At 36.1% G+C, this 61,722-nt stretch overlaps 2 protein-coding genes and 2 pseudogenes across 6 annotated transcripts in view; 3 read left to right on the top strand and 1 right to left on the bottom strand.

Moving 5' to 3' along the window:
* The first annotated feature begins 1,349 nt into the window (after window positions 1–1,349).
* On the top strand, window positions 1,350–5,130 carry LOC113077507 (transmembrane protein 144-like; annotated as a pseudogene).
* Window positions 5,131–5,439: 309 nt separating this feature from the next.
* Window positions 5,440–6,738, bottom strand: LOC113077502 (mediator of RNA polymerase II transcription subunit 28-like; annotated as a pseudogene).
* Window positions 6,739–13,035: 6,297 nt separating this feature from the next.
* LOC113077506 (neuropeptide Y receptor type 1-like) lies at window positions 13,036–30,546 on the top strand. Its single transcript, XM_026249871.1, has 3 exons — window positions 13,036–13,123; window positions 17,599–18,412; window positions 29,176–30,546. The coding sequence occupies exons 2-3, from the start codon at window positions 17,687–17,689 to the stop codon at window positions 29,590–29,592; spliced, it is 1,143 nt and encodes a 380-aa protein (XP_026105656.1). The 5' UTR covers window positions 13,036–13,123; window positions 17,599–17,686; the 3' UTR covers window positions 29,593–30,546.
* Window positions 30,547–41,565: 11,019 nt separating this feature from the next.
* The window catches only part of LOC113077504 (rap guanine nucleotide exchange factor 2-like), a 32,291-nt gene continuing 12,134 nt past the window's right edge, over window positions 41,566–61,722 (top strand). For 4 of the 5 annotated variants that reach the window (XM_026249869.1, XM_026249867.1, XM_026249868.1 and 1 more), the window contains exons 1-16: window positions 41,566–42,262; window positions 53,345–53,415; window positions 53,506–53,562; window positions 54,959–55,042; window positions 55,126–55,201; window positions 55,278–55,445; window positions 55,732–55,749; window positions 58,327–58,449; window positions 58,819–58,996; window positions 59,090–59,226; window positions 59,321–59,479; window positions 60,732–60,884; window positions 60,971–61,135; window positions 61,216–61,323; window positions 61,410–61,613; window positions 61,702–61,722. The exon at window positions 61,702–61,722 is cut by the window's right edge and continues 88 nt beyond it. In XM_026249869.1, coding sequence (XP_026105654.1) covers window positions 42,179–42,262; window positions 53,345–53,415; window positions 53,506–53,562; window positions 54,959–55,042; window positions 55,126–55,201; window positions 55,278–55,445; window positions 55,732–55,749; window positions 58,327–58,449; window positions 58,819–58,996; window positions 59,090–59,226; window positions 59,321–59,479; window positions 60,732–60,884; window positions 60,971–61,135; window positions 61,216–61,323; window positions 61,410–61,613; window positions 61,702–61,722 — 1,806 coding nt within the window. In that variant the 5' untranslated portion in view covers window positions 41,566–42,178. The remainder of the gene's footprint in view (window positions 42,263–53,344; window positions 53,416–53,505; window positions 53,563–54,958; window positions 55,043–55,125; window positions 55,202–55,277; window positions 55,446–55,731; window positions 55,750–58,326; window positions 58,450–58,818; window positions 58,997–59,089; window positions 59,227–59,320; window positions 59,480–60,731; window positions 60,885–60,970; window positions 61,136–61,215; window positions 61,324–61,409; window positions 61,614–61,701) is intronic. The other variant, XM_026249870.1, reaches the window with a different exon arrangement.

Below are 61,722 nucleotides of genomic sequence, written 5' to 3'. Positions count from 1 at the left end.
AACTAACAACTAAGGAAAATCCCTAATTCAGTATCTCAGCTCTTCTTCATTCTTGGGTCTGGCATATCGCATCTTCCTCTTCACAGTACCCCATAGATATTCTATGGGGTTAAGGTCAGGCGAGTTTGCTGGCCAATTAAGAACAGGGATACCATCGTCCTTACACCAGGTACTGGTAACTTTGGGACTGTGTGCAGGTGCCAAGTCCTGTTGGAAAATGAAATCTGCATCTCCATAAAGTTGGTCAGCATCAGGAAGCATGAAGTGCTCGAAAACTTCCTGATATACAGCTGCGTTGACCTTGGACCTCAGAAAACACAGTGGACCAACACCAACAGATGACATGTCACCGCAAACCATCACTGACTGTGGAAAACTTACACTCTGGGACCCTGATTTCCAAAAGAAATGCTTAAATTTATTTTTTTATCAGAGAACATCAATTTGGACCACTCAGCAGCAGTCCAGTCCTTTTTGAAGCGAGACTCTTCTGGCACTGTCTGTTTTCAAGAGTGGCTTGTTCATAGGAATGCGAAGCTGAAACCCATGTCTTGCATACGTCTGTGTGTAGTGGTTATTGAAGCACTGACTCCAGCAGCAGTCCACTCTTTGTGAATCTCCCCCACATTTTTGAATGGGTTTTGTTTCACAATCCTCTCCAGGGTGTGGTTATCCCTATTGCTTGTACACTTTTTTTTTTTTTTTTACCAAATCTTTTCCTTCCCTTCGCCTCTCCTATTAATGTGCTTGGACACAGAGCTCTGTGAACATCCAGCCCCTTTTGCAATGACCTTTTGTGTCTTGCCCTCCTTGTGCAAGGTGTCAATGGTCGTCTTTTGGACAAACTGTCAAGTCAGCAGTCTTCCCCATGATTGTGTAGCCTACAGAACTAGACTGAGAGACCATTTGAAGGCCTTTTCAGGTGTTTTGAGTTGATTAGCTGATTAGAGTGTGGCACCAGGTGTCTTCAATATTGAACCTTTTCACAATATTCTAATTTTCTGAGATATTGAATTTGGGAAATAAAAATGAAAATAAATAAACAATTGAAATATATCAGTCTGTGTGTAATGAATGAATATAATAATATTATAATATAAGTTTCACTTTTTGAAGGGAATTACTAAAATTAACTTTTGATATGATATTCTAGTTATATGACCAGCTACTGTATGTGTGTATAATATAATATAATATACACACACAAACACACACACACACACATATATACATCCAGTAGGTTTTTCTTGTAGAATAAACCCCAACAGGGTGATCAGCAGCCCTGATGTGAAACTTATCTTGCTTTGAAAGCACACCTAAAGAGAGGAAGTTTGCTAATAATATTTAATTCATTTTCAGTTCACACTACTATGTATATGTGCAGGCATGTTTTTCCAATGGATTCTGTGTGCTGCTATATGGACGGTCTCCCTAGTGGTGAACATCATTCTTCATAGTCCAAAGTTTTGGCCTCTTGTTATGCTGGGGAGGAGCAATCTGGGCTACTGGTAAAATCTAACTATTTAATATGTTAATATAATTTGATTACTGCTTGACAAAAATAGTAAACACTAAAATAGTTCTCCTATTCTTGAAAGACTTTCTCATTTATACTGACTGAAATTCCTGTCCCGTGTTTGTTTGTTTTTGTCTAGGTAATATAACTGTAGTTTCCTATCGTAAAGACTATTGGGCTTGGTCTTGGTCTTCTCATATGGGCTTCATTTAATCTGCTTTAGGTTGGGCCAGCTCTCGGTAAGCAAAATTTCATTTCAGAATCCAGTCATTGGCAGCATAAACACACACACACTGATTCTTGCTGCTGATTTTAGGTTTGGTTGGTTTGGTATTGGTGCGGAGACTGTTTCCAAACCAGTTCTGAACTTCTGTGGAGCAGGTCTTTGTTTACTTAGGTAAATGTGCATGCATTCATTTTTTTATTCTTTTATTTTCAGAATGTGATGTCACTTGTAAGTCTCATTATTTGAAATAATGTCTGTTCTCTTCTTTTTCCTCCACTCTTTTTATTTCCCTCATTTTTGTATGTTTACAGTGCCATAGTTTTTTTCTTTGTGAAGACTGATGTACAAAGATCTGCAACATCTGAAGAAACACCATTACTAATAGACCATGTATGTTGACATAGTTTTTAAAAAATGTGATAAAATATCCTTTTTTTTCAAAGGGACATGGTGATGGGGTTAAAAAAAAAATAGAAAATTTATTTTTCACTTCTTTTTTTTTTCTACTGAGGTCTAAATTATTTTTTGCATTCCCCTGAGAAACTTTGCATTTGCCACTTAAAACTGTTCATCAGAATGCAAAATTTTGAGATTTAACGAAATGTTACTCAGAGGAACTGAAAACCATTTAAATATAATTTTCCCTCTCATCTCGTATTTTTTCTCCATTACCATGTTCCTTTAGAAGCTCTTTACATTCTTAAATATTTCATGTTTTGATATTCTAGTTAACAATGTTTTATTAATTTTATCCGAAGACCGTGAACTCTGACTCTGTCGTAGCAACAGATGATTCCTGGGTGGATGCATTAACACCACGCACCAAACGTCTTGTGTATGTACACATCTCACTTACATGACAACATGAGTAAATGTTTTTGTACTACTAGATATAGTATCAACAACAATAAATAAATTATTAAAATTTATAAGTATCTGTATACCGCATCTAACAGAAAAAATGCCTTTATGAATCCGTTTATATTAAGATGTTATGTGTTGCAGTGGATCGTTTCTGGCTGTTGTCGCTGGACTGCTGTATGGAGCATCATTTGTTCCAGTTCTGTACATTAAAAACCATGCATCAGATCCAGACAGCCAGTACAATGGGGCTAGCCAGTTTGGTAAATCAAGATGACCTCCTTATAAACATTGGTTGGATTCTTAAATATGAACTGTGATGTATTTTCTGTTTGTACGTAGATCTGGATTACGTCTTTGCACAATACAGTGGGATTTTCCTCACCAGTACTGTGTATTTCGTCCTGTACTGTGCCATCAAAAAAAACAAACCTCAAGTTTTTCCTAAAGCAGTGCTGCCAGGTAACACCATCACTTCAATTTAAAGGAACAGTTCGACCAAAAATTACATTTTGCTTGGAAATATACTGACCCCTGGGCCATACAAGATGTAGATGAGTTAGTTTCTTCATCAGATTTGGAGAAATGTAGCATTGCATTCAGTGTCTATTAAATGAATGCTCTACAGTGAATGGGTGCCGTCAGAATGAGAGTCCAAACATCTGATAAAACAACATCACAATAATCCACACCACTCCAGTGGATTACTGTGATGTTTTTAGCAGATGTTTGGACTCTCATTCTGACGGCACCCATCCATTGGTGAACAAATGATGCAATGCTACAATTCTCACAAATCTGTTCTGATGAAGAAATAAACTCCTCTACATCTTCAATGGCCTACGAGAGAGTACTTTTCATTAGCAATTTTGTATTTATATCTTTGACTGAACTACTCCGGTAATTAGCATTTCCTTTAGCATTGTTTATCTTTCTTCCACATACCTCTGTTGTTTCCTTGTAGGATTCCTTTCTGGTATCATGTGGGGTATAGCCACGTGCTGCTGGTTCCTTGCCAACAATTACCTCAGTGCTGTAGTCAGCTTCCCTATTATCACCACAGTGAGTGACCGAGCTCACAAGAACGCACATCTTTATGTACTTTTCACATTTTTTTTTTTTCCAATAATGTGCATTTGGTTCATTCCAGGTTCCTGGATTGATTGCAGCTCTTTGGGGTGTTGTAGTGTTCAAAGAAGTGAAGGTAAATACTTGTGTTCCCGCTGTCTATTGCTTTTACATTTTCATACTGAGCCCTTCATCTCCTCCTCTTCTCCCTCAGGGCTGGCGAAATTACATTGTTCTCATCATTGCTTTCTGTCTCGTTCTGTCTGGAGCATTACTGACTGCATTTTCAAAGATTTAAACCTACTTTTAGACAACAGCAGGAAATGTGAAGAAAAAGTTAACACTTTATAAGTTCTTCTTTAAAATCACTTCTGCTGTTTTATATATTTTGAATACTGTAAATGAGAGATTTATCATGCAGCTGAACATACTGAAGTGGAACAATATTGTTTATATCAGGGAGGGATATGGTCCTAAAATAGATAAGATACTTGAAATGTTCTAGCAATATTAGAACAGATGTTATGTTAATGTTATTGGGAACACAATTCAATATATTTGTGTTGTATTTGTAGTAACATACTTTTTAAAAGTCATGTTTACACTATAATGGACCTCATTTCACTGTATGTTTGCACGACAATGAAGCCCATTTTAAAACCATTTAGAACAAAAAAAAAAAAAAATTTGCATGACATTTTCATGAGTTTTGCACATTTTACCTTCAAATTATTTTTTTATTAAGTTTTTGTATTTCCAATTATTCCTAATGGTGATCCACGTGTACTGTAATACAGTATTTTTTATTTTACTGTATATTACATTTAAATGCTGCAGTGCAGTAACTATAAATATTTACTTTTCATGTTACAATATTTTTTTTTGACATTTGCAATGATATTGCATTACAAAAAATGTCATGTAAATATATTACAAAACAAATAAATGTTGAGAATGTCACATGCAAAAATGTTCATGGTTTTAACAGTAGGCTTTGTTTTCTTGTATATATAATCTCTTTCCTTTCTTTTGATTTTGAATAGTCATGATATTTTTGTCATTTTGGCTTGTTCTTTAGAAGTTTCACCCATTTATTGATCAATTAATTGCTGTTGGGTTTTTATTGTTGCCAAATTATATCAGAGGCCTTAGATTTTTATTTGTTGATTTGACTTTAACTTTACTAAAAGGGAAATACAATTAATTACAAACACAAGGTTTGTGGGTCGTTGAAAAATAGTTGAAAACTTGATACAGCATGTAATAAAGGAAGGAAGAAGATAAAAGCACTGAGCACAAAGAAAAAGTAATGTATAGTGCTGGACTGCCATGCCAGGGGATGAAGGAAGACCAAAGGGAACTTAAAAAAAAAAAAAAAAATCTGAATGTACTAATGTTCAACAAAACGTGTTTACTTCAAACTTTTCAAAAGGTGTTTTAATAAAATTTAAAAATCTTTCAAACTGATTTTTTTTTGTTTTTGGTCACTGTAGCTCAATGAACATATCTATATGAAACGTTAAAAATTTGATTTATTTGTCATATAACGTTTCCTACCTAACAAACTGAGTTTTAAGTAGGCTTCTGACTAATTGTCAAAGACTCTCTAGTTCTTCAAGATGACCTCCTCGTGAGAGATATGTGGAAGTGATGTCCTTTAGCACCTCTTGAAGCACATCATTGATGTATATTACAAAATCATCACGTACGAAGGCGTATAGCACAGTTTGCTCGACAGAGAGAGGGAAGGGGGTGTTGTGGACACGCTTCAGTTTGGTTTCATGGGAGCAGGGAGGATTGCTGAGGCCTGTTCCAGGGAGGCCAGTGGACCCTGGGGCAGTTCTGTGGGCTTCTTGTGCTGGACGTTGATGTCCTCCAACACTTGCTGCCAGTGATGGATCTTAGTAAGATGTTTCTGAATCAACATCTCCTTCCTTTGGAGTTCATTCTTCAGTTCTGATGCATCCTGAAATATAGAAACAGTTTATACTAAAGTATACAGTATGTTTCAAAGGTTGGAACGCAACTGTAAATGTTTTAAAAGGTTTCTGGACGAGGTGTGGGTTTAAAAGCAAAAATACGGGTTTTCACCTCTGTTCTGGTTTCTGTACAGACAGCTACAGTCTTTTCTGAAGGAAGAAACTTTCAGTCTGTCTGGCTACATCCAGAAGCTTCTGTTTACACTGATCCACTCCTGAAACGCAGAATCATGAAGGCAAGACTTTACAGGTCAAACCATTGTTAGTTTGTTTTTCATGCACGGGTCCATTTTAAGATTTCAGGCTGTTTCATCTTTGCAACAGGTCTTCCTTCAGATCAGTGGAAGGAAAACATCCAAATTACCCTTTATCTATTTGTGTAGATTTTAGTTGCAATACCTATCTTAAAAGGCAACTTTCTTAAAAATGAGTTTTGTCTCATGTACAGCCAGAAATATCCACTTCAGTAGACTTTTTACACCAAACATTTCAGGTTCACTGCTATCTATATAAAGGTTTATTTTTTTCTTTTTTCTGAGGAATTTTTTATATTTTATTTGCCTCATTTACATAATATTCTATTCCTAAAACATTTTTTTCTGGCTGTATTTATGGAATGATAAATAATTTGTGTATATATATATATATATATATATATTTTTTTTTTTTTTTTTTTTTTTTTTTTTTTTTTTTGCTTAATCTGTAAATTCTGTTTTTTTTTTTTTTTTTTGTAGCAGCTCATGGTATAAGGTATGAATATGGTAATTATTAAGTACTTATCAAAGTTCCCTGTAATTATTACTATTTTAAATAATAGCACCAGTCCTGATTTCTTCCTGGTTTGTTCCATTCACATAATCTTGACTCACAAGAGATGCAAAGCACGCCTGTAATGATAAAAACATTAAAGGACAGACGATTAAAAGACAATGTCTAGAATAACAAATATCTGCTAAAGTGTTATTTGTCCCTCTATTACCGGAGGGAGCTGTGAGAAGCCCTGGCTGACCTGGACCCCCGGGAGCTGCCGGTGCATGAGGTCCAGGAGGATGCTGACCAGGAAACATCCCGCCCATAGACGAAGCCATTTGTCCACTAAAACACTCCCCACAATCATTCTTCTTCTTCTAGAACTCGAGGAAGGCTAGACACATCACCGGTGTGTTACTGTACTCCTCAGTGTATCTGGATACAGCAATGCGAATGATTTGTGCATGCATGCAACATGTTTAATTATCATTATAAATGCTCTTAAAAGAAAAATGTTACAAACAACAAATTTCCACCACCGTCATTTCCGTCATCACATTTCTCAACCGCAATCGCATTATTTTCAACATTATTAACCTTCTGATGGAATGCATTGTGTTCTAACAATGAAATAAGCTTCAATCATTCAAATCGAAACAATAAATAAATAAATACTAAGGGAAAAATGGGCAAAAAAGTAGATTTTCTGTAAGATTTTGATTTAAATGTACATTTCTTTTAGAAATTGACAGATCTAAATACTCGGAAATTCATGCAAACATATAAATAAATGAGTAGATCCCTATCATTTAACCTCCACTCTCATTACATGGATGAGCTTAATCTGCACTCTTCCATAATATATTGCTGTATTCATTTTCTAAAAAGATGAAACAACTTTTTTCATTTAGACTATATGTCAATAATCACTTAAAATAAATAAATAACTGCAATTATATTATTGATGCTACTATCTATAAATAAAATTCCCAATGGGGAAATACATTACTGCAATTCCACTGTGGTACAGCATTGCCATGGAGACACTGATATTTTCTCAGTTTAGAGTAAATCTTGGACAAAGTTAAACTGTGAATAAAAGTATCTAATTTACTTCACGAAGAAGAAAAAAATCCCCTTGAAAAGATATGTATATGAATTAGGTTAATGTAATCGCATATAATAATTCATGACATGGATTTTTATCTTTTAAGGCTGAAAGGGTATTGTACATGACAATTATACATGCCTTGACATTAAAGTAGGCTATGCAAACTTCTTATCTGTTGCTGAATCTTATTCTGTATCCATGGTGACCTGAAAACCAGACTTCTTATTTTCAGCTTCATGCCGTTGCACATTGCTCATTACACACACGGATGGATAACAGCTCAAATTCACCCTTTTCACCTCCCCACTGACTTGGGCCTTTTAAAGAAAAGCTTGAGCAAAAGAACCAGGCAGATAAAAAGTGACAGCTCGCACAAACAGGTCAAAGAGAAAGTTCACTGACATTTAAAAGAGCTTGAGCTCCAGAGCTATGAAATTGGCAGAAAAATCTATAGAGCATCTGTCTAGTTGTCATTAAGTATTAGAATAATGTTGCAAAGCCTTTTCATCATTACAGTATATATGATAATATTGACTTTTATCCACAAACTTGAACGCACTTTTAGTCATTAAAGTTCTTCCACCAGGTGGCGCTGCTCTATCCGCGAAGAGAGAGTTCATTGGGGGTAATGGAAATATTTCCACAGCTTTTGTCAGGTAGGTTTATTTTTAAACGCCAGATGATGAGAACTTACAGTCTTGGCTACAAAAAGATAATTTTAAGAAACTTTCCAAAAATTGTAGGTTTGTATAGGCTAAATGTTCTCTTAGACTGCATGTGACAAACTGAACTTGCATTGACCTGACGTCTTTGTCCTGAGAACATGCCAGGGTGATTTACTGTGTTCACTTGTTTACCCAGCAGCTATGATATGATATTGAAATTTCAATTTGGAGGATATAATTCACTGTTATTTATGAGGGTTTTGAACTAGGCTATAGGATAGAAACCATCACGTGACAGTTTGCCTGCGTGAGTCCCAACTAACAGGGAACGTCCTCAGAACTTTGGCTAATATTCTCAAGATTCTCTGAACGTTCTAAACAAATATTCTTCCAGAAACGCCAATAGAACTCTTTCTCAAAGTTTTCTGGTTTGCCTTAACGTTCTAAAGACCTCAGCACACACACACATACAAAATGTTATTTCTACATATTTCTTGTAACTTTTTTTTTTAAACGAATTAACATGAACCATTTAGCGGACTTGGATGTTTGTATGTTTTTTTTTTTTTTTTTTTTTTTTTCTCAGAACGTTTAACGTCAAAAACGTTTCATCTTACGTTTGCCTATTATTATAAAAAATTGTATAAAAAATAACGTTTCGTTTTCATTTAATGGAAACGTTAACAAAACCATTTTACACTAAAAAATGCTGGGTTGTTTCAACCCAATTTAACCCAGTGGTTGGACCAAGTAGAACAGTGTAGAACATATTTTGATTATCTGAGTAGGCCTAAAAGACGAAGAAGCATTTATTACTTATACACTGCAAACATTTTCCATTCTAAAGAACATTTTGGGCAATTTAACGGTTCTATGGATGTGAAAGGTTCTTCTACCAGTGAATAATTGTTATTTTTAAGAGAGCAAAAAGCCTCATATTTATCAAATCACTAGAGACCCGTTTTCATCATCTCTTGAGTAAGCTATGCGCGCTTCACAGCGTCGTGTGTGTGTTTTTGGACAGCCGTGGACCCCCGCGTCGTGCAGAGGCGCAGTGAAGCAGCGGTCAGTTCAGTGCGCGCGGGGAAGGGAAGTGTCAGTGCTGCACGCGCGTTCACTCATTCAGACTGATGGAGACTCGCGCGTGAAGCGCCGCAGGTAAGAGTCTGGCACGCGCAATCTCTTCACTCGATAGTCATTATTTCTGTTTTTCCGTGCGCGAAAATCTCGTAATATTAGACTATGTTAAAAACAACCAACCACGCAATTCCATTCAATCCTCCTCTATATGGTTGATGTTATTCTGTTCATTAAGATGCGATTCGCGTTTTGGTTCCAGGTGAAAATGCGGTGGAATATAGGATAGCTACATAGGTTTGGCAAATTTCATAATGGGTGATAAAACAAACTTTACGCGTCCAGACGCGCGAGACCGAGCGCAGCTTAGGGGCAAGAAGAAATGGATCATTAGCTTATGAGGAACGAAGCACCTGCAGGACTTTGATCTGTTTACGATACACTCAATGAAAGCACTTAACTCGTGAGTTTGCAGGCTAATAACGCGCAATAATTGATCTTAATGCTCTCTTCGAAACGGTCTCTCGTGGGAACAAGATCAGATGCCTCACACGCCTGCATGTTCTCCTTGGCTGGGCTTGTCTTTCTCTTTAGGATTTAATAGCACATATCTGATTGTTGCGAGGAGACATTAAGGTAATGTGTTGGTGAGCTCAAATCGAATCGATTTTTTTTGTCTTTTCAAAATTGTATTTCAACACAAAGATGCATATTATTGGAACTGCTTTCTGTGAATTTGTTTTTTATGGTGTTCTATAATACTGGGTGCAGACTGAAAATATCAAGGTTCATTGTGTGTCTTCATTAGGATGTCTGCTGCAGACATGTTTTCATCATTTTATAACATCATTTTTTTTTTTTTTTTTTTTTTTTTTTTTTGCTTAATCTGTAAATTCTGTTTTTTTTTTTTTTTTTGTAGCAGCTCATGGTATAAGGTATGAATATGGTAATTATTAAGTACTTATCAAAGTTCCCTGTAATTATTACTATTTTAAATAATAGCACCAGTCCTGATTTCTTCCTGGTTTGTTCCATTCACATAATCTTGACTCACAAGAGATGCAAAGCACGCCTGTAATGATAAAAACATTAAAGGACAGACGATTAAAAGACAATGTCTAGAATAACAAATATCTGCTAAAGTGTTATTTGTCCCTCTATTACCGGAGGGAGCTGTGAGAAGCCCTGGCTGACCTGGACCCCCGGGAGCTGCCGGTGCATGAGGTCCAGGAGGATGCTGACCAGGAAACATCCCGCCCATAGACGAAGCCATTTGTCCACTAAAACACTCCCCACAATCATTCTTCTTCTTCTAGAACTCGAGGAAGGCTAGACACATCACCGGTGTGTTACTGTACTCCTCAGTGTATCTGGATACAGCAATGCGAATGATTTGTGCATGCATGCAACATGTTTAATTATCATTATAAATGCTCTTAAAAGAAAAATGTTACAAACAAACAAATTTCCACCACCGTCATTTCCGTCATCACATTTCTCAACCGCAATCGCATTATTTTCAACATTATTAACCTTCTGATGGAATGCATTGTGTTCTAACAATGAAATAAGCTTCAATCATTCAAATCGAAACAATAAATAAATAAATACTAAGGGAAAAATGGGCAAAAAAGTAGATTTTCTGTAAGATTTTGATTTAAATGTACATTTCTTTTAGAAATTGACAGATCTAAATACTCGGAAATTCATGCAAACATATAAATAAATGAGTAGATCCCTATCATTTAACCTCCACTCTCATTACATGGATGAGCTTAATCTGCACTCTTCCATAATATATTGCTGTATTCATTTTCTAAAAAGATGAAACAACTTTTTTCATTTAGACTATATGTCAATAATCACTTAAAATAAATAAATAACTGCAATTATATTATTGATGCTACTATCTATAAATAAAATTCCCAATGGGGAAATACATTACTGCAATTCCACTGTGGTACAGCATTGCCATGGAGACACTGATATTTTCTCAGTTTAGAGTAAATCTTGGACAAAGTTAAACTGTGAATAAAAGTATCTAATTTACTTCACGAAGAAGAAAAAATCCCCTTGAAAAGATATGTATATGAATTAGGTTAATGTAATCGCATATAATAATTCATGACATGGATTTTTATCTTTTAAGGCTGAAAGGGTATTGTACATGACAATTATACATGCCTTGACATTAAAGTAGGCTATGCAAACTTCTTATCTGTTGCTGAATCTTATTCTGTATCCATGGTGACCTGAAAACCAGACTTCTTATTTCAGCTTCATGCCGTTGCACATTGCTCATTACACACACGGATGGATAACAGCTCAAAATTCACCCTTTTCACCTCCCCACTGACTTGGGCCTTTTAAAGAAAAGCTTGAGCAAAAGAACCAGGCAGATAAAAAGTGACAGCTCGCACAAACAGGTCAAAGAGAAAGTTCACTGACATTTAAAAGAGCTTGAGCTCCAGAGCTATGAAATTGGCAGAAAAATCTATAGAGCATCTGTCTAGTTGTCATTAAGTATTAGAATAATGTTGCAAAGCCTTTTCATCATTACAGTATATATGATAATATTGACTTTTATCCACAAACTTGAACGCACTTTTAGTCATTAAAGTTCTTCCACCAGGTGGCGCTGCTCTATCCGCGAAGAGAGAGTTCATTGGGGGTAATGGAAATATTTCCACAGCTTTTGTCAGGTAGGTTTATTTTTAAACGCCAGATGATGAGAACTTACAGTCTTGGCTACAAAAAGATAATTTTAAGAAACTTTCCAAAAATTGTAGGTTTGTATAGGCTAAATGTTCTCTTAGACTGCATGTGACAAACTGAACTTGCATTGACCTGACGTCTTTGTCCTGAGAACATGCCAGGGTGATTTACTGTGTTCACTTGTTTACCCAGCAGCTATGATATGATATTGAAATTTCAATTTGGAGGATATAATTCACTGTTATTTATGAGGGTTTTGAACTAGGCTATAGGATAGAAACCATCACGTGACAGTTTGCCTGCGTGAGTCCCAACTAACAGGGAACGTCCTCAGAACTTTGGCTAATATTCTCAAGATTCTCTGAACGTTCTAAACAAATATTCTTCCAGAAACGCCAATAGAACTCTTTCTCAAAGTTTTCTGGTTTGCCTTAACGTTCTAAAGACCTCAGCACACACACACATACAAAATGTTATTTCTACATATTTCTTGTAACTTTTTTTTTTAAACGAATTAACATGAACCATTTAGCGGACTTGGATGTTTGTATGTTTTTTTTTTTTTTTTTTTTTTTTTTCTCAGAACGTTTAACGTCAAAAACGTTTCATCTTACGTTTGCCTATTATTATAAAAAATTGTATAAAAAATAACGTTTCGTTTTCATTTAATGGAAACGTTAACAAAACCATTTTACACTAAAAAATGCTGGGTTGTTTCAACCCAATTTAACCCAGTGGTTGGACCAAGTAGAACAGTGTAGAACATATTTTGATTATCTGAGTAGGCCTAAAAGACGAAGAAGCATTTATTACTTATACACTGCAAACATTTTCCATTCTAAAGAACATTTTGGGCAATTTAACGGTTCTATGGATGTGAAAGGTTCTTCTACCAGTGAATAATTGTTATTTTTAAGAGAGCAAAAAGCCTCATATTTATCAAATCACTAGAGACCCGTTTTCATCATCTCTTGAGTAAGCTATGCGCGCTTCACAGCGTCGTGTGTGTGTTTTTGGACAGCCGTGGACCCCCGCGTCGTGCAGAGGCGCAGTGAAGCAGCGGTCAGTTCAGTGCGCGCGGGGAAGGGAAGTGTCAGTGCTGCACGCGCGTTCACTCATTCAGACTGATGGAGACTCGCGCGTGAAGCGCCGCAGGTAAGAGTCTGGCACGCGCAATCTCTTCACTCGATAGTCATTATTTCTGTTTTTCCGTGCGCGAAAATCTCGTAATATTAGACTATGTTAAAAACAACCAACCACGCAATTCCATTCAATCCTCCTCTATATGGTTGATGTTATTCTGTTCATTAAGATGCGATTCGCGTTTTGGTTCCAGGTGAAAATGCGGTGGAATATAGGATAGCTACATAGGTTTGGCAAATTTCATAATGGGTGATAAAACAAACTTTACGCGTCCAGACGCGCGAGACCGAGCGCAGCTTAGGGGCAAGAAGAAATGGATCATTAGCTTATGAGGAACGAAGCACCTGCAGGACTTTGATCTGTTTACGATACACTCAATGAAAGCACTTAACTCGTGAGTTTGCAGGCTAATAACGCGCAATAATTGATCTTAATGCTCTCTTCGAAACGGTCTCTCGTGGGAACAAGATCAGATGCCTCACACGCCTGCATGTTCTCCTTGGCTGGGCTTGTCTTTCTCTTTAGGATTTAATAGCACATATCTGATTGTTGCGAGGAGACATTAAGGTAATGTGTTGGTGAGCTCAAATCGAATCGATTTTTTTTGTCTTTTCAAAATTGTATTTCAACACAAAGATGCATATTATTGGAACTGCTTTCTGTGAATTTGTTTTTTATGGTGTTCTATAAATACTGGGTGCAGACTGAAAATATCAAGGTTCATTGTGTGTCTTCATTAGGATGTCTGCTGCAGACATGTTTTCATCATTTTATAACATCATTTTATAATATTTCTATAGTTTTACAATGTGAACATGATTTTTTTGTGATTGTGTTCTCTTTATTTGCATCTGGTATTTATGGCTTAGAATGTATACACACATAAGGATTTATTAGAACATATAAAAACAAAATAACAAAATAATTGTTTTTTCTGTCTCTCCCTCCCTCCCAATCTTTCTCCCTGTCTCATTTGTCATCCGATATGTCACTGTGTTCTTCCATCCCTCTTCTTTATCTCAGTGCTAGTCTGAGCACGTCTCTCCCTCGTTTGGTTCCCATGGCTTCCAGTGACTCTTTGGAGAAAGTTTCATGATTGTTTATCATTAAGTCATGTCTATTCTGAGCAAATCTTGTTTTCAGATGTATGAAACTCATTTAAGCTCTTCAAAAACTCAATTTGAAGATTTTATATATTTCATATCAGCTTCATTACGCACTCGATGTCTCTGTTTCATCAGCGAGTCTCTCCATGGGGCTCTAGTCCATGATCTAATTATATTGTCATGTCAGTGGCATTATACGTGTCTGCTGATTCATTGAAAGACTATAAACGCATTAATTTTATGGTTTATCAGCTGTATTGTTTCAGCTGCCTATAATCACAAGTTTCCAAGTCACAGGAGTGCCATATAATTCATGTGTTTCTGTCTCACCCTCATATGACTTCCAGCTGAGGAACAAAACATGGATACTATGAAGTGTTTTTTTTTTTTACATGGAATAACGATTGACAATGACTATAAAACTCAATTTATGTAGCTACTGTATGTAGCCTATGTTTGTTTCTGTCTATTTATTTATTTATTGGTTATAGACGATCAACATAAGGCCAATGCTATGACAAATATTACATCCTACTGTTTCATTTTAATCCTCAGTAATACAGTAAATAGACCATACATTCTCTTGCATACACACTTTTTATTTTATTTTAATATGGCAAATGCTGTCACTGTTTAATGTCCCAGCACAGCCTCATTAATATGTAAACTGTGAACATAACTTTTCTTGTCTCATTAACATTTAACTTTATTAATTCAGCAGACTGTTTTATTCAAAGTTACTTCCAAAAGAAAGAAAAAAATATACATTTATATATATATATATATATATATATATATATATATACAGTATGTGAAAATGAGACAGATTCTAAAACAATGCAATGCACCATGATATTTTAAAGATGCATTGTAGTGGATGTAGACACAACTTTTTATTTATTTTTTTGGTCTGTATTGTGACATATAGTAGAGTATAACAGCAAATCGGGAAAAAATGGTTTTTATTTGATATTTATGTTGAAGTAATAATTGGAGATATCTAATATTTGCCATGATATTCAAAGATTTCACATTTACAAGGTCCAAAAAAAAACAAACAACAACAAAAAAAACATATGCATGGATGAATCATTCACGTAAGATTTAGAAAACAGATAAGATCAATTTCCATTTCGTGTCAAACAGTGTAACTTATCTGAAAGGTTTTATGGCTGTTGTTAACACATCAGTTCAAGAGACAAACAGACCTGTCAGATTGTCATTCACTGAACGCTCTGTTCTACTGAAGCACAACTACCAAAGTCTTAAACATAACCCAGATATGAGTTATGCATGCATTATTCACCCAAGATACCACAACAGCCAAGCCTCTTGCAGCTTTCAAAAAACATCTAAAGACACTTCTTCTTCTGTCAGCATTCGACTCAAACCTTCAAATCAATAACACCTTCCTTTCACCGATTCTGTTATATCTCTGTCCTAGTGTGTAGTTCTCACATGATAAGTGTAGGCAGCACTGCACCTCCTTAGGATGAATCACTCCTCATTTGTAAGTTGCTTTGAAGAAAAGAGTCTACTAAATGATTAAAAACAAATATCAGTGCGATAAGAGACTATTATTCAGATAATTTATGTATTAATGAGGCTCTGCTGGAACATAAAACAGTAGGGAGGAATATTTATCATTGCATATGACATATGTTGTCCATAAAAACAAAGTAAATCAAACACACCCTTATAATAATTAACTACCATCACACATTCCTTCAGTCTTAAGTGACATTGTGTTTTTGAGTGATATCGAATTGAAATTCGCTGGAATACATTTTTAATACGCTGCACTCCTAATTTGATTTTCTCTTTACAGTCATGCAAAGGCAAATGAATGACTCCTGTTCCATCTTGACATTAAAGTGCCTGCTTCAAATGCTGGTGTATTGGCTTTGTAGCCTAATCTACTCTTAAGGTCACTTTGTAGAACAGTATACCGCCGAGGGAGCAGCCTGTTATTTAGCCTCAGTCTCTCGGGATCAGCCACCGTCTGCATATCCCATTGCAATTCATACACATGAGACTATTGTACTGTAAGCGTATCGGGCTGCTATGAATAAGAAAGTTTCATTAGAGATTCACGGCTGGGCTTCTAGAAATATTTCTGTTGTTCGTTCAATTTATTCCCAATAACTGAATAAGCTGAATTATATAAGCCGGTGAATGTAGAGTTGAATTCGGCTGCTGATAGAGACAGAAGAAGACGGAGTGGGAGATGAAAGAGCCAGAGCCCTAAAACTGGAGGCTTTGTCACCTCTGTTACCTTGACAACCTGCTTCAGACTCTGATACCCAGACATAGAGTTTATGTCTGTGCTTATGTCTGATTTCTATTCATGCCATATTTACAATGTGCAGGTCGCAAACGGCTTACTAAATAATGTTTTAGATTATCTGTAAACAGGGTTATAAAAAATATAATTAGCTTACTACTATTTGTTACATTTATTGAGTTTTTTTCTGGGTACTCAAAGCACTTTGCTTGAAAGGGGGGATCTCCTCAACCACCAGCACTGTGCAGCATCCACATTTTTGCTTGTAATTTATGGTTATTGTTAAAGTAAGTACATGCAATATGTTAACTACATCATGTTAAAATAAAGTTTTACTGTCAGTAGGAAATGCCCAGACATGTGTGTGTGGGTGTGTGTGTGTGTGTGTGTGTGTACCCAGATTTCCCTACTTTACGAGGACCAAATGTCCCCACAAGGATAGAGGGGAAACCAGCATATAAATTATACAAAATGAAGTGTTTTGGAAATCTAAAAGTGCCTGAAGTTTTGTGTGAGGCCTAGGTTTAGGTGTAGGGTAAGGGTAAGGGGATAGAAAATACAGTTTGTACAGCATAAAACCCATTATGCCTATTGAATGTCCCTATAATGATAGTAATAACTCTCTCTCTCTCTTTCTGGGTGTGTGTGTGTGTGTGTGTGTGAGCCAAAATCCATTGGCTTCATTCATATTATAAGCCAGTAGCTCAGTCAGGAGTATTTGATGGCTTAATTTAAAAAAGATTCAAGTGCCAAAATCTTAATTAACTTCTCAGTTCCATGCATACCATGCAGGCTTAATCAAATACCTTTTAGAAATGGAAAACATTATTAATATTATTTTGTATATATATATAATTAAATAAACAGTGGAACACTGTTGGATGATTCATAATTATTGCACAAATGTGTATTACTTGCCCTTTCAAACTGTAAAGTCTTAGGAATAAAGGTCAATAAGGTAAATGCTAGAAGATTAAAAAATCTCTTTATTAAATGAAACTGAAGGGGAACATTTATTGATTTCCATAATCCAGCATGACAGTAGAGGTGGTCTTGTCTTTTCTGAGTATTGATTTAACTGATTTCTGTCTCCACAGTGTGTTGTCAGAATTACAAAATCATGGTCCTGGAAAGGAGTGTATGATATCCTGATATAAACCAACACTAACCAAAGGAGGCGGAACAATGCCGGACTCCGCCCTCTCTCCACCTGTTCCACCAATCACTGCTCTGAACTGTTCCTTGGATGTTTCAAATTACTCCTTCGCTAATCTCTCCACAGTCGCATATGGAGACGAGTGCTACGGCAGCCACTCTTTGTTTGTTGTAATGGCGGTTGCCTACAGTGCTGTGGTACTTTTGGGTGTCGTTGGCAACCTGGCTCTCATCCTTGTTATCACCCGGCAACGGGAACTTCACAATGTCACAAATGTCCTAATCGCAAACCTCTCTGTTTCGGACCTGCTGATGTCCCTAGTGTGCCTGCCGTTCACCTTCATCTACACCTTCATGGACCACTGGGTGTTCGGCGCGGTCATGTGCAAACTCAACAGCCTGGTCCAGTGCTGCTCCGTCTCTGTCTCCATCTTCTCCTTGGTTCTGATCGCCATTGAGAGGCACCAGCTCATCCTACACCCTCGCGGATGGAGGCCCAGCCTGAACCACGCCTGCCTGGGCATCAGCCTCACCTGGGCCCTGGCCGCCCTCACTGCTACACCCTTTCTGTTGTTCTCCAGGGTGACAGACGCCCCGCTGAAGCAGCTGCCCTCGGTGTTTCAGGAGCAGTACCGGGGGAAGGTGGTGTGTGTGGAAGAGTGGCCCTCCAGAGGAATCAAGCTTACCTACACCACTGGCATGCTGGTGCTACAGTACATCACTCCTCTCACCTTCATCTTCATCTGTTACCTGAAGGTAAGACCAGAGAGACCAGTAAGAAAAGATGGCGACACACCCTTATTGTAGCATACAGGTGCATCTCAATAAATTAGAATGTCAAGGAAAAGTTGTCTGTGGTTCAACAAATTCCTCGACACGTCTGTGTGTGTTGGCTCTTGATGCCTTGACCCCAGCCTCAGTCCATTCCTTGTGAAGTTCACTCAAATTCTGCTTGACAATCCTCATAAAGGTTCAGTTCTCTCGGTTGGTTGTGCATCTTTTTCTTCCACACTTTTCCTTTCACTCAACTTTCTGTTAACATGCTTGGATACAGCACTCTGTGAACAGCCAGCTTCTTTGGCATTGAATGTTTGTGGCTCACCCTCGTTGTGAAGGGTGTCAATGATTGTCTTCTGGACATCTGTCAGATCAGTAGTCATCCCCTTTATTGTGTAGCCTAGTGAACCAAACTGAGAGACCATTTTGAAGGCTCAGGAAACCTTTGCAGGTGATTTGAGTTGATTAGCTGATTGGCATGCCACCATATTCTAAGTTTTTGATTTTGTTGAGTGAATTGGTGGTTTTTTGTTTAATGTGAGCCAAAATCATCACAGTTAACAGAAGCAAAGCCTTACACTACTTTAGTCTGTGTGCATTGAATTCATTTAATACGAGAGTTTCACAATTTGAGTTGAATTACTGAAATAAATGAACTTTTACATGAAATTCTAATTTATTGAGATGCACTGTACTATTTCAGTTGTTCTGCTTCAAAATGTCATGTTTAATTCAAAATGTTACTTGCCATTTCTTTGTAACTTTTTGTGAAATTTCCATGCAATTTTCTATATAAATCTATAGGTCTAAGACATCCATGTGTCATGTATATGTATGGCATATATATGTGACCCTGTGTGTGAAAAAACCCAGCTAAAGTCTTTTTTTGTGATTAACTGTTTTCTACATAAAATCATCCTTCACAAAGATGTAGAACATTCTGTGAAAATATAACCTTTCTATCTTTAATATTGACTGAGTAAGGCCATGTCAAAGATTGAAATCATAGTGAAATTAATGGTTGAATTAGATTTTGAGAATTCAGCCTGGATTTCATAGACCGGTCACATATATTTGTATATTAGTACCATTCAAGATTTTGCGGTCAGTTAGATTATATATATTTTTTTAGGAAATTAATATTCAGCAGTGATGCACTGAATTGTTCAAAAGTGACAATAAAGACTTTTACATTGCTGAAGAAAATCTAATGTTAAATAAATGCTGTTAGTTAGATTTTTCTGTTCATCAAAGAATCCTGAAAATAATGTGTTATGGTTTTCACAAAAATATAAAGTATTATCATATATATATATATATATGATAATAAGTGTTAATTAAAAATCAGCATCTTAGAATGATTTCTGAAGCATCATGTGACACTGGAGACTGGATGCTAATGATGCTGAAAATCCAGTTTGCATTACAGAAATAAAATGAAAATAGGTAACAGCTATTCTAAATGGTAAAAACATTTAATAATATTACTGTTTTTACTGTATTTTAAATGCAGAGTTTTATAAAGAGAATTTTTCATTAGTATTCCAAATTTATGCTAATTGTCAGTCATCATTGATGATAGTTGTCCAAACAGAAATACATATACAGAACATTTAGTATATGATTTTAATACAAGTTTTGAGCTTGTGCTGAAGTGGTTATTCACTGTTCAAATTCACTAATCATCTATGCCACTTATGACACATACTGGGCATCAGCATCATCAGACGTCACTGAGTGTCTCTTAACCAAATGTCACGATCTAGAACTCTAGACAGAGATTATCAGGAAATAATTTATTTAAATTATGGCCTGTTCCTCACAAAAAAAATATTTTGTAATATGTTATAGTGCATAAATCATACATAACCCTTTAAAATGCTTATTTGTCTTTTTATTTTGAGTCTGTGGCCTTTATGAACAGCTGTTCCATATAAAACATGTACATTACTGTATGTTACGTTTATTTAAAAACATTCCTATTTTATTCTCCTATGAAAATAAAAATACTGATTTGGTGTGTCACATAGATGAGTAATGACAGAATTTTCATTTTGGGGTGAAATATTCCTTTAAGAAAAGTCTCTATTTATTTTTTATTTTTTTGTATTTAATCTCATTGCTGTCTAAGCAAGAACAAATGAAGAAGTCTCATGTCTTTTTTTCTTTTGGGTTCAGTTCAGAATAATAACTGAGAAGTTTGCCTTCAAGGTTTTTCCTAAAACACTTAACCGACTTTAATACAGTTTACTATGACACTGAATAATGTATCGTGTTTTGGGGCACTACATTGGGGAACGCTTGTTTATTCCATATTCTTATCTCCTACATCCTCCTGACCGGAGTATCACAGCCTCTCGTGAAAGACATTCAGTGGATATTCAAGCAGATGTACTGTATATGTTTGTTGCTCTTCTCTCAGTCCTGGGGAGTTGAGCTTATGTCTGACCTGTGAGGTTAGGGGTGGATGATACGCCACTGAGCGCTTTACAGTTTGACATTTATACAGGCTTATCTAAATATGTCTGGTATTATTTGTAAATGTTAAGCTGGCATACTTGATAGATTTCTATTTAATATTCAAAGAGCCTCAGGCTCCTAATGTGGTCTAAACAAGTAAAGTGATAAACTAACAGTTGTTATCAATTTTTTATTAATGTGGATAATTCAGATGCATTTAATGTGTAAAAATGTATTTTTAAGTTTTATTTCATGTGTGGTTGCCTAGATTTTCATACTTTTTAGCCCCCCCCCCCCCCCCCCCCCAAATGTGATAAATGTGATGATCTGTTACTAAAATATATATTACCGTATATTAAATTTTTCAGCCTTTAAAAAAAATAATAATAATAAATAAATGAGCTTTTATATTGTTATTATACTAAAGATAATTATTAAAATCTTATCTGGAAAAATATTTATTTAGTTTTAAGCTGTTATTACAGTAATGCTGTATTTATAAAGCTTTAAAATATTTAAAATATTTTAAACATGATGCATCCAGGCTGCCAATAAAATAAAATAAAATATACATGAATAATTGTGTGATTCCAAAAAGCAGAATGAAATCCAATTTGGTAAATGTGTTAAATAATCTTGATATATTAAATTAATTTTGACAGCCCAAAAATGTATTTTGTATTTCTAATTTTCCAAATCCCAAGCATCCCCGTGCATGGTAAATTTCCGGCATGGTAAATGATGCATTATACATTCCAGTGACAAGACACTTTATAAAGCCATAAGCAAAAAAAGTTAAATGGGTCAATCAGTGTTGGATAGTGAATGAATATACCATGCACTTCATTGATCTCGTTGTAAAGGATTTATCAGTGCACATTAATTCAAAAATAAAAACTGGTCATCTCAAATCAAAATGAACTGATGTCACTTTAGCCATGTCAGTATAAAGTAATGTTAACCATTATTCATAACTCTTTCCCTGCCAGAGTTTTGAAATTTGCAAGCCAACGCTAGCATTTCTGATAGTTTTCATAAAAATGTTATGGCCCCTGGATTATTTTGTTGTAGGAATATCCTCTGCTTTAAAAATGAATAAATAAATAAGGTTTTATTTTAGCTTCATGCTTTTTTTTAATCAAAATTTGAATGTGGGTAAGTTTCATTAAAAAAAGCTTTGACCAAAAGTCGAGAAAATCTAATTTTTGTCAAAGTCAACATCTGAATCAGTTTCAAATTTATGATCAAAACACAAATGGAGTGTTGTTCATTACAAAAGTGTAATCCCAATTTTTGTTGACTTTTTAGGACTAGAGTCACATTACAGATACAAAACTATCAGTCTCACAATAAAAAAAAAACACACATACATAAACAAAAAGGCATGTCTCTTCCGGTGTGCTGAATAGTCTTAAAATGATTGCTGAGGTTTTTTGTCCTAGAATCAAACATCAGTTTTGGACATAGCTCAGTGTGTATATTCTGACTGAACATGACCAGCAGCCAACATGACCTGCCACATCAACTCATTTCCAACACAAACCCAGAACTGCTGCTGTTTTGAAATAGAAGAAAGAGAGAGAGAGAGGGTGGGATTGGTCAGAGAATGGGAGAATAAATGAGTAAGAGGGAGATAGAAGATGAGAAGAAAGCCTCTGTGCAAAAACTGATCATTTCGAAATTCAAAGGCCTCCAAGATCACAAGAATGACTCATAATCGCTTCTCCGCAAAGGGTACAAAAATAGTAGGAATAAATGAACACAAAGATATGCTGCGATACAAATGATTCAAAACTTTATGATGTGTAAAGAACAGTGTGAATGGAAAGGAAGATTCATGTGACAAGCTCCCGTCTCCCAGTAATGGGTTTAAAATGGAGATTATTATGCTAATAGAGTTGTAGAAATTAAAATGCGTGTGTTGGGTGACAGAATGAGCATTCTGCCGTCACTGAGATGATGGCTCACTGTTCAGATTGTCAAGTTCTGTCGAGCGTTTGTTGGTGTTCGAGTTTTGTCAAAGATGCTTGTCACTTTTACACCCGATTAACCATGGACGGTTAGTTCAGAAATGGAGCAGCACTTACACCTCATGCACACATATCCATATTTATCTCATTCTTTCTCTTCCCCTCTACCGCACTCATTTTTTACCGTGTCTGTGCTTTTGTTGTGGTTTGGACTAAATTGCAACACAGAAAAACAAAAAACACTTGCCAGTTTGTTTAATTGCATGCATTTCTGACTTTAACTTTTTATTATAGCCATACATTTGAAATTTAGTATTTTGCTTCATAATCACATTTTAGTCTCATAATTCATCAACCACATTTAATGTTTTTTAGAAAGTAAAATAATGCCAAAAACCTTTGGACAGCAGTTTTTTTTCATACAATTACCAAAAAGCTTTTCGTTTTGGTTATAGTTTTAAAACATGCAATAAATTATATTTGTATACTGAATTTCCATAGGTTAAAAAAAAAAAAAAAAAAAAAAGATTTACACCTACTTCAAAAATATAAATGACAGAGGCATTGTAAAATGTGTCCAAGTGCTTTATGTACAGTTTAATAATGGTAAATATGATGTGCATAGATTTTCATATTATTTAAATCAACACTTGTTTTACAAACCCGATTCCAAAAACGTTGGGACACTGTACAAATTGTGAGTAAAAAAAGAATATATAACATATCAAATGTTGAAAGTGAGACATTTTGAAATATTGGCTCATTTTGGATTTCATGAGAGCTACACATTCTAAAACAGTTGGGAAAGGTAGCAATAAGATTCCGGAAAAGTTAAATGTACATATAAGGAACATCTGGAGGACCAATTTGCAACTTATTAGGTCAATTGGCAACATGATTGGGTATAAAAAGAGCCTCTCAGAGCGGCAGTGTCTCTCAGAAGTCAAGATCGGCAGAGGATCACCAATTCCCCCAATGCTGCGACGAAAAATAGTGGAGCAACAATAGAAAGGAGTTTCTCAGAGAAAAATTGCTAAGAGTTTGAAGTTATCATCATCAACAGTGCATAATATCATCCAGAGATTCAGAGAATCTGGAACAATCTCTGTGTGTAAAGGTCAAGGCCAGAAAACCATACTGGATGACCGTGATCTTCGGGCCCTTCGGGCACTGCATCACATACAGGAATGATACTATAATGGAAATCACAACATGGGCTCAGGAATACTTCCAGAAAACATTATCTGTGAACACAATCTACAACGCCATTCACCGTTGCCGGCTAAGACTCTATCGGTCAAAAAAGCAGCCATATCTAAACATGATCCAGAAGCGCAGGCGTTTTCTCTGGGTCAAGGCTCATTTATAATGGACTGTGGCAAAAAAAGTAAAAAACTGCTCTATGGTGACACTATCAAAATTTGAAGTTCTTTTTGGAAAACTGGGACTTCATGTCATCAGGAATAAAGAGGACAAAGACGACCCAAGTTGTTATCAGCGCTCAGTTCTGAAGCCTGCATCTCTGATGGTATGGGGTTGCATGAGTGTGTGTGGCATGGGCACTTAACACATCTGGAAAGGCTCCATCAATGCTGAAAGATATATCCAAGTTCTAGAACAACATATGCTCCCATCCAGATGTCGTCCCAGACCACACACTGCATCAATTACAACATCATGGCTGTGTAGAAGAAGGATCCGGGTACTGAAATGACCAGCCTGCAGTCCAGATCTTTCACCCATAGAAAACATTTGGTGCATCATAAAGAGGAAGATGCGACGAAGAAGACCTAAGACAGTTGAGCAACTAGAAGCCTGTATTAGACAAGAATGGGACAACATTCCTATTCCTAAACTTCCAACTTGTCTCCTCAGTCCCCAGATGTTTGCAGACTGTTATAAAAAGAAGAGGGGATGCCACACAGTGTTAAACATGGCCTTATCCCAACTTTTTTGAGATGTGTTGATGCCATCAAATTTAAAATCAACTTATTTTTACCTTGAAATGACACATTTTCTCAGTTTAAACACTTGATATGTCATCTATGTCGAATTCTGAATAAAACATTGAAATTTGAAATGTCCACATCATTGCATTCTGTTTTTATTCACAATTTGTACAGTGTCCCAACTTTTTGGAATCTGGTTTGTTTCAAAATACAAAAAAATAAATAAATTCTACCAATATATTTTTGGACATTTTCTATATCTATTTTTAAATTATATAAAGAAATCAATTTTATATATATATATATATATATATATATATATATATATATATATATATATATATATATATATATATATATATATACAAAATGTGCAATATATATATATATACTTTTTTTTGCTGTATGGGAAAATTCACAGCAATATTTGAAAGCAGAAAATGTACTGTTTTCTGACTAAACTGTTAGTAGATTTTGATTTTGTAACAGGAGATCTCAAAATAGCCATGACCAGCCAGTAACATACCCTGGCTAATATTTCAGTCTATCTATCACTACCACAGAATATGACTAAAGCATTTATATTCAGTTGGATCCTTAGGTGCTACTGTCATCCAACCATCCCACGGTCCAATACTTCAGAATGTGATGCCAACAAAGATTCTGGCTGTCCGGTCAGGGTAGCAACTGTCGGATTGCATCAGATCAGTCTCTCTCTCTCTGTATAAACCAACGACTTTATGAGTCCTAATGACTGAGGGACTTTTTTTGTTCAGCAGTCAGTAATATCGACCTAGAATCACATTTAATTAGCCCACTAAACAAAGCCAGTTCTCCATGGAAATAATTCGGATATGGAGACAAACCTACAAATTCCAGTCTGGTTAACGCTGGCTTTCAAATGTGAGCTGAAGTTAATAATAAGTTATGAACACATGCATCTCAGTCTGTTTATTCATTCTCTCTCTCTGCCTCTGGGTTTTGTGTCATGCAGTTATTTCAGGTCACAGGACTCTGTGCCAGGGCTGCCATTCATCAAATAAAGAGAGAACCAAACTTTGAGGAAAGCAGAGCTAGAAATAAAGAGGAGAGAACAGGAGTCTGGAGTCAGTTGTGCTTGCAAGACTCTGATCTGTTGGCGTCTAATGAACTAATGATTAATTCATTCATCTGGTCATGCTAATAAGGCATGCATTTGCAAATGCACTGGGAGGAGCTCGTACAGATGTTCTGTTCTAGTGGACAGACAAGGATTTTGACAGCAGCACAGCTCTGTCCCATAGCTATACAACTAAACATTAATGGCACTGACATTATTTTTTGTTTCTACAGAATATTTTGAAAGAAATGTTGAAATGTGGTTGATCTAAATTGCCTTCTGAAACCGAATGTATATTATTGTAAAAATGTGTACTAGTGTTTAATATGATATGTAAATGACTTATAATGACAGTATTTATGCTGTATGTGTTCTATAATGAGCTAAACATAAATTGCTTCGTTTTACTTCTGAAAAGCGTTGTTGAAAACAATTCTTTAACAATGTGAAAATATGAGTGTTGGTTTAATATTTTAAGTACTATCATATATATATATATATAGCAAAATTTGAAATTAGCTTAAATTTTTTTATATTTAATGCATTTCATTTATTGAAACAATTGTATTATATTAAAATAAATTTAATTAATATTTAGTATTTTTAATTTATTTATTTTAGTACTTCACCTTAAATCTGTTTATTCCAGTTAGTTTCCAAGGCACCGTTAATAATTAAGTTTTTTATTATTTTTTTAAGTAGATTTTTTTATATTCAAATATTTGTATTTTCTTTTCTTTCAGCTTAATTCAAATCAAAGAAAATATTTGTATTTTTCTAACAGCTTTAGTTTTAGTTAAATAAACAAACAAACAAAGAGTGTATGTAACAAACAAACAACAATGTAGCTATGGTTTCCATTTGGTGCTGGATGCTCAAAAACATCTGGCATGGTATATTATTATTTGAAACCATCAAAATACTGTTAAATATAATTATTATTTCTTTTTACATTTGAATGTTGCGTGAAAAAAAATATTTAGTTAGAAAAGTTTTGAATGCTCATCATTGGAGAAAGATTATAATTCAGATATAATTCCAGTATCTACCAGTAGGAGCTAAAAAGTCCATGCAAATCAGCAATACCTTGACCTTTGCCTCCCAGTGTCTCTTTTTACCTGTCTTCTGTTTGTTGTTATCTCCATGCATTTGCCTTGACTTTGTTTTGGGGAGTTCAGTCCTTACTGAGGCGCATTAACATTGTGTGACAACACAGTGACGTTGTAACACAATTATTTAACTTGCAACATTGTGTGTGTGGCCCTTAAAGAGGGTTCTGTTTGTATTCCCTCTGTCGGTTTGTGTTAACTCAATAATGTAAAATACATAGAGCTTGAAAACACAAACACACAAAGATCATCACCTGAAATGTCATTGCAGCTTTCCCTCGTGCTCTTAATGATGGTTTGCCCTCAGGTCAGCTATAGTTATGAGCTTCGGTGAGAGTGTAAGTGTGTATAAGGTTGTGTACTGTGCTTCTTGGAGGAGGGTGTTGATTTTACACTGCAAATCTAAAACTAAAACTGATGTTTTACTCTTTTCCAAGACCTAGACAAAGAGTTATAAACTATGCAAATTCATATATATATACATATATATCTATTAGTAGGTTTAAAACGATACTTTAAACCGAGAGTGGAATAAACAAATCATTTCAATATTTCATGTTTATAATAATAAACAATTGTGTATATGTGTACACAAGAATGTATGAGTGATAGTTATGATATTGCTGATTTGGAGTAGTGTTTTATTCTTCTGTTTTAGTGTTATGTTGTAGTGAGTGTAAGGAAGACTCACTATAAATTAAATGCATTATTGTTATTATTATGCATAATGTAATTGAACAAACTGATGCTTCGCTTTTTCTAATTTGAAAATGACATTAAATACCTTTCATTTAATATTATATATGTTATGTGTGAGGTACTATTGTTTATTTACAGATTTTGTAAATTTTGTATTAAATTTTGTCACGGTTTTGGCAAGGGAGGAACTCAGGTGCAGACAGGGATTCTCAAACAAAGGGTTTATTACAAAAAAGGGGAAAACAAAACCCACGAGGGGGAAAACACGGAGCAAGGTAAAGACTAAATAACTAAAACAGGACTGGACTGACAAGATAAACAAGGACTCTAAATACTAACTATAAACACTCACGGTAATACAAGGACTTCAGCGGGTACAGCACAATCTCACACACAATCACAATTGTAGAACACAGTTGAGGTACAATCACAATGACAGGTACAAATCTCAATGACAGTGAACCGACGCAAGACAGAGCACACTAGGAGATCTAAATAGGGGTACTAATCAAGACACGACAGGTGTTACAGATAGGACAATCAAGACACGACTAGGTTAACAAGGGGGGCGGGGCAAGGGAACGAGACAACACAAGCACATGGCCCAAAGACAAGGCCATGCGCTTGTACACAAAACACGGGTCTGTCATGATCCTGCCTCAAGACTAGGAAAAATCAAGGACACGAGGGCAGAATCATGACAAAATTTGATATATTTTTATTTTTAAGATTCTTTCTTTTCCCTTCATAATTAAACAAATGTTGCCAAAGTTTCAGTTTACTATCGTTTGAAATTGCAGCTGCAAAAATTATTTATGATACAATGATTGCAGGATTTGACATCGGATGAATTATGAAAATCATTTTCTAAAAGTCCACAGGCCCAAAAGCATTCATAATTAAAAAGACACCCTTATGAAATATGAATAAATGCTTGTTGAATTGGTCCCCCTCTTCTCTTCCAGTCAGATACACTTTTTTTTTGGTTTAGTTTTTAATTAGTTTTTTTAATGTCCTGCAGAGTGTAGCCCCATAATAATTAAACCATAATTGTATTTGTTTATTTATTTATTATGAGCTACTCTCACCTAATTGTCATTAAATACAAACCAACAAATAGCAATGTGTAAGTATAGTTTAATTAATGTATGTATGTTTTGATTCATATTGCAATTGAACATAATGTTTTTTTTTTTTTTTATTTGGTAATGATATTAATTACCTCTACTTTAATATTAAATGTGTTGTGTTTTCAGTTACCGTGCCCAGGGAGGTTTTCAATTTCAGACTACCATTAGAAATTGTAGCAGCAAATATAATTTATGATGCAGTAATTAGACATTGAATACTGTAAATGATATAATACTTTTGTAAACATCCACAGGGCCAAAAGTGTTTGTAATTGAGGAAACACTTTAATATGAGAGATGAATTAATATTGTTTCTCTCCACTCAGATCTACACTCGTCTGCAACGGCGTAATAACATGATGGACAGAATACGTGAAAACAAAAACCGTAGCAGCGAGACTAAACGGATAAACATCATGCTCTTTTCCATCGTGGTGGCATTTGCGGTTTGCTGGCTCCCGTTGAACGTCTTTAACGCCGTCATCGACTGGAACCATGAAGTGGCTATGAACTGTACCCACAATCTCCTGTTCTCGCTGTGTCACCTGACTGCGATGTGCTCGGTCTGCATAAACCCGGTGTTTTACGGCTTCCTAAACCACAACTTCCAGCGAGACCTCCGGGCTTTCCGACTCTGCAAGATTGCGTCAGTACGGGAAAATGAATATGATATGGTTGCCATGTCCACTGTTCACACGGACGTGTCCAAGATGTCACTGAAAAATAGTAGCATAGATTTCTAATGACAGCGACACTCGTGTCTGTTCTGAAAAATGCACTTAATAAAACAATTTTTTTAGAGATAGTGTGCATTTACAGTGAAGTGATTGTTAGTAAACATAACAATTGATGTCTAGACTTATGCTTCAAGAAAGCAACTGTTTTCCAAGCTCTGTATTATAGTATAATCATAACATTGTACATACAAAATCAAGCGAGGATACTGAATAGCTTTCTTCTAATGTCCCGCATCAGCGAGGTCTCATTGGGGCCAAATGAAATCTGAAGACACGAATCGTATGATGTTCAGACGAGTGGACTGAGCTTTGATCACTAACATGAAATCTTCCCACTGCTGTTTGACTCGGAATGAAGACAGAAGAACAGATAATTAATGCAAAGCCCAAGAGGTCACAAATTCAAAGATGTAAATAATGAATGTAAGATGTGACATTTAAGAGACACAGCGAACTGTTTCTGACATGGATTCATTTCTTTTTACTAAAACTAAATTGATTTTCTTCTTTGTTATCCCTTGACAAACCAAGCCTGCAGAAAAGCAATTTACTTTTTTAGAGGCATTCACACAGACAGCAATTTGCAGCAACATAGAGACCTGACATTGTTCATTTTTAAAGAGACGTGGCAATTTCTGACATCACGAGTGACAGCGGCTGTTGGCGATGTGATAAAACCTCCAGCCATTGAAATGGTATCAGTGTGAACAAGACAGTTGTCTTGTTGCTCACAGTAGTTTATTTTAAACCAAGGGTGTCTGGTCCTTCTCCTGGAAGGCCGATGTCCTGCAGAGTGTAGCTCATTAATAATTAATACACATATAAAGCACACCAGAACTAGTTAAACAAGGTCTTCTGGGGTGCAAGAAATTTCCAGGCAGGATTGGGTAACCCTTCTTTACACAGTTTTTGTTTTTTGTTTTGTTTTGTTTTGTTATGTTATCTTTTGTTATATGTTTTGATTTGTTTTATGTTATGTTGTTATGTTATGTTATGTTATGTTATGTTATGTTATGTTATGTTATGTTATGCTCGGTTATGCTATGCTATGCTATGCTATGCTGTTATGCTGTTATGTTATGTTATGTTGTTATGCTATATGTTTTGATTTGCTTAGTTTTTTATTTTTATTTTTTTAATTTTATTTTTTTTTCTCTCACCAAATCCACATTATGCACAAACAAATAGGAATGTGTCAGTAGTTTAATCCGTGTACATCCTCATTGATAAATAATGATTGTAATTGAATCTTTTTTATTCCTAATTTGATAATGATGTAAATGACCTCTGCTTTATTACATGTTATGTGTGAGGTACTAATGCTTACTGATACTGATTTTCAGTATATTTCTAAGATTTATTCCTTTATAATTAGATGAAGAAATATAATGCCTTCACTATTTGTTTTATGGAGACTGTGGTCATTGATGTTTTAGTTTTTAGAGTACCATTTGAAGGTATAGTAGCAGAATAGTTTATGATACAGTAATGTCAGGATTTGATTTGAAATATTTTTGATGATTTACCCTCACAATGATAAATAGAGGGCCACTGAAGTGGTTATGAAGCTCATGTCATGTGCTATTGTTGGGAGTTTGCCAACATCAGTGATTGATCTCTTTTAAATTACCAGATTACAAAGCAATGCAATTATAGAGCTTGCTGTGGCATGTTTATGTTTGTGCGTAGCAAGTCACTGTGCTTTTTGTGCATGAAATGTACCATATACTGTATATATGATGACTTTTTCATTTTTCTATTCTTCTTGTATTTCAGATTTCTATTTTTTACATGTTTGTTCACTTTTTTTTCTCAAAAAGGCCATTGTTTGTTCTAAGTACAGATTGCAATATTGAAAACACATTGCAAACAATACTGTATATCCTGATCTGAATTCTTTCAAAGAGTTGAATTACTGTTGTCCACCCTGAAAAAGATATTTTGGTTTTCATGTAGACGTTTTAAAAAGATGGCATCAATATGACAGTTACTGGTGCCAACTAGTGAGCAAAAATGCATCTCTTCTGAAGGAAGAAGCATTTCATGTTTACTTTCGGCGAGAGAAAAAGCTCTTTAACTTCCCACAAGAGCTTAGCGACGCAGGGCCAGAATTGGAGCAAAACAAAAATACAACAACACCAACAAACACGACTGACAGATTTATTTCTTTATTTATTTTGAAGTGTAAGTGAGCGCTGATGCTCCTGCCACCATTATATGGAATCAACAGGGAATAGTGTGCTGAGAAAATAACAAGCAAAATAATTAAATATGGATTTCCAGAACCTGCTGTTTTCATTCTGAATATTCCAACTGTTTGTTATGCATACTTGTAATATTCAAAAGGAACCGTAGTGTTTTTGTTTTTTTACTTTAATGGAATATTTTACTGCTAGTGTGGATATCCTGTGGTTTCTACAGTGATCTTCTACTTTTTATATTGCATACAGTATATCTAGCCTTTCTCTGTGGGAATTTTTCATGATTTCTGTCATTGTATCACTTTATTATGTTCAGACACATTGTAATTAAGATGTTCTGCATTGTGCACTGTAGATCAAAATCATCTATAACACTTTATTTTAAGGACCAATTCCCACTATTAACTAGTTACCTATAAGCATGCATATCACTAGCATATTGGCTGTTTATTAGTACTCATAAAGCACATAATCTCATATTTTAGATGCCTTAACCCTACCCCATACCTAAACTTAAAGTGTGCATGAAATCTAAATGTACAATATGTACTTTGTTAACACACATCTTAAATCTTGAGATAAACAATTAATCTGTGCAAGTTAATCCAATGAAAAACAATTGTCTAGGTAATCTTTAATCAAAATCTGAAGATTTGTTTCAGCTCTGGAACCGTATTTGTCTATTCAGTATTCCTTTTCAGTTCAGATGTATTTTTTAAAAAATATGTCACAATGCTAAAATAAATTTGCGAGTAATTTATGGTTCATGCAGACTTATGAATGAGCAAATTAGGAGTTTATTGAGGCAAAAGTCGTAGTTGGTCCATAAACTAAAGTGTGACCAAACCATCAAAGTTTACTTCACTTAGTGCTGTGATCTTTTCTCTCTGATAGGGAATTGTAACGCTTGACCTCTGACTCAATCATCATTTGTAGTATGAGCAGTCAAATAATAAAAATGTAATGTGAAAATGCATGTAAAGATATTTGGTCTTTTGTTTGTGTGTTTGTTTCATATGGACACTTTTGAAATCCTAAAAGTTTGACAGCTAATATTTATTAAGGACTATAAAAAGTGAGTTATAGAGATGGACAGTGATCTATGTTAAGGAAAAAAGGAAATAATGACCAAATGTCACCTACAGGAAGGATCAACTAGCACCATACAAGTTGACACTTTTTTTAGTTATTCATCATTAGTGTGCTTCTAGTCAAACAGAAATGTCCGACAGTTGGACAGGGAGTGTGAAGGGTACCGGACTGAGGGGGAATAGAATTTGGAGAGGATTTGATGAAAGTGAGGATGAGTCTAACCAGAGGGAGGACGGTCACCTCTCCTTCATGCAGTTAAACACTCCTGACAGCCGCCATGAGCTACTCTAACAACAAGGAGCAGGGATGACAGATGCTGGGAATGAATAGAGATAAAGGCAAAAGATGCCACACAGCAGGCTTTGTTTTATGATGTAAAACTTGAGAAGCTAGTTTGAAAACTCACATTTCCAATGAGCTCCAAAACATGGGGTTTAACAAAGTGGCAAACTCTTATGCTTGGCAACAAGATGTAGACAACTTGAAGATGACAATGTTGTGGATCTTAGATGACTTTTTCTCTTTTGTCTGAAGCGGATATCTTTCATCATTAAAAAAAGATCTGAAGCATTAAATGTTTTGAGATTTTAATACGGGATGTTTAGAATTGTGTGCTTTTACATTTTTATGTAAACAATGATAAAAGCATTTTTTATTTCAAAAGTACTGAAAAAAATGGATTGTGTAATTTCTTGTGTAAATGTATTGTTATTATCATTGGTAAATGATGAGTGGACTTTTACCTCTGATGAAATGTGTGTGGATTTGTGTCTGAGCTTATACACATCTGAATGAAAGTATTATGTGTCAACTACATTATATGGTTTTAGGAACCATTGATATTCTGATGGTGGTTTTGTTATCCTTGCATTTACCTTGTTAAAACAAAATCATGTATGAGATCATGTATGATCTGTATAGTTTTCTGTTTCCTTTCTCCTGCCTTGTTTGTTTCAATGTTTTTTGATTAATTAGCTCCACACCTGTTTCAGTTCTCCCAATTAACTTTCTAGTATAAGTTCTGTGTTTTTCCACTGGTGCTTGTCTGCTGTTGTTTGGATTTGTGTTTGGTTATGCTCATTCTCGCCTGTCGAATAGTAAAATAGCTATTTTGTTATACTCCTTTGTCATGCACTTTGTTTTGCACACCAGCACGTGAAAATAACACACACTCTCATTTAATCCTGTTTTATGTATTTATTTTTATTATTATTTGCACAACAGCAGATACAGACTTAACTGGAATATGCATATTGTAAATCAAATCAGATAAAAGAGGATCTGACAAAGATATAAAGCTTACTATCTCAGACAGGCACATGCAAGAAAAAAATAGTTTTGTAACATATGACATCTGAATTAGTTTGTCTAGGTCTTGTTTGGATACATGCACTTGCATAGAGAGTCTGTGGCAATGTAATGGCTTGGTGATAGAGCTATGTGTGTATTCAATATAGCTTTGGTAAGAATATATATATATATATATATATATATATATATATATATATATATATATTTTATTTTTATTTTTATTTTTTTCTGGGGGGGTGGGGGATTATAGTAGTAGCAGAATCAAACAGAAAAGGTCCGAGGACCGAGCCCTGGGGGCCTCCACAGTTCATAGAGGCTTTTAGTTGTTAATATAAGTAATCCTTGCTTTCTACATATTATCTAAACCAGCTGAGCATAATCTCAGAGAGTGTTGTCCGGGTCTTGGAGTACACTATAGATGACAGTATCTAAGATCCAGTAATCTAAGATCCGTGGAGCCGCGTGAAGTTCCCTGCTGATTCAAATGCTCTACAATCATCCCGGTCCCCCAAAAAATGCAAATCACTGGACTTAATGAATACAGACCTGTTGCTCTCACGTCTGTGGTCATTAAGTAATTTGAAAGACTGGTCCTAGCCTACCTGAAGGATATAACTGGAAATTTGCTGGATCCTCTTCAGTTTGTGTACAGAGCAAATATGGGACTGCATTACATTCTGCAACACCTCGGCAGATCTGGGAATTATGCAAAGATCTTATTTGAGGACTTCAGTTTGGCCTTCAATACCATGATGCCTGACTTTCTCTCAGGAAAACTGGCACAGCTCTCCATACCTACCATCTGTCAGTAGATAACCAGCTTCCTGACAGACAGGCAGCAGCTAGTGAAGCTGGGGAAACTCACATCCAGGACCCTCGCCATCAGTACTGGTGCCCCCCAGGGATGTGTTCTCTTCCCATTTCTCTTGTCCCTCTACACAAATGACTGCACCTCTAAAGACCCCACTACACTCATCGGCCTCATCAAGGATGGAGACAGTCGTCATTGAGTCTGTCTTTTATTCATCTGTAACTGTTTGGTTTGGCACAGCAACCAAATCAGACATCAGAAAACTACACCGGACAGTCAGGACTTCCACTTCCAATTCATGAAATCTATTTCTAATATTGTCTAATGACAATATAAATGTGTAAATTGGAGAGTGGTGAAAAAGAAAGGTAAGGATTTTTAAAATAAACTGACAGCTTTCATGCTAGAAATTAGAAAAGAAAAAAAACTACCGTGATTTTTATATTTAAAAATTTTGAAAATGTACTACATAGCAGGAATGACCCACATACTGTGTGCCTTATTTACAGACACAAACATTTAAAGCACATCATAAGGCTTCCTTAGATGAATGAGGGTAACACACACATGCATACACACAATATCAACACATTCAAACCAGAAGCGAAACTGAGCAAACCAAGAAAAAATAAGATGTCTCTTAGGATACTGAATTTCCTTGCCTCAATATGTTCCTCTCTCTGTCCTCTCCATTATGAGCTCAATTCATTAAGATGGTTTCTAATCTCTTCGGTTAATAATGATGGACTAATATGACTACGCTCTTACAGCAGCAGCAGTCTAGAGGACCTTTATTCATCCACTTCCACAAAATATCATTAAAACATCTTGGTTGTAAGATGTGGATGAGGTAAGAAATAGCTTCAATTGTGCAAAAGGGAAGAGAACAAATTGCAGCAATGCAGGCGTTCTCATTATTTGTGTTACGTCTGTTGTGTTAAAGCACTTGCTCTAATGATGGCTCCTACTGTTTCTGCCACAGTTTCTTTGATTATGACTGGCAACGAAAGAGAGAAAAAGTCTCCTTCCAAATGCTCAAAAGCTTCATTTTGACATGTTTCAAAGTGGAAAAGAATGGCTTGTATCATTTAAGCTTCGTTGTTGGTTGCTTTTCGACTGAAAATACTCATAAAAATGAACATAAAAAGTGCAGAGGTATAAACGTCACATATACAGTTACTTTTTTCTTTAAATATAACATTTGTAATGTTGTAGCTTTAAAAAAACTTTAGAAATGCATTTCAGTGTGCTTTTTATCATTTCTTACATGACGGTCACATTATAACTGTAGTGGAAAGTATTTACCATGCCATCATCATTTATGTTTGCTACGAATGCCTATTTGTTGTTTTTGTCCATGACTCAGATTTCCAATCTTAAAAATATTAAAATTCATACAATAAGTTAAATAATATCATTACACTTGATAATCAAAACATCACATTTTTACAGTATGGATGTTTTTCCACCATGACAACAGTTTTGCAACTACTAAAGTTTTAAAATTTGCATAATATAAAGTTAGCAAACTTGGTTACCTGTACCAAACATATTTAAGATGTGAAAAGAAAGAAAGAAAGAGAGAGAGAGAGAGAGAGAGAGAGAGAGAGAGAGAGAGAGAGAGAGAGAGAAATGTAACTTGTGAAAAGAATATTTTAAATCAAAACTTGACTTGACTTGACATTGTTATGGACAATCTTGGCTGTGTTTTAAGAAAGTTTATTTTCTAAATATTCACGGGTCCAAAATATGCATATTTTGAAGAATTACCAATTAATGAAAGAGACATTAACTGACTGAAACATACTTAGAGATGAACAATGAAATGTGTGTTTATTTGGTGCATGTAGAATCGGTAACGTCTAAAGAGAATTACTAAACTGGTTTTCTATGGGAATCTGATTTACTCCTCAATGCTTCTGAACTGAGAGTGTTTCCTGTGTGTGTGTGTGTGTGGGGGGGGGGGTGCATGTCAGGAGGTATGATAAAGTGTGTTGTTCTTAATCTTAAGGAAAATTCTTAGACCCAAATGTTTTATAATGCTGCTGCATAAAGTTGTACTTACATGGTTAAAATGTACTTAATCATGTTTAATATCTAAATGCATTATCTTACATACAAATCTGACCTTACATGCTTGTGCTGTGACCCAGTTTTAGTATTAAGCAAATTATTTAGACTCTATCAGAGTCTTGTTCTGTTTGTCTGTATATCAGCTAATGATGATATCACACTAAGCCCTTTATTATGCCTAATACAGCTTTTCTTTTGTTTTTTTGTATCACAAAATTTTATTTTTGTATGCCAAAGTCTGCGCCAAATTCTAATTACTAATTAGTAATTCATTCAGTGTAGTCAACAAAAAAAGCTTTTGATTTATTGCAAGTTGCAACATTTATGGGATAATCCTTTGATCTTTTTTATGCAATGAGCTAATTATTTTATTTTTATTTAAATGTTAAACTTGATATATATATATATATATATATATATATATATATATATATATATATATATATATATATATCCCCATTTTATTGTCTGCTGATTCTTCTTGCAAATGTGGGGATATACTTTTTGTCTTTGGCCCTTTGACTGAACAGGTTATAAATGGATATTGTTTATATAAATGGATATGGATTTTGAACTGTCTGAAGCAGCAGAAAGAAGGTTGAGCATATTGCATGTTTAATAAGGTTCTGTGAGGAAGACACAAATGGGGAGACAGTTTTTCACAAGCTTTGAAGTGCTGCCCAAAATACAGACCCAGCTCATTATTTTCATATACTATCAGCTCAGCTGCTCTTGAACATCAAACATGATATGAATTAAATCCTTCTAAGAGGATGTCAAGTGTCCAAAGATAAAAAGAAAAGTCTTACATATTATTGAACAAATGTCATTTATGTACTAAAATGTGTGCATTTATCTACACCACATAAACAAAAGTAAGTGAACAAACTGATTTAAATTGACAGATTTGGCTTTCAGAGAAACTCTAGTGGTGACTAAATGTATATAAAATTATTGATGATTGAAACTAAAGGTTGGGGGAAAAAATATATTTTATATCTATATTTTATTTAGGGTATGTACTAAAAACGCAAACTAAAAAAAAAAGAATCAAACTGTATAATAAAAAAATACTGCAAAAAAAAATATCACCAAATGTATGAAATATATCGATTAAAAATATTAAAAATTACTTTTAGAAATTCTTCTATTACAACTTGTTCATTACTTGAGGCGTAAAGCTCAAATTTTAGTGAGTGGTATATACGGATTTATTCTGAAAAATGTCTCAGTATTGTTAGTTATTTTTTGTTTCGCAGAAGAAAGAAAGACATGCAGGTTTGGAACACACATTCAGGTTTCCACATCCTTCTGGTTGTGCTGTGTGTAATAGGAGTCATATACGATTGATGGCATTGTGTGTCAGTCTGTTTGGAGATTTTACAGTTGCCTGTTTGTGTGTGTGTTTTCTCAAGCAGTGCTGACCGATGCAATTAGACAACAGCTGTTGAACAACAGGCGACACACAAACACACACACGCCAAACAGTAATTACTGTAAGAACAGATTCATTTAAGATAGATGTCTTTCTGAAATGAATTCTGGATCCTTCATCAAACGTTTGGTTTTCCCCATAGCAATCATTCTTCCATCGTTACCTCAATTAAATCAGAGAGCAGCTCCGAATAACAATGAAGGAACCAAGCCACTTTTTAAATCATACTCACGGTCAATATTTGCATAGGACAAAAACACAAGTAGGTGGGTGAAGTGTTTGCTTTTACAGGATGATGAAATTATATTTTGTATGTTGTTACGTTTTGATTGTGGATGTAAATTACAGGATGAATAAAGGTTCAGAATAACACATGTAGAGTAAGCATACAAAAGCATCCATAAATCAAACAAGCACCTATAATTTCACACCGATTCCTCATATACCCACACACACCCATGTTTTCATTATGTAGCTTTAACCATCTGACCATATAGATTAGGTAGATAAAGCAGCAATAATTTCATGAAGTTCTTTGTTGCAAAGGAAACAGAACACCGACACACTTGGTCTTAGTCTCATACTTCTAACACCCATCCTCAAATAGTTTCCTTTTCTTTGTACAAACATGTTAGTGGCCCTTGTTTCTCTTATACAGGACTGTTACACAAGCGGAAGAATTTCTGCCCCCCCCCAACACCCATATCACACACTCCGTTCACCAAACGCTTGCTCTTTCTCTTTGTGTATCTGATCCTTCCCAGCTCTTTCATTACAGATATATCAGTGACCTCGTGATTTACACAAGTCCTCTTTTCAATCTCAGTATCTATGGTCTGAATGCTTTAAAATACCCTGTTTATATTCACTTAAATTGATGCATTTCATCACATCTCTGTAGGCGTGTGTTATGTGGGATTTATTTATTTGCCTGGGTGCATGCTTGGATAAATACTGTATCACTTTATTAAGACACAATGAGGATTTGTTATTTTGCTGAAAATGATTAGGGTGATCCTTTGATAACCCATTTTAATGCTTTCTTTTAATTTTAATGATATTTTCTAATAGATGGTGACACACAAACACACACTGGTTTTCATGTTTTATGGTGAACTTCAATAGGTGTAATGGTTTTTAATAGGGATGCAACAATACAGTTAACCCATGGTTCAATACATACCGATTGTCAACCTCGCTCACATTTTCTGTTTCTCTTCTTAGACAACAAGATGAATATGAAATAATGACTGAAACAAGGCCCATTAAGGCTATATAACTAGTGCTCCTTTCCAAGCAATTAATCTGCACTAAAGTCCCCACAAGGAAAAAATTGTGGGGACATTTGGCCCCTTGACTTAGGGAATACCACACACACACACACACACACACGCACACACACACACGCACACACACACAAGGGTTTCACTATTTTATAGAGGACACAATTCAGTGATAGGTTTGTTAAACCTTAAAACAAATCCTAAACCAGTTGTAATGATTAAATATGAAACAAAAGTGATTTTGTGAGTCTATCAAAAAATAGAGAACAAGAACAAGACAAATCAGTTTTTGAAATATTTCACTATTTGTGAGGACATTTTAAAGAATTCGGACCTCACGAGGATGGCCAAACGTAAACACACACACACACACACACACACACGTTAATTCCACTTATCTAAATGTGGACATATTTATTGTTTTTAAATTAAGATAATGATATTTACTATGGACTAAACATAACTTTAACCCCTATAAACTTTATTTATGATTTATTTGTGGATTGTTTTATCTAACTGAGGACGTTCATGGATGTCCCAAAGGGAGATTTTAGATTTAGCTCACTTCTGGGAAGACATTGGTCCATAAATAAAACTGTACAAACACTGTAAATATGGTCCTGCACAGGAGAGATTTCCTCCTGATGTTTCCATATTTATCAGCTGAACCCCAATCTAAAATATGTGAATTATGTAAAATGTAGGCTGCATCCTGAGAATTTCCATAAATAAACTTAATAATTAGCCTAATAAATTTAGTGCTTCAAAGATCAGAGTAAAAAATATACCGTTTTATTTTCTGCATTATTATATTAATATTTTTTACTAATATAAAAGTGTTTTTTGTTTAATTTAATTTGCCAGTTGCATTTCTATCATGAGCTCACGAACCTATGTTATAAATTATAAATTATGTTAACACGAAATCACAAAAATACATAGTGATCTAGCGCCACCTGCTGGTCGTTTTCAGTAGTGGACAAATATGTCAGCTGGTACAACACACACATAAATAATAACATTAAAACTCAATGTAAAAAAGCAAATAATACGTTTTGATGAAGACGCGCAGCAGTAGCCCATCAACTGTCCTGAGCACAGGGGCGGATTTAGTAATTTGGGGGGCCCAGGCAACATAAAGCATGGGACCCTATAGATTTGCACACATTTACCTCAATTAACCTTGAGGTTCCTCTGTTGTGATGCTTGCTCTGGCACAATGGTGCCCCATAGTTGTGCCCAAAGTTTCTACATGTTTCATGTGCATCTCATCATGTTGGACCTTATTTGAAAAGATTGGACACTAAGGGGTGCTTTAGAGTAATACCCAGCCACTCTCCAAAGGCTGTCTGATTCTAAACTTTAAAATACATTTATTTTACCAACCTAGTTATTGGAACTAGAAATCTAAATGAAACTGTAAGGAAAATAAAAAAATGACATGGAAATTATACATTTCCACATGGATTATATCAACCAAAAATGAAGAACACGTGCAGCGCAGTGTCAGTGGAAAGTAACTGCGCATGCGTACTCTACTTGGGTACTTCTCATAAACGAAACATTTATTATAATATAATAAATTATATTTAATTATTTTTTATACAAAAGTAAAAACATTTAAGAGTTTAAAATGTTTTAGGGACATTTTCTGGGTTTGTAAAGCGCGTTGTTTTCCACTGGTCGCCGCTCCACTGTAACAGCTCTGACTCAAAGTTTGGCAGAACTTGCTGTCCACTGGAGGCGCCAGAATCCGGCTGTTTAATATCTATATTCAACTCTTGTGAATCACGGCGATGTCATCGGTCCAGTTTCACCCCGCCCGTCCGTCCGTCTGTCCGGTATCCGCTGCGCAGTCGCTATGGACGCACGTAATTTAGTTAAACTACTTTAACTTGGATTATCGGACACTTAGTGTCGGCTTTCGCTTTCGCCGCGACTGAAGAGACTCAAGAGACTCACGGAGTGATGAACAGCCACCCCGAAACAACGGAGAACCGTGAACCTCCAATCAGACACAAGCCAATGCGCAGACCTTTATAGACGTCTATATCTGTTTCAATGATGTTACTCGCCAAAACGTGATTCTGTTACCCTATAATCTTTACGCGCTCTTTAGCAATATATTATTGAATGCCATTAACGTTTGACGGTGTAACGTTATATATTTTGCTCTGTACCCGACTGCCAGGATCTAACGTTACTGTTACCCGAGGATTGAAAACAACTCCAGCCCGGGGCTCGGAAACTGGCCCTCTTTTGGGACATTTTTGACTTTGAGGAACGCATGGGGTTTTACAGATTAAGGCTCTGCTTAAACCAAGGACTCGGAAGCGTTAGAAGCAATGCTCGAGGTTTACTAAAGGAGATCTTTTGTTGCATGTGAATGCACGCGGACAGAATGGCGTCATATGTGGACAATAGTTTCCGTCACGCGATCGTCAAGAATCCTGTCGAGAGAACGCAACAGGTGAGAGACCAGACCACTGCAGTAATGCTGCCTAGATAGGGAGCACACTCGATTTCGAGTCAGCTTGTGCGTTTGTGATTGTTTCTTTAGTTTGGTTGCTACACTGTAGCAGTTCTGAGAGACTGTGGACAGGCTGAATGATACAATGTATACAACTAGAAAAGTTTTCCCCAGTAGAAAACGTGTTATGTAACTCAAGCTGACTTAAAATGTTAAACTGTTACAATTTAAGTTATCTCAGTCAATCAGATTGTGCAACTAGAAACCACATACAGTTAATACAACAGTTTATATACAACACAAGGACACAGTTTAGCTTGTTTCATTTAAACATTTTAAATCAGCTTGAAATAGTTTCATTTGGATAGTTGACTTACAAACATCTAAATAAAACACTGTCACCTTCTAATAGTGGAATTGAATACATTGTTTCATTTAGACCTTGTTTAAAGGCCCCAGCTCCAGTTTGACTATTTTTTTGGAGGGGAATGTGGTGTCCCTTTATTATTCAGTTGATCAAGTTGCTATTTTGTTCCACATAATCAGATCCCGTAATCAGATCCCACAGGGTTTTTTTTAAAGCGTTGCTTAATATAGAGTAGACACTCATTAGAGTTGGAAGGACGTTGTTTCTAGACACGTATTATTACTCATCGGTCAGAAGGGAGCGTTTCCTCACCTTGCCCTTCAGTCCAGACTGTCTTTATTTAAACCATCTGAAATAAACAAATGTCTCCGCAGCATTTACCCCAGACCACAAGCTCATTAAGAGTCCCAGCAACGTATGGATGTCTGAGCACACTGAGCCTCTTGTCTGTGGCCGCTTAAAACTACATTTGAGTTGTGTGTGTGGGACTTTTGGGTCGTGAGCTTCAAGCCCAGAAATGTAATGAATCAAAAGAATGTGAGGAATGTAGTGTAGGCCATTCAGATCTGGGCCTCTTTGTGCAGCCATGACGAATTAAAGCACTTCCTTAAAGGAATTCACAGTTTGTTTGTACACTTCTGAGTGTGATGTGTTCAGGTACACCACTAAATAAATCCAAGAAAGGATTAGGGATCAGGATGTCTGACTTCCAGGAGTCTCAAGCTGAGAGAAACCTAAAAGCCACTCACTGTTGGGCCGGTGTGAAATAAATGAAGAGCTACGCACTAACGCCTTCTGAACACATTATTGCAGCTTTGACGTTGTGTACTAGCTTTTGCATAATTAAGTAATTGCATTGTCTCTGACTGCAAACTGTTAGTTAGAAATCTGGGGAAGTAACCAAAAGGGGTTGTTGTATATTTAAATCTGCTGAAGGTTGGAACTGGAAATGCCCAGATTTCGGTAAAAGGTGTTTTGTGACTGTCACTTCGAGTAAGTGTCAGCTCAATAATAAATTAGCAGTATTAGTCTAGTCCACTGAAACTAAGAGTCTTGTCAAGTAGTAAAGAGAGAGATGCAGTGGTTGGAGAAAGGACAGGAATAGGCAATTTTTTAATATTGTTTTGCCATTTTCCTGTTTCTTTTTGATCGTTTACTGTAAGCAGTTGCACAGATGCCATCATGTAGGCAAGCTGCAGTTGGTTTATGGTCAGGGCCTCAGATGTTTGTGAAACTGTCGCACAGGTCAATGTATTCGTCATGCTATTAGAGTCAGATGCAGAAATATTCCCACTCCTTCTGTGCAGCACAGTATATTTGTGCCGATTCAAATAAATCTTTAATCACACTTTGAGTAAGAGGTTTTAACACTTTCTTACTTGCAAGATAAAAACACGCCAAATGAAATCAGTGTACTTATGTTTCTGAGATATATAATGCATGTCAAATAACTGACAATAACAAGAATGTCATTCTTCCCCTAACTCACACTATAATCAATTGCCTTGTGTTTATATCTTATCTCAATCTCTTTTTTTCTCTCTTCCTGCACTCTCTATATTTCACATGCTCATTCAGTTTCATACATGGTTAAGATACCAGGTGCCCACAATGAGAGCGGAAAGCTGCACTGAACCATGCTTTCAATTGTGTCTGTGCACAACATTCTCATGTCTGTGTGTGTGTGTGTGTAAGGAAGTGTGTTTGTGTGTCGTTTGCTCTTCTCCATTTGTAAACGCATCTGGATATTAAAGCTTTGCCGTCTCCTGCGACTCTATTCTCTTCTTAGTTACTGTATGTGACCAGTTGTCTGTGTTCCCCAGCAAGTCATTATATTTTATGTCCTTGAGCACAGTCATATTAGAGCAAGTGTGTGTACAACACAGGCTTTCGAGTTTAAGGTGTCACTTCCCGATGTAATGAGTCTCGTCATGGTGTGCTGGCTGCTGAGATCAACAGGAAAAGAGCAGAAGAATGAGATGTACTGAGATAAGAGAGGAGCAGAAGAAAGAGAGGAAGAGGGAACAAGAGAGAGAAACAGAAAAGCGAAAACAACTCGACTGAGGTTGAAATCTAGCCACTAGATTTATTCTAAAATTCCTGTTTTGGTGTTGGTGTTAAGACTAAATCTGTTGTAACTCTTAAATCAGACTAGAGTGCGACTAACAGATTTTGGTTGACTTATTTATTATTGTTAATATTTTCATGAAAACATTTAAGAGCAGAGGGTTCAAAGGTACAAATCTCAGGCTGAATATAATCTGACAAGAGTACTATTAATTTGAGCAAAAGTTCACAATTATAATATTTATTATATAATATTTACATTTCCCATACCCTGTTCCTCATTGTAAATTTTAAAATATAAAAAGCAAAACTCTTTATAAACATCCAATGATTTGTACATAATATATATTATACATTTATAACTCAAATGATGGTTTTATTTAGGTCTACATTTGTGTCAATATTTGTTTAGATGACTTGTAAAAGCTGAAGTTATCCAGCTCAGCAGGTTTTTTTTTTTTTTTTTTTTTGGTCAATATGATGTTTGATTTTAATATTTGCTAATTCACATACTTGCCAGCATTTTAAATGTCATCTAAAGTCTCTTGGCTTATATTGAACATGAAGTTAATTCTGTACAAGCTCCAGAAGATCACATGTTGAGTATTTACACCAATGCTGAACAAATAAATCCGAAAATGATTTTGATACCCTATCTTCTGAAAAGTTACCCGTGTGCCATAATGACATTAAATTTCCATTTACCAAAAACTGTGCCATGCAGAATTTTTTTTGACATTTATGCCACCCACACATACAGATCTCATATTTTTTTCCTCCAAGGCATAAAAGTGTCATGTTTCATCTGCATGATGACTTAATATGGGACGTCTGTTTGCCAGGGTTTGGTAAACATTTTGAGCTTGCTGAAACGTACATCAAATCTCAAGAAGAACCATCTGCTCGGATTTCAGGCGATGTTAGGACAGCAAGAAGGATTTGAAAATTGAGCTCTCCAATGATCACAGGCATACTCTGTCTATTTAAAGATTTAGATCACAAAATATAACATTTTGTAGTAAAAAGCTGTGACGTTGGGATCTGTAGAGCAGAAGAACAATGTTAATATGGTCTAACTTTACTTTGGCATTGTGTGAAATAATGGACTTTGGATCTGATTCACGTTCTTCCGAAATGCATTATCCCTGCCGTTTCATAACAATGGTTTCGTTTCCTTCCCTCCTGCTTATATTTGTGTAATTTCATTAGTGAGCGAGACCTCCTGAAAGGGCTTTTAGAGAAATGCAGAAGCACATGTTGTTTGAGATTTAAATGGAACAAAAAACAATTCTTGACCGTTATCTATTGCACATAATACCACAAGACTATTTAAAGACCAGCTGATCTTGATAACCCACCAAATACTTATTATTTATGGCTATCGCTAGTTATTGTTAATAAAAAGATAATGCCTAGTTACTATTTATGTTAGTGTTGTTTAACTAGTTTTTTATAATGTGTGAATGTGTTTCTAATATGCATGTAAATAAAGTATGTGCACAAAGCATGCAATCGCAAATTCTTGACATGCACGAGTTTTCTTAATTCATAAGAATCAACTCCTGTTTGATTCATACAGTAAAGACTATGCCGTGTTTTAATTGTACACTTGATTATTCGATTTCTGTGATATTTCTTACATGTAAATAAACCTGCTGTAGCTGCCAACTTAGTTACATTTTTTATATTTTTGTTTGTAATTATTTTTTCTTTCGTACACCTCACAGAAACCGAGGCCTAATTCTCAGCTGTGAATCCATTCATTATTTTCCCAGAACTTTGCTGACATCATCATTAAGGTCAGCGGTGAAACTTGTATTGGAGTATTTTTAGTAAATGTTGTTTCCGTTTTTATCCCAGTTGAGCGTGTGAAGGATGTTTTTCTGTTCCTCTTTCTCTTTATTAAAGTGATTAAAGTGCATTGACACATTACTGTAATGATAATAATGTCTTGTCAGCTTTTCCTCTCCTCCTGTCATGTTCTCCTCAACCCTGTGCATTAATCAGTGCTGATAATGGACCTCCTCTTCTGCATCATCACTGAACTCAAGCCTTTCTGTAAATGCATGCTTAGTCAAATTTAATAGTGGGCTAACAGCAGGAATGCTTTCATTACTTCAGTTCTGGAATGCCAAGCCCTCACTGTAAGTCTGTGGGATATTTTGAGATTTTTCCAGAGGAATGGTGACTCAAGACAATGCTTTGTTCTCATAAGAAAAACATTTGAAAAGACTGTCTTGAGTTTAAGTGGACTTGATGTAATCTTTCTGCTTTCTCTTGTGGTTTAATGGTAGAACACTTATGCAAAGACTGTCTGTTTCTGTAAAAGTGCTGTTGGTGTGAGTGTGTCTCCTCTCTGGAGTCTGATAGCTTTAAGGAGTTCTTGATTGTTATGGAAAGACATGAACCAGAGCAGCATTGCCTGCTGGTGGATGTTTACATGGAATCAAAGTTATTCCAGGGTCATTAAAAGGATAGTTCACCCAAAAATGAAAATTATCCCATGGTTTATTCACCCTCAAGGCATCCTAGGTGTATCTGACATTATCCATATATGTCCTGGTTCTTCCAAGCTGTATAATGGCAGTAAATGGTGCCCCTGATTTTGAAGCCTAAAAAACTACAACCATCCATAATAATACTTCTCCATAGTCTAATTCTCATTTTGGGGTGAACTATCCCTTTAAGTGCAATTTCTGTTGCACTCGGGCTGGTTGAGATGGTTAACAAATCAAATGTTTGCTCTTATTGAGGAATCAATCTGTTGCTGCGTAGAATTGTCTTTGCAAGTTAAGCTACAATAGAAGAGAGTTTTTAAAATAAATAAGTACATGCATATTATGTACAAGAGCAAATAAGATCTGTTCTGTTTAGAATTTGAATGAACGAGCATCCCTGTAACACAGGTCCACAGCATAAACCGTCTAGTTACACAGTGTCCGTGTGCTTTTAGTGGACTAACTGGAATGTGAGTAATTCAGGGTCAGAGGTCAGAATCTGCATTCATGTAGGACGATAGGTTTTTTTTAACATTTATGTGTGTACAGGATGCATATGGATGTTTGTCGCGATGACAATGGCCTATTCACCATCTGAACCGTAGCTCAGACAATGTTTTGCTCAATTTAGCCGCGCTCGTTTCTCAGTTGTGGTGTTGCTCTTAAATCCTTCCCCATCTGGGTATAATGGTTTTTCCCACCTGCTAACACGGTCACCGATACACCGGGTTGGGCGGGGGGGTTCATGCTTTACACAGACCGTGCTGTGAAACTCAGAAACCACACAAACACAGATGCTGGGCAGCCGTTAGCTTTCTAGTTTTCATTTGTACTTTTTCACTTTACACCTTCACAGGATCTTTCTTAGGAGAACAACTTGAAGAGGGTTGTCAGTTCGCTTAATAGGAAAAGTACAGGATCATGTTGTAAACAAGTTGTTCACATGGACGTGTTGTGTCATCAGAGAACTCAACACCCTTTGTTTTGGACTACAGAAAAGACTTACTCTAGACTACCACAAAGTTTGCCTGTGATATAAAAGAGGACCAGAATTAGAACAGAACATTTCATGCATCGCTGAGAATGTACTGCTCTTCATTGATGACAGATCTTCGTTATTAAATGTTACAAATGATTAAGGATGTAACATGATGCAATATTATTCACAATACAATTTTTTTTTGCTTGTATAAACATCTAATCCGACTTGAATTGTCACATTTATATTGACTTCCACCCAGCTCGGGGTGCATCATTAAATCCCTTCTTAAAGATCTAAACGTTGTAAATTATTGTCCCTGCATGAAAAGTGCTGTGGCTGTAATGTTTGGCACTTTCTAAATTTACCTTGCTACTTTCTTAAATGCCATTCAGGATCATAGATTATACTCCAAAATATCTCAAAGAGCCATGGTGTGCATGTTAAATGTTTCTTCCGTGTGCTTTTTTGTACTTTTCCATGGTATAAGGCAGTTTAGGTTTGAGGTAATAATGTGTTTGTAGTGTATCAGTAATGGTGTCAATGTAATAATGTTCACTGCTAATGTGTGAGCTTCGTGACTCATTGCTATTTCTAATTGCTCGCATGGTTTACTAATAAACAGCTGTGAGAACTGAAAGGGAAGTGGGTGGAAAGTTTCTTTCTCTGCAGCTTGTGTCGGCTTGTTTGATTTTGAGGCGGCTGTGTGTTTATTCTTATAGGAAAGAGTGTAAAGAAAAACCTGTACACTAATTCATGTAGAGGAACATTGGCACATTTTTTTACAGTAGATACTGAGAACTTCATTAAAGGTGTCTGCTAAAACAGGTACTGACACTGATGTCTTCAAATGTTTGTTTGTGTATAGTAGCAGTCATTTGGCTATATCAGTTTTAGGATGGAGAGGGAGGGGTGCAAAAGTCTGCCAAGATGCCAACCGATTTTAGGGCTCCGAAGAGAACGGAATCTCTGGAGGTTCCTGAAGAATTGAAAGTTAACGACTTTGCTTTTGAATTTGAAAATAAACAAAAAGGAAGTTGGCGCATAATGCAAACAGAAAACCGAAGGAAGCGGTGTTTCCCAAATGAATCGTGCTCGAGTGTTCCCACAGTCAGGGAGTTTTACTTTTTTTTTCGAGGCCTGGAATTCACATATGTAAATAAAATATTTGTGTAAAATGTTGAACGTTTTTGTAGCTGTTAATATTCTGTCAACTCAGTATTGTTGTTGAGCAGAGTGAAATTTGCTTACAAGTTAATGAGTAAATTAAATTAAAGTAATTAAAAATGTAATGAGAAATGTGCTGTTTGTAAGGAAAATTGATTTTCATTCAGTAAATTATTAAACTAGATTGGTCTGAATAATTTATTTTTTTTAATTTGAATTTGAATGATCCAATCATCCTAAACTATTGGAAAACATTTAGCAATTGAGTTGTCTAAAAGTGAGAAAGCCCTGTTTGCAATGGGATGATTTTCAGATTTAGTCCGAGATCATATTGGGCTAGTTTACTGATTTGAAACTTCTGATGCCAGACTTTAATAGAATGGAAGTAAACAATGCAGTTATTATTTTATTTGTTGGTATTTTACTGCAGAGTAACTGCAATTTCTTTACACCAATATAATTACCCTGAAGGGACATGCCAACATGTGTGCAAGTAAATATGTTCTAGATGTAATTCATTTAATTGAGTGGCCAGGTCTTCTACAACCAACTGAAATGTGACCTTGGTCTCTTGACTCGGTGGTCTCAGTCCGTTGCCGTAATCAGAACTCTGTGTGCGTGTCTGTCTCTCAAAGAGGAAATGCCATCGTCCAAGAATAAACATTTCTTCCCTTCTACTCAAATCAACCAATTGCAGGCCACAGCACGACGCCCCTGACTGGACCCCATTGGGCAGTTTGAATTTAGTTTCATTTGACTGTAGTAAGTGTAAATGAGAGCTATGGATGGGTCAGAGGGGCGTCAGAGATCATGAGAAAGGTTGTTGGAATGTCAGGGAGGAGAGAAGGAAATGATGACTCCTCTGATGTCCCGTTTGAGAGAGTTTACTGTGGAGGGCTGATGGGACAGATTAGGGGTGGGCGATATGGCAAAAATATATCACAATTTTGTTCCAGGAAAATTACGATTTGTGATTTTATCATGATTCAAACATATTTTTAAAAACGATGCCTTACAAGGTAACAAAATCTAAAATAAAAAAGATTGGCAGATATTTAGGCCCAAAGTGTTCAAACAAACGGCGCTTTGGTTTTTAGGAGTAGAATTCATGAAATTGAATGAACAAATATAAAGAAAAACACTATGTACATCAATTGTACATTGATTCTTATTAAAGCAACTGTATTAAACGTCTTCAGTCAAGAGCAGTGAGTGATTTTCCTCTTTGTGTTTTGTTGTTTTATTAATATTAAAGGCATAGTTCACCCAAAAAATGAAAATCCTATCATCATTTACTCACTCTCAAGTTGTTTTAATCCTGAATGAGTTTCTCTCTTCTGTTGAACATGAAAGTTAGTTTGAAGAATGCAGGAAACTAAACAGTTGCTGGGCCTCAGTGAATAAATGTGTTTTTTTTTCTTATTATTTGTTTTTTTTCTGCTATCAACGATATGCATATCGCAACAACATATGATATCTGAATCATTTTAATAATGGGCTACTTAAATCAAAACATTGCAAGAGGTCAACGTTTTGCATAATTTTTTAATTGTTTTCTCACATTTATGTTAAAATTACATTTTCAGATTTGTGACATTACTTTCTATGTAATGCTAAAACACTTCTGGTCTCTTTCAGTAGCCGTAGTGTTGCTTTCTTTTCCAATAATAAATCGAATGTAATTTTAATTGATTTTACACACTTAAGTTAATATCATATTGCATATAAAATATCTAATTATTTAACAAGGTATCGCATGTTTCTTCAATATCGCACAGCCCTAGTTTTAAGTGTGTGTATGCTTCAGGTGTAAAAGCGCATGTCAGAACAGCATGTAAATTAAATGTTTAAGCAGCAAGGCTTTCATGCATATGCAAATAATTTACTTTTGTGATTATGAAGTGAAATGTCCTGTGAGTGTAACGCTACCGCTGAGTTAACATTTGATTTGAATGTGTGTGGCATTGAACAGTATATTGAGACCGAGGCATCAGAACTGAAACTGATAGAGTGTGTGCTGCAGATTGACATTTTTATCGTCCACAATCAAAAATTGTGATATTGCACACCCCTAGTACAGATAAATGTGTGAATGTTGTGGCCTTTAAAGGTCTCCACACTTAACTTCACACATACAGTGAGACCCAAACTCCTGAGACTGTGATTTAAACCTAGTTGGAAGCAGTTTCAGAGTTTTGATGAATTAAAAATAATAAAAAGTTGTTTTTGGTAAAATATCTGTAATTCTTGTAAATTGTCATGCTCATAACTATATAATATGTATAATATTTAAACCTCATTGTGTGTGTTTTTTGTTTTGTTTTTGTATGTATATCACACCATCATAAGCACAGGATACAGCCAGTATGACCTCATCACATCAGTGAAGTTTTGAAATCTTACCAAATCACAGGAAATGCTTAGTTGGTGACACTAAACCAGTGTCGACAGGACTGCATGACCGGCCCTTTAAGAATGGGTTAAGCAAGCTGACATGTTAGCAAATCAAGCTAAAAAATAAGACTTGTGCCAAAAATGAATTCTTTTGGCAGGGTTTTAGTCTCTGTGATGGAAATAGTTTTGATGAGTTCAAATTTCTTGTTCAAGGGCTTGAAGTTTTTCCGTCTCCCTGTTTTCTCACTCTGCAGAAGTGTGAAATAAAAGGTTTCTAAATTAGCTTTAATGTGGTTATATCTGCTGTGTAGCTCCTTCCTCTTCCTCAATGCCCCTTGCATAATAGGATCGTATTACCTCATTGTAAGACTGCATTAACAGAACAATCTTTGACCATGACATGATTCCTCTCACCAGATTTTGTCTAATAGTTGCTTACAAAAACATCCATAGACAAGCTCATTTAAGGAACAGTATCTGTTAGACCAGAAACACACAAAACTAATATGTTGCAAGCACTCAGTCCTGTTGTGTACTTAGCATTTCATTACTGTGGCAGTAACAAACTTTAACAACTTGAGTGTATTTGCTATAATAAACACAAAGTGATGTACTTCAGGTAGCTCACTTTAAATATATATAATTTTTATTATTATTTGTGAATATCTAACAAGTTTCTATAAGATGCCCAAAGAGGTAGGCAATTGCTAGGTCAATGAGACACATCCATATTATCTTTAATCTTGTATCAAAAGAGTAATCGAATAATGACAGAAGTAGAGAAGAAAAAAGAGAGGTGAAAGTGAAGGAGTGAATGATGGAGTATCTGCAAACATTCCATTCTTGTTAAATGCTAACTGCGTAACTCAGGATGGGTGGAGTTTGATAGTGATTAAGGAGGGTTATGTGTACAGAGTGTTTGGGAAAGGTGTGTTTAAATTCCTTTACATGGGGCTCCTCCTACTGGTGCTTTTGTGTTAATACAGGCAGGTTTGAAATGTCTTGTGAGGGGGGGGGGGAGCAGGTTAATTTGGGGAATATTTCTTATTTATTGCTACATTGGCATAAAACCTTAAACACCCCCACCCCCCAAGCCTCTTTTCCCAATAAATTGCTAATAAAAAAAAAAGTTGCTTAGCCTTCCTAAAATTTCTAAAATAACTACACATTTTTAGTTTTTCTATGTTTACACAATTTGAGACATGTCTACATACAGATTGATTTTTTCGTCAATGAAAATAGAATAAGCCAAATAAATATATAAAATACTGAACTAAAAAACATCTTTAACACATTTAGTTTTAGTTATTGATACATTCAAATGTATTTAGTTTTATCTTCTTTTCTTGCAATAGCTGTAGTATTTTTAGTTGAGTTGTTCAGCTTGACAAATGCAGCAAATTTGTGTAAAAAGGTAGGAAATCTGGAATGAGATTATTTACGCTCTGGAAAAGGTCCGAATGAAATAATTTTAAGGAATGCTAAATGAGAAATCATTTGCTGACTGCATACGTTTGCATGTGGCACAGAGCTAAATGTGATGTTTTCAGTAGTAATCATTCATGTAAAGTAGCTCTGCAAGCGTAACGTCCTATGTCTCTGTTTTGCAGGATCTCCAGATCGTGTACTCGTACCTCCATGGGATGGAAGCACTGTCCAATTTAAGGGAGCACCAGCTTAGGTACGAGACAGTGTGTGTGTGTGTCAGGACTTTCATTACTACATTATAGAAGGGATGTGCTTTGCTTAACACTGTTTATTCCACCTGTAGGTTGATGTGTGAGACAGTTCGATATGAACAGCATGAAGCTAATGAGGTTTTATACTAGTGAGTATCCAAACACATACACACTCAAGTCACAAGAATGATTTTTGCAACATTGCAAAAAAAAAATCCTAGTTTAGTCTGTTTGTTTACAGGGCAATGCACATTAATAAACATGGCTGTAAATGTGCCGGAATAAGACAAAAATGCTATTTCTTTCTTTTTTTTTTGAGATCTGTAGATCCTTGACTGTAGAATGTAAAAAAAAAAAAGTCAGCCTAAAAACAAAAACAGGGCATCTTATACAAATACACACATGCACAGAAAAATAAGAAAAAAATAATTAATACTAAAAAAGAAATGCAAGTACATGATTCCACATACTTAAATACAATAATACGAAGTTATCTAAATTAAATATTATGCTATATATGAGGTAAGAGAGATGGCGACAGGAAAAGGCAAATAACCAAGAGCAATTCATATTAAAAGTCTAAAATATAAATATGAAATTATGAAAGTTCATTGCATTCCTTTAACTTAAATTGTAAGTCTCCTTTAAGTTTCTCAGTTCAAGTAAATCTGTAACATAGGCAGAGCAACGCTTCTTATGGAAAAGTGAAGTCATGGTAGCTCATCAAAATCTGGAACATTCCCCATCAGTTATGTACTTTTCCCCCATTTCCCCCCACATTTTTCTAGCTGTAACCTCCCATTATCTGCAGTAAATTTCACTGTGGTGTAATGCCTGCATTTACTAGGCTGTCAAAGTCTGTGCTTTTCCAAAACACACAAAACCAGGCATGTGCTTCTTTTCACCTCTGAGAGTTGTGTTGTGCACAATGGTTTTCCTCAGCATAGTTTAAAACCCACCAGTCTTAACCTCAGATGGCATGCCCGAGGACCACCAACAGTCCTTCGCCAATTTGTATTGCACTCGAACATGGCGAGCGCTTCCTCAAACAGGCATGCTTCAATCTGGGAAACAAAGCATGCAAACAACAATAAAAAGCACACTGACCCTAAACTTTTAAACAGCAGTGTATATCCTGTAGATCGCAGTCTAAACACATTTTATGCTATTTTCATACAGTGGGTAAATAATCACATTTTGTTGCTTTACAGCCTGAAATGAAGACGGACACAGTTTTTGTTTTATCCAACTATATGTACTCCGTGCAACTTATGACATCCAAGTGAAAGATAGAACACCAACATGATAGAAAAAAACATTTCTTATTATCTGTGTGTTGTACTGAAAGCCCCTTTCTTCTGGAAACTACTAAATTGAGCAAGATGCATTCACTCACTTTCGTACGATTCATCACTTTAGTTTCCTTTCCCGAACGGGACATGTGTGTTGTTAGGTCACTGCTCCACCCAGACTATAATAGTAAGAATAGACTAAAATAGAAGTGTTGTGTGTGTGTGTGTGTGTGTGTGTGTGTGTGTGTTACAGTCCCGATGACATTGGGAGCTGCTGGTATATCCTGCTGTCTGGCTCAGTCTTTATAAAGGAATCCATGTTTCTGCCCCGCAGCAGGTATGATTGCATTCGGTTTGCCCCATTGTATCCTCTCTGTGTCCTGTTCTGTGTTTTGTGTGATGTATGTGGTTTTATTTCAGTTTTGGTAAGCGTTCTGCGGGTAGTTTGCGTCGTGGTTGTGAGTGTATCGTCCTCGAGGCTTCTGAGATGATTGTGGTGAGTTATTTGTGAAGTAAGCCATGTTTCGTTCAGTAAGAGGAGGATACGGTTATACACTATCTGTCTCTCTCAGGTGGACTACGTGGATGACAACGATGAGTATTTCCAAAGACAAGCATCTCATCGTCAGTCCAGGAGAAGATTCCGGAAGATAAACCAGTGCGGAGAGCGACAGACTATCATTGATACGGTCGATCATTATCCAGTCAGCAAGCCCCCTCTGCCTCCAGGACAACACTCGGTCCGTTCACACATAAATTTTTCGATCACATTATGTTAAAGTGCAGTCACATTAGAGAAATTTGCAATAGTTTGATTTATTTTTCATTTAATATTTTGTTACCTTGTTTTTACAGAATGGAAATTAGTTTGAGACATCATGCAAAATAGTAAAACCAACATGAAAAAGAATTGTGATAAAATCATGAATAATTTGTTTTCATCTATTGTGAAGCGTCACTGTATTTTGTCATCAGATTAACCCATGGATTGTGTATTAATGTGTTTTTAATTTTCTCTTGCTGCAGGAATGCTCCAAATCCCAGGTAATTTACTTTTTAATACTATCAAATGATAATCTTCAATGCTGCTTTGTGTGCATTATTATTATTAATTTATTTTTTTTGCTGAAACACTGTCAGCTATATTGTGTTAAGTAAACTATAGGTTGGTTCCCTCAAAAGGTGCAAATGTTTGCACATTGTTCCCGCATAGACACAACTTGTAAAAAATGTCTACATTTTTTGCACTTTATTGTCATGTAAAGTGCATGTTAAGAACAGGTGTAAACCTTAATGCATATCTCGGCTGGCCGCTTGTGATCAGAACACTACAAACACATCAAATTCAGCAGGTGGAAGCTGCCTGTTACTCTCTATAGAGCTCAATCTATAGAGGTTTCGGATCAAAGCCATAGTCTTGGCAAATCTACTCTGGTAAAAGCTTCTTATCTTCTTTTCAGTCACTCTCAGTTTCTCCCTTGTGACGCTTTGAGCATTTAGTCTCTTTGCATGAGTTTTTTTTATTATCCTCTGACTTGTCATGGACCTGATTGACAGCAGGAAGGCGGGATTTTGACAGATGTATGTGGCATCCTGATTGTTCAGTGAGCTGTCAATCATTGCATGCTTGTCTTGGTGACTGGTTTAGTATGGCAGTGGGTGTCAACCCGCCCCCCTCTTGATAATCCCATGATCTCCCATTGGGGTGTGTGTGTGTGTGTGAATGGGACGGAGGGGAAGGGTCTGATGAAACCTCCCTCTGTTAGAGTGCTGTCTGTTACTGTGCTGATGGGCAGATTACAGTAGAGAGGGATGCTGTCTCTGACAGAGTGCTTTGGGGAGAGAGATATTTGAAGGTTTAATAGATGCGGTTAGAGCAGTGTGCTACAGAAAGAGACTGAAGATGTTTTAGAGGTAAGCACACAGGATGGTAGGGCATTCAGTATTGCAGGCTATGAGACAGCTAGTCCGGTCTCGTGGCTATGGAGTCAGGGGACATCAGACCAGGACTGTGAGTATCTCTCTCTCTCTCTCTCGAAACACAAAAGCCTTGTGGACTACATGCTTAACTCTTTTACAACAACAGGCTAAAGAAAAGCATGCATTAGTTAATTGTAAATAAACATGATGTGCATGCATTCTTTGTTTGGCTATGCATGCTTCATTTTGTAAAGTATTAGGGAGGAGTTGAATTAAATGAGTGGACTTTAATTTTGGCATTGACAGTGTCCAAGCAGAAAAGTATTATTTTCGATATGCAATTTCTAAGTGAACAAAAATATCAGAATTACAGTTTTGTTGTGCAAACTCAGTTTGATTTTTAATTAATTTTGAATAAATAATAATATTTAAATTATTGGATGTATGTACAATTATGTGCATGATTCTAGTTACATTTATAATTAAATGTTTAACGAATTCAGTTAAGTTATAAATTCACATACTTTTGTTTCTGGCTTTGTTGTGCAATCTAAATTAAATGTAAAATTGATAATTTATTTTTCGGAAGTTCTATTCACGTTGTTAATCTTCATAATTTAGTTTCTGGTTATGTTATACAATTTAATTTGATTTTTACTTTCTTAAATATGTTTTTGAAGTTGTTTTTTTCTTGTTATTGATATTTAATAGGTCATGTAGTCAAATCAGTGGTTTGTTGAGTTTCTGAGTTGCGTGAGTGTATTCTACATGTGATTTTGTTGTAGGGTCACTGTATGTAGGCCATCTGATTTAGGACATCAGAACATGAACCCATCAACATTACTGTAGTAAGCCTCAGGGTATGCTGTACAGTAGGATGTTGGTGTGTGTGCTCGCTGGTCTAATCATTACTTTAGTTTATTCATTAATGAAAGCTTCAGTCATTATTCCATACAGTAGTTTACTTTTTGGATCTTTTTGTGGTGGTGTGTTTTGTCTGTATCAAGGAATTGTGGTAACTGCCGAGCCTGGATAGGGTAGGTATGTGCCAAACTGCTAGCAATAATAATTCATTTTGTGTTTATTTTTATCAACCAATGATTGAAATGACTCGTGGATGGATTATTAAATCTTTAAAATGCCACCATTCAGCTGAACTTGTGTGTGTGTGTGGGAACAGATCATCCATTGCACTAAAGAATAATTGTGCTGACACTAACGCAGGGTTTAAAATTAATCCTTGGTTTCCTGATGAACTAGAAGTTGAAAAAAAGCTATGTTTGCACAAATGATCCCAAGCTTGTGCCAGGAAAGAATTATCGTATTTTTCTGCATATAACATGACTTTTGAAGCAATAACAACAGCGTCTTGTAATGTGACATGCAACACTCCCGATTAAACTGTATTAAACAGTAATTAAAAAAATATATTGTACATGCACTATAATTATAATCATATTTATTGAACTTTATTGTACTTTAAAAAAATTATTTGTCACTGCAGGACAATTTAAATGAACTAAAAAGTGTTTAAAATGTGGAAACAGAAAATGATACACCAGATACACACACACACACACACACACACACACACACATATACATATATATATATATATATATATATATATATATATATATATATATTCATATTTGTTTATTCATCCCTCTTTTTATAATGGTATATGTATGTCTCTTGCAGCTTCCTACCGACATCTCAAAGCCACACCCCTCTGACAGTTGCCACTCCCATATCACTTCCAGCCAATCACGTTCCAGCATCGCCAGTGATTCAGGAAGTAGCAGCCTATCAGATATTTACCAGGTGATAAGAGACGCTCAGAGTTTATATCAGGAAGCAATCTCCTTACACGCTCCACAACAGCAGCGCATCCCGACAGAGATTTATTGTGAACATCTGGGACACACGCACTCGCACACATTGAAATCCTGTCCCCCCGCCCTCCTCTGTGGTCCATCTGTCACCTCTCCATAACCTACTCGTGTCAGTCCTCAAGCGCACATACCTTGTGATCCTCAGATCAGCATTACACATGCACACACAAACATCCACCGCGTGTACAAACACAGCCAGCTCAGAGTCACAAGGTCTCTGGAAACAGAAATGCGGGTCACAAAGGCTGCAGATGTCTACGAACGTCATCATTCTGAACTCACATGTTTTCTCTCACAGGCCACTGAGAGTGAATGTGGAGACATGGATCTGAGCGGGCTTCCTGAAACAGCAGTGGACACGGATGAGGACGATGATGATGAAGACGTAGGGAGGGGATCGGACCCTCTTATGAGTCGAGATATTGTGAGAGACTGTCTGGAGAAAGATCCTATGGACCGTACAGATGATGACATTGGTACACTTGAGTTCTTCGATGTTGTTCGATGATGCTACTGTCATTTTTACTTTCATTTACGCTTTCACTTTTATTTTCTCTTTCCGTGTACAGAGCAGTTGTTGGAGTTTGTGCAGCAGCTTCCGGCTTTTGCCAGTCTGAGTGTTTCGGTGAGGAGGGAGCTGTGTGCCGTCATGGTGTTTGCAGTCGTGGAACGGGCCAGAACCATCGTACTCAACCACGGGGAAGAGGTGAGACGGGACCCATCGCAGCATTTCATCTCTTTATATGTGTTCAGCTGATAACTGGCACTTATGTGTGTGTGTGTGTGTGTGTGTGTTTAAGCTGGACTCATGGTCAGTCATTCTGAATGGAGCAGTTGAGGTGACCTACCCAGACGGCGGCAGTGAGAGTGTGTGTATGGGTGGAAGTTTTGGTGTCTCCCCTTCTATGGAGAAACAGCTGATGACTGGAGTCATGAGGACCAAAGTGGATGATTGTCAGGTGAGAGGATGATCATTACTTCCGTATTTTTCGGACTATAAGTCGCAGCAGAGTATAAGTCGCATCAGTCCAAAAATACGTCATGAAAAACATATATAAATCACACTGGACTATAAGTCGCATTTATTTAGAACCAAGAGAAAACATTACCGTCTACAGCCACGAGAGGGCGCTCTATGTCTTCAGTGTAGACTACAGGAGCAGTGAGCAGCAGAGCGCCCTCTCGCGGCTGTAGACGGAAATGTTTTCTATTGTTTCTTTTTTAGTTCATTTCTCTTGGTTCATGTCAAATTGATTTTGATAAATAAGTCGGATCTGACTATAAGTTGCAGGACCAGCCAAACTATGAAAAAAAGTGCGACTTATAGTCCGGAAAATACGGTAATCGTTAGGCCTGTCACCATAACAACTTTTTTGTTGTGTGATATATTCCCCCAGAAATAATTGCGATAATCAATATTATTGTCATTTTAAAGACCACTGAATATAAAATCATAATGTAGAAGGTCTACACACTTCCAAATGACAACAAACTTTTAATTTTTGATAATATTTTGATCGTGGAAATTAAGTGTCCGAATATTAGATACCTTAAAACCTTAATCATTTGTAAATAAACTTTTTTTTAACAAAAAGTGCAAAGTAATGAATAGAAAAAAAGAAAAATTCACAACGAACTTGTATGGAGATTTTTCCCGGTCTTTCTTTTCTCTGTAAATAAAGGGTGCACAACTAATAAAAAAAACACAATTACTAACTTACTCAGCAATCAGATGTCTGTATGCACGAAGGCACAGATCCCTAAACAAGACCAAATCTGCAGATTAAACTTTTTTTTTCGTTGAAGCATGTTTTAAATTTGAACCAGCTCCTCACGACTACATCACATTATGAACGAGAAGCTGCAAAAGACACAGGCGCAAGTGAGATGTACAAAACAGGGTGACATAAATAATTAAGTAAATATAAAAGGGTTGGTATATTGCGTCACCAAAAATGATTAAGGTCATGTATATTTATTGCGCGATAAGTCGGTATATTGTATATAGTGACAGGCCTACTAATCATCCAATAGCTCATTTGTCAATAAACAGAATCCAGATTTTCTAGTGTTTTGGTTTAGAAATGCAAATCGAAAATCTCCTATTCGATGATAATGTATCAAATAAAAAGCCTTATTTCTAATGCAAATTGTGCATAAAATTATGAGACGCCAGTTAACATCATTATGTGTGTGTGTGTGTGTGTGTAGTTTGTGTGTATTGCGCAGCAGGAATACTGCTCCATTCTGAATCAGGTTGAGCAGAACACACAGCGAGTGGAGGAGGAAGGAGAAATCGTCATGGTGAAAGAACACCGAGAACTCGACCGGACGGGAACCCGCAAGGGACACATTGTTGTTAAGGTATAACCGTCTTTTGGAAAAATCTTACTTGAAATTTTTTTTTTTTAAATCCACTGAATTTTGCATCTGATGTATACTTTTTTTAGGGCACTGCTGAGAGGCTGATGCAGCACTTAGTGGAGGACCATTCAGTTGTCGACCCCACATATATCGAGGACTTCCTGTTGACCTATCGTACCTTCCTGCCCAGTCCTCTGATTTTGGGACAGAGACTTCTGGACTGGTTTAATGACTCCAGTTACCGGGATAAGGTAGTGTGACTGACTTTAAACACATATAAATCTTCAGCTGGACGGGACTCAGAGTTCTTCTCTCTCTCTCTTTTAATCAGGTGACCCGAGTTGTGTTGTTATGGGTCAACAATCACTTCAGTGACTTCGAAGGAGATCCTGATATGAGCAGTTTTTTGGAGGAGTTCCAGAGCAATCTGGAAAGAGAGGTATGAAGTGCATACACTTGTCACTTTAATGCATATTCAGTTGTCATATTATCATCCTTATTAACTTCCTCTATTTATCCGAACAGAAAATGACGGGTCAGTTGCGGTTACTTAACATAGCATGTGCTGCTAAAGCCAAACCGAGAGTGATTACCATAAATAGGCCTGCTCGAGAGATGCCCCTCCCCTTCACTCTCATTGGAGGAGCTGAACGAGGAACACGCCTCTTTATCAGCGGCGTAGAAGTCGGTAGCAAAGCAGAAGAGGCGGGGCTTAAACGTGGAGACCAGGTAACACCTTTCGAACCTCAGTAAAATATGAAGCATATTCTTTGACAGTTTTTTTCTTTCTCTTCTAATCTTTTTGACACTCGGGCAGATTTTGGAGGTGAACGGGCAG

This window comes from Carassius auratus, unplaced genomic scaffold, assembly GCF_003368295.1.
Source record: "Carassius auratus strain Wakin unplaced genomic scaffold, ASM336829v1 scaf_tig00022711, whole genome shotgun sequence".
Classification (NCBI taxonomy): domain Eukaryota; kingdom Metazoa; phylum Chordata; class Actinopteri; order Cypriniformes; family Cyprinidae; genus Carassius; species Carassius auratus.
The sequence above is the reverse complement of the archived record's forward strand: the minus strand, read 5'-3'. Positions and strand labels throughout refer to the sequence as shown.

Bases quoted from the DNA above. Each gene is read 5' to 3' on its own strand.
- LOC113077506 (XM_026249871.1), top strand. From the start codon at position 17,687: ATGCCGGACTCCGCCCTCTCTCCACCTGTTCCACCAATCACTGCTCTG. The intron at 18,413-29,175 runs GTAAGACCAGAG...CTCTCCACTCAG, and splicing joins TCTTCATCTGTTACCTGAAG to ATCTACACTCGTCTGCAACG.